Consider the following 58,975-nt stretch of genomic DNA (forward strand, 5'->3'; position numbering starts at 1 on the left):
TTTGTTTGCTCATGTGAAGCTACTCAGCAGAGTTTGCTCATGGTACAGCCCTGCTATGAAGGAAATTATTTTTAAAGGATTGGGCAGTGACAATAAATATAATGGGCCCAATCCACTGCTGCGTTACTCCAATCTAAAACTAGCATAACTCTGTCAGAGTTGCACTAACCTAAAATGAGACCCACAATGGTGAATCACCCCTAGTGTTTATTAAAGACATGTTTTGGGGTATTTCTGTCTGCACAGTACCCCCTTTGAAAGCTCTATAGATCAGAAAATCCTCATTTTCAGCTTTTAATCTGAGTTCTGTTTGGCTCAAAACAATATATTTGTCTTCTGCCTTCACTTCTCACCTTCATTCTTCACAACAGAGACCATATGTATTTCCAGACGCAGGCTTCTTTTACTCATAATCCATAGAATCACATTAAATAAGTCACACTGAATAACTCATCAGAATCACCCAGCACTAGCAGCCAAGCATGGCAGGTAGATCAAAGCAGACCAGAGCATTTATGGAAAGAAATAGAGTGCTGATGGGCCTGATTCTTGCAGCCAATGCAATGAGCCAATTTATTGATGCAATTAGAGCTTTGTCTTCTTAATATTGGGCCACATTTTTATTCCAGTGACCAGCAGTTAACTTGTTCTTGGACAGAAACTCTGCTACAGACTCAAACTCAGAGGCCTTGCCTCTGGAAAACTGAGATATTTAGTTATTCCTCCATCAGGTATGCCAATATATCACACTCTCTTGGCGCCCTGGTGTACTGGTCCGTGTAGTAACCAGTCCCTCTCCCTACACTGTTAGCAGTAATCTTGCCTTGCCATTGCATGAGGGTGGGAGGGAATAATAGGCTTTCTGTAGCTTCTTCCCCATGCTAACACATCTGCACAGCACAGGGTAAGGTTTGGTTCTTTGTACATATTTTTATGTGCTGTATATGATTAAAAAAACAACAACTATTAATGTTTCTTCCCACAGCAATTTTTACTCCCCATTAATTCTCTCATACATTTTTGTATAGTATTGCTTTTATTGTAGGCTACAAAAGAGATAAGCAGCTAGTATAGACTGCACATCCCCCAACAATAATAAAGCAGCTGCAAAGAGGCTTCTGCCTACTCACTGCTATGTCCCCTATACCGCATTTATTTCACCAGCTGCCTTTGTAGTCCCAGACTTTGTTCAAGTTTATTTTTAAAGTCTTTTCTAGACTGTATATCAGATTTCTGGCTTCCTGTATATGGTATCCACATGGCCTCTAATTGAGGAGGGATGGATTTGTTGGAGCCTATGGCTTGCAGGAGCAACATGGAAACTCTCTGGGTCTTTAGTGTTGATAGCCTGGGGCTATGGAGTGTCCTCTGTTTCTGACCCTGGGAGAAAGCCTTGTGCCTTATGATAGGAACATTCTGGGAGTAAGATATGAGTTCTAGTAATTGCTCTGCCACATACTTCCTGTGAGATCTTGGACAAATCATTTAATCTTTCTGTCTCTCAATTTCCCTATCGATAAATGGGAGATATTTACTTACATCACAAGGGGCTTTTGGGTCTTTGTTTAAGAATTTTTGTTAGGTGTTAAAGGCCTGGTCTATGCTACAGAGAGAGGCTGACATAAGGCAACTTGCGTTGACCTAACTCTGTCAGTATCTACATTAAAATGTAGCTCCCACCAATGTAACTCACCCACTACGCCAACTTAATAACTGCACCTCCATGGGAGGAAAAGCGCTTAAGTCGATGTAGTTAGGTCGATGCAGCATCAGTGTAGACACTGCATTGCTTACGTCGACTGTTGCTGCCTTTCAGAAACCATCCCACAATGCCTCACATGGATAGTTTAATTGGTGCAAGCGCTCCTGGTAAGGACGCACACTGACGACACAAGGAGTGTAGTGTGCATGTGTAAAACTGACTCAATTACTGTGGTGGGTGTACATCGACGTAATTGAGATCAACTTAAGTTTGTAGTGTAGACTTGCCTTTAGATACTATTGTGATGGGTGTATCAGTGGCTTAAAGTGTCCTATCCCATTGATCAAGGGTTGTGCTTTGCAATATTTAATACTGGAGATTACCAAATGCTGTAATTGTAGGTATTAGTAAAAACCTGTTATGGGAAGAGAGAACAGGGTATTGGATTGGTGAAAGAATTTAAAATAACTTGATCAACATTTTATAGGTGATCTATTAAAATGATCATCTACCTTATATCTATTGAGTGGATGCTGCTCAGCACATTACAGGCTCAGACCCTTAGCTTGTGTTTAATTGTAAAGTGATTAAGATACATTTGAAGTTAGGGGTTATATAAATTATCTGAATTATTATGCCTATTAATTACTGGTACTTGTTTTTCATTAAAACTACTGTTGAATTAAAGGGGAAACAGCTGAGATTTGATAAAGCACTCGATCTCATGAATCAGTGGAATTTTGAACGTACCTATGTGTCTCTCTTACACTTCTTCACTTAGGGCTTAACATTCCTCTTTGGTATGTAGGATGAGCAGTGTTGCAGGAGATGATTTTCCAGGACATAGACCCTGTCTTGAAAGGAGGATAGAGTCCTGCTGTCTGCTTGTCTAAACATTGCAAACATTTGTTTGCAGCAATATGTCACTGAGCTCATCAGTGTACGTTATGTATTCAGTTGAGTGTGTGTGGTGATATTATGCAACAGTATAATATATGGAAGGATGCAGATGTGTGTCAGGCTGCAGCATATAGCAAATACCTTAGGCACGTTAGTCGGAAGCGTGTCCAGCATTGGGCCAGAACAGCTTTATAAATCAGTTGACTGCAATTTACAAATGAATGAAAAGTTCTCTGTAGCCATAAGGAAATAAGCAGATCAGTAATGTCTGGAGGGCCTGCTTCACCAGAAGTGGGCCAGTTTGTGAGTCATTTTGCTCTGGCAAACGGCCAGGCTTTGTGTATTCCAGACACCAGATGGGAAGCAATTATGGATGTGACAAGCAGGTCATCTGGCAGACAGGCTATGGACCTGCTGCTGCTGTTGCATAATTTTTGGCGGGAAGAAGAAAATTTTCCTTTTCAAAAAACAACCACCTCTTTCTAGGTAATAGATTCTTCAGAGAAGCCTCTTATTTACTGTGCATGTAGTCCCTTGCTTTTGTTTAGTGTTTGCTTCCCTAGCACTCTCTCTGGCTCTGGCTTTTGCTTTACAAAGGAGCAGGCGTTTTTCCTGGGTCTGCAGTAAAAGCTGATTAGATCTGTGTTCGTACCCCATGTAGTTGGCAAGTATTGACCTGCAGAGTTAACATTAGGCACAAGCAATGCAAATCAAAAAGCGAAGAGTTACTTTCTAAGGTCCTGCAATAACTTGGCAAACCTGAATTGATTGTCAGTTCTTTCAGCAGCAGAACTGCAGAGAGGAAACTCCTCTCCTGTCCAGATCTCTCCCTCAGAGGAAATGGGGGAAGAACTCAGCACCTATCCAGATCTCCCCATCTGATGGCAAGACCAGATGAAGGAAACTCACTGTAAGTCTGGATCACCCTTTCGGGGCCATGTTAAATCTATGTACAGAGTACAGTTCTTTGACTGTAGTCACTGGCCTGCAAAAGAGGAGTTATGTCACCTGGGACAAGTTAGCTTGGCTGACTCCAGCTGAGTTCAACAATAGAGCCCGTCCAACGAATACACGTTGCTAATTGCATTACAAAATATGTATTACACGTTCTATTGCTTTCTTCTCGATGGGTATATCTACACAGCAAAGAAAAACCCATGGCTGGCCTGTGCCAGCTGACTCAGGCTCATGGGGCTTGGGCTGTGTGATGAGGTGACAACTCCACACAAGACTGAAAGAGGTTAAGGTAGCCAGGCTGGCCAATTAATTCCACAGGCTGCACCTGGAGGAAGAGCTAGGGAGCAGGGAACTAATTGGAAGCAGTTTCAGCCACAGGCACGGACTTTCCAAAGTGCTGGGGAGTGCTCAACCCCCTGCTCTGTCCCAGGCTCTGCCCCCACTCCACCCCTTCCCCCAAGACCCCACCTCACCCCACCTCTTCCCACCCAGTTCCGCCCCCTCCTCCAAGCGCACCGTGTCCTTGCTTCTCACCTCTCCCTCCCACCCCAGCCTCCTGCATGCTGCAAAACAGCTGTTCATGGTGGGCAGGAGGGAGGAGATGGTACTGATCTGTGGAGTCTGCCGGCGGGCAGGAGGCATGGGTGGGGGGGAGAGGATGCGGGGCTGCTGGTGGGTGCTCAGCACCCACCATTTTTTTTCCCCGTGGATGCTCCAGCCCTGGAGCACCCAGAAGTTGGTGCCTATGGTTTTGGCTGTGCAGGAACAGATAGGGGCCTATATAAAGCCAAGTACCTGGCACTAGCTGGAGACTGCTAGGACAGACTGCAGGAAGCAGTCACTTCCTAGGAAGGAGGAGGAGGGTTTTGGAGCTGGTACACCCAGAGAGAGAAGGGGAACCAGGTGTGGTAGGAAGCAGTCCAGGGAAGAAGTAGTGAGGACTGAGAGAGGAAAGCCCAGAACTGCTGAGCTGAGGGTCCATGGTCTGGAACACAAAATAGAGGGCGGGCCCACATTCCCCTACCAGCCACTGAGGGAGCGGCACCATGGGGCAGTGAGAGGGAACACTGCCTGGGACTGTTAGGAAGAAGGGACTTTGCTACCCTGGAAGGGCTGAGTCACAAAGAGGATGCTTTGGTTCCTGGCAGAAGAGAGGCGGACCTGTGAAAGAGATGGAATGATAGTATGCAAGCCGATGTTGACCTCAAGAGCTAATACCCAAAATGACCAGGAGGAGGCACCAGACCGGCAGTGGGTGGTGCTCCCAGTGACACGCTGTTTCATTGCTGTGTAGACTTCTGGGCTCTGGGACCCTCCTACCTCACAGGGTCCTAGAGCCCAGGCTCCAGCCTGGCCCGGAGGTCTATACAGCAACGAAACAGCCCCACAGCCGGAGCCCTGTGAGCCTGAGTTGGCTGGCACAGGCCAACCGTGAGTGGCTAGTTGCTGTGTAGACATACCCTATCAGACCTGGGAAAAAGGAAAACAAACACATAGTGTATTGCATGTTACATTTTCAGGGTTGTACCTCAAATTTGCAAAGCCCTCAGAGAGCACACAAAATCTTTCTGCAGTTCCAGAGTGGGGGCAGCTCCTTGTGCTAATGGCTTTTGGTATCTGAGAGGATTTTCACTATTGCATCATCATCCACCACCATGGCGGGGAATGGCAAAAACACTCATGGGTTACCCTAACTTAATTTCCCTACCCTATGTTTGCAATAATGAGTCATTAGTGTATGTAGATAGAACCTCCTAAATATTTTGCAATTTGATTTTTCCTGAGCTGAGGACTCACGGTGCTTGTATACCATGGTTATAGAGAACGATATATCATAAATATCTAGATACAGTAGTTGCAAAGTCTGAATCCAGATCTGAACACTCACAAAATTCAGGAGAGTTCAGATTAAAAGCTTTGGCTCAGCTCATTGTAGAGACTCTGACCAGCTCCAGATTTGAATTTTCCCAAAGTTCACAGGCTGGGACGAGGCTTGGATATATAGATTTCATTTGGCCTCATCTCTGTGTGTATAATAGGCTGTGTTTTAACAGATGAACCATATACTCTGCTTGACTGGGGAAGAGCCAGAGCAGATGTTTTTGCCAAACGTTTCTGACTGTAACTGTGAAAAGGTGGCTGGTAAAGCAAGGATTGAGACGAGCTTTCGTGACGGGGGCTTGGAAGCCTAAAAAAGGCAGTTTCAAAGGGGAGGGTGAGACCTGCGGCTGAGAGTTTTTAAGGGCTTCTGTAACCTCAGACATCTATACTGTAGTTCAGCTCCCCACCCCCATCCTGATCCCACTCCGAAAGGTCACGGCACAGTTCTGCCTTGACAGTTCAATTCAGCCAGGCTCCCTTTGTCACAGTGACCATGGAGCTCTGCAAAAGGGAAAGAGACAACACCTGCCCTGGCTAGCAGCAGCAGAATGGAAAATAGCGCTGACTTATGTCGTCCAGCAAGTCTCCCTCATCTCCTTCAGTCTCTGATGCTGTGGGCTCAGTGCGCTCATTGCAAAGGCAGGCTAATAGTTTTTCAAGGGATGCCCACATCCAGCCCTGCAGGAAGCTCTTCCTGCTCCAGATTAAAAATTAGAAGTCATAATTTCAAAATTTTAAAATAAATTGTTCAGTGAACGATGTGGATGGTTTAATTATGATGGGGCAGGTAATGGGTTTTAGTAAAAGCAATCTGTGCCTCCTCTGTCAAGTGAATGAGCAACAAGTGGCAAAATAAGTTGCCACTTCAGTGGAATGATCCCAAAGTGACAATCTGAATAGTTACAAAGTTGGGCTACAGAGCTGAATGTTCTCAGTGTTTATGGGGCTTTGGATCCATGGGTTTGGTTCTCCCCATTATACAGAGAGGCCATGAAGTTTGCAGCTGAATCTGAATACAGAATCCCCCAATGTTCAGGGGACTTGGCAATTTTTTACTAGGCCAGTTTATTTCAGGCTCCATATCCAAACACTAGAAAGTGTTTGGATCAGGGGTTCGGTTTTATTCAGACCCATCTCTGAGTAAGATTTTGCTAGATTGCATTAACTGTCCCAACTGGGAAAACATTTCATGTGTATTGATTGTTGTTTTTGTGGAACTGTTTAATAAATGGAATGGAAGTTATCCCATTGCATTAGCTTACTCTAGTTTAGTTCCTTAACATGAACACCACAAATCCTTTCCTGAACCTCAGCCATGCAAGACATCCTCTCTCCTGCTCTCTCTGAGTCTCCACTGACCATGAAGGCGGCTGTGTCGGCTATGAGTTGCCTGAGCAATATGACAGCTGCAAGGCAGGTGAACTGAATTTTAAAACAAATGACCTCAGACCATCTCGAAAGGAACGAACCTTTATTCCACAGAATCAAATTGAATTCTCCGGGTGATTTGCTAGACTTGTTGCTCTCCCATGACTGCCTCATTGGAAGGCAGTTCTCTCCCCTCCATCTCTCTCTGCCCTGCCAGAATTGGGAGCGGGGAGGAAAGCTGCATTTTGGTTTGATGCAAGTGAAAATCAGTGTTTTATTTCTAAGGGTTAAAGTTGGGTGGGGGGAGCTGAGGGCCCGGGCATTGATTCGTTCCAGAAATGCTGCCATAGAGATTAAGTGGCATTTCCACTGACGGCTGGAGTGGGGCTTTCTGAATGACTTCACCCAGGCTGCCTGCACTGGCTGTGAGGCTTGCCAAGTAGTCCCGGTGATATCTGAGTGAAACTAAAGTGCAATCATCCCTGCAGCCACTGCTCTCTGCCACCTCCCAAGAGGCCAGGGGTAGTTACATTTCACTTTCTTTGCTTCTCTTTATTTGACTTCAAGATAAAAATCTTGAATTTAAATTCCCAGCCTTGCTTTAGAGCTGTCTCAGTGGAGAGCTTTTGAAAGCACCAGTCACAGGAACTTCTCTTCCCCTCCTCCCTCCCCTTGGTGTTACTGTTGATTCTGGATTCTCCTTCTCTGTAATTCTGCTGCACCGATTGCCATCTCTGTATCACTGCTTGTATCTTTTGCTGCCTTAGCAACTTAGTCATGACTTCCTCTCCTCTCACCTCATCTCTTACTATGCCCTTACTTACCTACATGCCTCCAGCTTCCATCCAGGGCATACCACACGATCCATTGTCTACAGCCAAGCTCTAAGATACAAACGCATTTGCTCCAACCCCTCAGACAGAGACAAACACCTACAAGCATTCTTAAAAGTACAATACCCACCTGCTGAAGTGAAAAAACAGGTTGACAGAGCCAGAGTACCCAGAAGTCACCTACTACAGGACAGGCCCAACAAAGAAAATAACAGAACACCACTAGCTGTCACCTTCAGCCCCCAAATAAAACCTCTCCAACGCATCATCAAAGATTTACAACCTATCCTGAAAAATTATCCCTCACTCTCACAGATCGTGGGACACAGACCAGTCCTTGCTTACAGACAGCCCCCCAACCTGAAGCAAATACTCTCCAGCAACCACACACCACACAACAAAAACAGGAACCCATCCTTGCAACAAAGCCTGATGCCAACTCTGTCCACATATTTATTTGGGGTGACACCATCAGAGGACCTAATCACATTAGCCACGCCATCAGGGGCTTGTTCACCTGCACATCTACCAATGTGATATATGCCATCATCTGCCAGCAATGCCCCTCTGCCATGTACATTGGCCAAACCAGACAGTCTCTACGCAAAAGAATAAATGGACACAAATCTGACATCAGGAATCATAACATTCAAAAACCAGTAGGAGAACACTTCAACCTCTCTGGCCACTCAGTAAAAGATTTAAGGGTGGCAATTTTGCAACAGAAAAGCTTCAAAAACAGACTCCAATGAGAAACTGCTGAGCTTGAATGAATATGCAAACTAGATACCATTAACTTGGGTTTGAATAGAGACTGGGAGTGGCTGGGACATTACACATATTGAATCTATTTCCCCATGTTAAGTATCCTCACACCTTCTTGTCAACTGTCTAAATGGGCCATCTTGATTATTACTACAAAAGTTTTTTTTTCTCCTGATGATAATAGCTCATCTCAATTAATTAGCCTCTTACAGTTTGTATGGCAACTTCCACCTTCTCTGTATGTATATATATTTCTTCTTACTATATGTTCCATTCTATGCATCCAATGAAGTGGTCTGTAGCCCATGAAAGCTTATACTCTAATAAATTTGTTAGCCTCTAAGGTGCCAGAAGTACTCCTGTTGTTTATGCCCTTCTCTATTGCCTACCCCAAATTCCAACTTTCCAGCTACCAGTATATTTAGAGGGCTGCTGCTCCCCTTTTCACACTGGCAAAAGATCCTCAACCACTCTCAGGGCCTCCCATCCAGTTCAAAACTGCCCTGCTTGTTTTTAGACTCCTTCACAGATTTGCTGTGGTCTCTCCCATGGGTCCTTTCTCTCTCTATTCCCCTTTCAGCTCCCCTGGCTTATGTTTTCTGTTCCTCAGTGCAATTTACCACAGCAGATAAGATTCTTCTTTGCAGCTTGTGCCATTTGAATCACCCTTCTTGTCTTTCTTTCCCCCAGACAGGTTCAAGAGAGGCTTGTATGGTGCCAGGGTGACCAAAGGAAAGTAGGAAAGGATGCATTTCAACTGAATGCTAGTAGCACTCCAGGAGATTTTTGGATTTGGCTGCAACCTGGGGCAAATCTGACCAATCTGTTGGCATTTTCATTCTGGGTGAGGGAGAGGGTTCAATTTCTCTAGCTATTGTTGAAATGCCCTGATGCATCTATGATCACTAGATGCCATAATGATGCAATTTGGTTATGCTGGGCAGAAGGTTAGCTGAGCTAACTAAATGTACAGCAGAGCCCATAGCTTGCAAAGAACAGCAGAGAGAGACCAGAAAGAGTCAGGAGTGTTGATACAGCATTTAGGAAGGGCAGTGGGCTGAATGTTAAATGGCAGAAGTACTGTCCTAACTATGTTTCACTGCCCTCGACTGAGGGAATGTGAGGCCTGCTCTGGGATTGGTGATGATGTGGCTGTCTAGAGACTGGCCTTCTGAAGGACAGACAAGTCTCTAATAAATTCTCTTTTTGGCCAAGTGTAGGGTTATTCTAGGTTTTAAACAGAAGATCTTGAGTTCTACTTCCCTCTGATGACATTGAAGTGCATGTAACCAGTGTGTGTAGAATAAATGAATGTGAAGCCCTATAACATATGTTCATACTGAAAAGCCAAAAAGCAATTTTGCCCTTTTGTCATGCTTAATTTGACTATTTAATCCTTATATAGCCAGACTGTTGCTTTTCTAGCAGATACAATGTTGTGGGTCAGATAAAGACATACAGAGGAAGGGCTAGGACCACATGAAAGTTATTGTTCACCATTTTTCAGAGTTCAGATGAGGACAAAGGGTGCTATCCCTGACTCCTTATGCAGCTTAGGCAAAATACACATTGGAGTCCAGATTAAGACTGAGCTCTCTAAACCATGGCTGAACTTCTAGGGAGTGGAGTGGTGGACTGAAATGCTTTAAAAATCAATATTGAAAGCTACATAAGATACATCACTAACCGGAGACACTAAAAATGATGAACACACTTAAAATAAACTCTTTGGAAGTCACTGTCTAGACCTGAGTGCAAGGGTCGAGATACTCACCAACAGCTAATGCCCTGTTAGGAATGGAGCTGCCTGGATGCCTTGAAAGTAAGCACCTGTTGCTGTAGGTCCTCTCTTTGTGGGCATTAAAGTCAGGGGCAACTCTGGATGGAGGGCCTGCAGGATTGGGCCTTTAGGCTCAAAAACACAGAGAACCAGGTCCTTGGTCCCCACTTCATCCCCTTTGTGTTTCTCCTGAAGTGCAAAGGTGACGGAAAGCTGCCCTAACAAAGCACTGGTGATTCCCTTTGCACAGGAGAATGCCCTGGTGACCTACAAACAATGGAGCCAGCTTTACACCATCTGCTTCTGGCCTCTGCCCTTCCTTTCTCACCAAAGTGGGCATGTGTGGATGGGAGAAGCTCTGGATAGAGTAGATAATGTCTTTGTGAACATGACAGTTACTTTTGGTACAAGTTAGAGCCGCACTAAGAGTATTCCAACATGAACTGGGGGCGAAAGTAGCTACAGTTACCCCCATGATAGGGAGGGAGAGTGGGAAGCCAACCTTTTTCTTTTTCTTTCTTTTTTTTTTTAAAACCTGCTTTCCCCTCCTCAAGTGGATTCAGTGGTGCTCAGATGCCCATCAGGATCGGGCCCAGAATCTTGAACATGGGTCTGACCGATAAAAAAAATTCTTTCAGTTTACTTCTACATTTAGATAATCATGGGTTACTTGTATCAGTAAAATATTAATGCCAGGCTTTGCTTTGTGATTATGAATAAGGCATTTCATCACACAGGGTTATTCAGTGTAAGGCGGCACTTATAAGAGTTACTTGGATAATTTTTAAAATGTTGGAGGGAAGCCCATGAAGCATATTTTCTCTCTTGAGTCCGGTATCTGATTCTGTTGTGCTCTGTCCAGTAAAACTCCTGCCTACCGGCAGATTTTTCCCGTTAAATGAGTTTGCTTATAGGCAGATTGGATACTAATGAAGGCTTTGAAGTCCTGCCAGTTTTCTGTTTGGTTTTATTTATGAACAGAAAACAAACACAGCAAAGTTAATTTCTTTCTGCAGTTTTGCTGTCAAGCATGTTGCAGAGGGATCAATCCAAGGCTTGCCTTTCACAGAAGAAAAACCGGGGTGGCCCACAGCCTGATTAATGAGAAAAGACAGGGACAACTTTCCCTGCTTAGCATTTCATAAGTTATTATGAGCCCATAAGGGGAGGATTTTAGGATCAGTGTTCCATTTTGTAATGGGCATGAACCTGTTTCTTTCGCTTTCTGTGTACTGTACTTTTTAAATGTCAAAAATCTCTGTTTGCAGAGGTGTCAGCAATTTCTTTCTTGTAATTGCTGCAGCCCGATTACAGGCTGATGCACGCCTTGTGCTCTTTCAAGGAGATTTAACTTTATTTCTTGTTGTGTCCCTTAGTCTAAGATGAAAGAATGTAGTTGCCCTTGGTGTATGGAAAGTTATCACGACATATTAAAGTACCACCCACTGGAGTTTCCTTTCCATCCATGGGGCCCTAGGGAGAGGTCTCTAATTGCTGTCACCCTGATTGTTCAATGACTAATAGATTTCTCTGTCCAGAAGGGGCCATTATGCAGGGGGTCAGACTAGACGATCATAACATGGGCCAGAGAACCTCGCCCAATAATTTCGGCCATGTCACCCATCGCTTCTGTTAGAGCTACAGCATGTCTTTCAGAAAGACACCCAATCTTGACTTAAAAAAACTGATTAGTGGATTAGCAAGCAGGGTATTCTTTGTGGATCAAATACTGGGAGAGTGACGGAAGTCCAGCTCTGTTGAAGCTCTGCCACAAAACCCCAACTCCACTGAAAGTACTTGAATATTGCCTCAAAAATTGACAGTAGTTAAGAACTTAACAGTGTTGACATGTGCACTGTTAAGTGTTGACTGAGTCCTAATGTTCATTTGTTATGAATGAGGGCAGTTCAAACCTCTAAAAGATTTTGGGCTAGATTTACTTTTGCTTGCATGGGGAGGTCTAACTTGCCACTGGGGGCCTGATGTTTCCTGGTGGAATATGGCCCATTATTTCTGTCTATTTGCAGACTCAATATGAGACAGCTCATTATATGGTCACATTTGGAAGGTTCTTCACAAACCTAAGGGCTAAAAACTTTTTTTTTTTTTTTTTTAATTAAAATGTAATTTGTGCATGCAACAATGGGAGCCACCAGAAAGCTGCTGGTACATCTTTCACTTTGTATCGGCTCAGTCAGATCCTTGGAATTTGATTTATATTTATTAGTACCTAAATCTTTAAAAAAATTAAGTGATCATACTGAAATTCTAGTATACTAGAATCCAAAGTGCTTTGCTAAGATTAGGAAGAAAGTTCTCAGGAATTCAAACAGTAACCTAGTGTTGTCTCATTCAACTGTTAGGCAGATGTATTAGCTATTCACGGAAAGTGACATCTGTGAGCGGTTATTTGTTTGAGATATACACTGTCTTTTTTTGCAAGCCTCAAAGAGCTTTACAGATTAACAAACTGCAGCCACCTCTGGAGTGCAACGTGACAGCCAGCATAATGGTACCAGCAACATTAAACCACAATTTAGGAGCGGAAAGTGAATAAGAATACCATGTCTAGTTAAAGCAAAAGGGGAATTTAGCTAAGTACATAAGGATGTAATTACCCAAGTTGGAATTTTGACTGAGGTTATTACCCCTCCTTACAAACAGCCTCATGGGATCTTTAATGACCAACTCTGTTTTGTATCTCATCCGATAGCAGTACAGTGCCCCCAGGGTTGAGGCACTGGTTACATTGTGGCTCAGAGTGCCACCTACTGTTTAGTCACAAACAGATCTGGAAATGGCCCAACTTGATGATCACAGAATATCAGGGTTGGAAGGGACCCCTGAAGGTCATCTAGTCCAACCCCCTGCTCGAAGCAGGACCAATTCCCAGTTAAATCATCCCAACCAGGGCTTTGTCAAGCCTGACCTTAAAAATCTCTAAGGAAGGAGATTCCACCACCTCCCTAGGTAACCCATTCCAGTGTTTCACCACCCTCTTAGTGAAAAAGTTTTTCCTAATATCCAATCTAAACCTCCCCCACTGCAACTTGAGACCATTACTCCTCGTTCTGTCATCTGCTACCATTGAGAACAGTCTAGAGCCATCCTCTTTGGAACCCCCTTTCAGGTAGTTGAAAGCAGCTATCAAATCCCCCCTCATTCTTCTCTTCTGCAGGCTAAACAATCCCAGCTCCCTCAGCCTCTCCTCATAACTCATGTGTTCCAGTCCCCTAATCATTTTTGTTGCTCTCCGCTGGACTCTCTCCAATTTATCCACATCCTTCTTGTAGTGTGGGGCCCAAAACTGGACACAGTACTCCAGATGAGGCCTCACCAATGTCGAATAGAGGGGAATGATCACGTCCCTCGATCTGCTCGCTATGCCCCTACTTATACATCCCAAAATGCCATTGGCCTTCTTGGCAACAAGGGCACACTGCTGACTCATATCCAGCTTCTCGTCCACTGTCACCCCTAGGTCCTTTTTTCGCAGAACTGCTGCCTAGCCATTCGGTCCCTAGTCTGAAGCGGTGCATTGGGTTCTTCCGTCCTAAGTGCAGGACCCTGCACTTATCCTTATTGAACCTCATCAGATTTCTTTTGGCCCAATCCTCCAATTTGTCTAGGTCCTTCTGTATCCTATCTCTCCCCTCCAGCATATCTACCACTCCTCCCAGTTTAGTATCATCCGCAAATTTGCTGAGAGTGCAATCCACACCATCCTCCAGATCATTTATGAAGATATTGAACAAAACCGGCCCCAGGACCGACCCTTGGGGCACTCCACTTGATACCGGCTGCCAACTAGACAATGGAGCGATTGATCACTACCCGTTGAGCCCGACAATCTAGCCAGCTTTCTACCCACCTTATAGTGCATTCATCCAGCCCATACTTCCTTAACTTGCTGACAAGAATACTGTGGGAGACCGTGTCAAAAGCTTTGCTAAAGTCAAGAAACAATACATCCACTGCTTTCCCTTCATCCACAGAACCAGCAATCTCATCATAAAAGGCGATTAGATTAGTCAGGCATGACCTTCCCTTGGTGAATCCATGCTGGCTGTTCCTGATCACTTTCCTCTCATGCAAGTGCTTCAGGATTGATTCTTTGAGGACCTGCTCCATGATTTTTCCAGGGACTGAGGTGAGGCTGACTGGCCTGTAGTTCCCAGGATCCTCCTTCTTCCCTTTTTTAAAGATTGGCACTACATTAGCCTTTTTCCAGTCATCCGGGACTTCCCCCGTTCGCCACCAAGTTTTCAAAGATAATGGCCAATGGCTCTGCAATCACAGCCGCCAATTCCTTCAGCACTCTCGGATGCAACTCGTTCGGCCCCATGGACTTGTGCACGTCCAGATTTTCTAAATAGTCCCTAACCACCTCTATCTCCACAGAGGGCTTAGATAAGCCTCTTATCACTTTAGATAAGCTATTACCAGCAGGAGAGTGGGGTGGGAGGAGGTATTCTGCAGTTTCCACAGTATGCATCCAATGAAGTGAGCTGTAGCTCACGAAAGCTTATGCTCAAATAAATTGGTTAGTCTCTAAGGTGCCACAAGTACTCCTTTTCTTTTTGCGAATACAGACTAACACGGCTGTTACTCTGAAACCAAACAGATCTTTCAGTAGGTATTTGGACATTGTAAATATTCAATACTCCCTCAGCAAGGTTTCTAACACCTTTCAGGGTTTTCAGATCAGAATGATTCATTCCCAACCTTAGACACACAACAGTGAAATCGCAAAAAGAATGAAAAAGAAGCCTGAAGGCTCTTGAGCATTGTTCACAGCAGGTATGTCAGTGCTGCTAAGAGAGAAACAAATTAGAAAAGAGGTTTGTTTCTAATTAAAAGAGACATTGGCATTGCTCATCAAGGCAACGATGCGTGAAACCATCAGCTACAGTTAAGTATTTTTAACTCTCATATTTCTGAGGTAAAGTTAAGGGGGTCTGTAGAAGGAGCTTTGATATGTCCCAGACAGCTGCTGTGGCTGGTATGCAAATTGGACTAGAAACTGTTCTGCATGTTTGCACATGACAAGTGTGTGCATTGCATATTTTGCTGCTTCCTGTTAAGAGGAAATAGAGCTTCTTATTGAGGCTCTTGATGCTCTTACCACTCACCAGTTACCGTATTCACCGGACCTTTCTCCCGTGATGGAGATGAATGTAGATGATGGGATCTCTAGATGCTTTTAGAAAACTAGCATCAGGCACAGAAACCAACCGGATTATTGGCTTGTGCTTCTAATCTGCTAGGAGGACTGAAGTGTAAACTGAACAGCTACTGGGAGTCATATGCCAAGCAGGGTATAGCTGTTTTGCTATGCACATAGAGCACATAATGCACACCTCCTCTGGGTACAGTAGATGTTTGTCCTATTTCTTTTGGTTACAAAAAAGTCAGAAAAGGACATGTCATCTGAGGTATAATACACTTGCTATACTGCTCAGACTACCAGTTTTGTGACCATGCTGTGCAGTTTTGGGGCCCTCATTTTTAAACAGTTATCAGAAAGACACACAGTTTTCAGATAAATTTAATTTAAAAATGCCACAGGATCTTGCAGAGGTGATCATTGTCTCAGCAGTCACAAAATTAGACTCTGCAAATCCCCATGTGCTGTTAGAACAGTCCATACAGCGAAAGCCTGGCTTAGGGGAGAAGTCGTACACTGTGTACTGGAGCTGCCTGTATTTGACTTATAAGAAAAGGGGACCGCGACCTACCCTCTTTAAGGGTGAATCTCCCTTTCAACACAAGAAGCTGGACCTGCACTGGGAGGTGTGAAGTATTCTTTCCAGCCTCAGACTCAGTGAGTCTTGCCCCATGTTTCCCCAGGCTAAATACTAGAACAATATCAAGAAGAAACAGAAAAATATTCTATGGGGAAGACATTAAAGTATTAAGGTAATACAATTCTGGTTTGATTCTATTTAGGGCCTGATCCTGTGTCCCTTGTGTATCTAAAGCTCCCACTGAGTTGAACGAAGGTAGGACCTAGCTTGTAGCTAATATGTGTGATGTGAGATTTTCCATAGCAAAAACATCCCAAGCTTTTGATGTACCTCCTCTTCACAGGTTGAGCACCAAGTCCATTTCGGGGATTGTTTCCCAAGGATATTAAAGCAAATGACAGACAATTATTTTGCTTTCCTTGGTTGTAGGTGGAGGCGTAACATACAAGGTCAGGAATGATTTCCTTAGGTTGGGGGAAGAGATATGCCATACACTATGTATTATATCTGTACCAGATGCTCAACAATCACAGAGAATCCTTCCCAGATTTTGCAGTGGGCCCTGTGCATGGGAGGATAGAACTTTGGAAGCCTGATCTCTGCCTACACTCAGTTTTAACCAAGGTTGTAACCAGTTAGTGGCATAATTGGTACTAACTTTGGCTTCTGATTCCTCACACAGATAGTAGTAACTCTGGCAGCTGACTATGTTGTCCTTGCCCAGAGATCTGTTGGTTTACGTTGTTGACAGGCCGCATAGCAGTGCTTATGTAACCAGGTTGGCCAGTCCTCCTTCCTCCCAGTGTTCTGTGCAGTAGGATGTCCCACAGTGCATTGCTACATATGCTCCTGATTTTGCCATGTGCACATGACCCATAGAACTCTATCCCTTGCTGAGGTACAAGGGGTACCTGTTCAGGTTTTCCCAGAATCCAGTGAGGCACCTGACAGGTATTGATGTATAAAAACACTTGTCACCTGGTTATGTTGCTTTTGTTGACAAAACAGTGGAGGTATACATGCTGCAATGCTTCTCCAGCTGATTTAACTTGCCTGCTACACCAACAAACTAAAACCATCTCGATGAGAGGCATAGAGCTTTTTGCAACAAAGTCGATTCACGCAGAGTCAGTGCACACATTGTGCTTGCTTATGTTACCCTAATGGGCCTCCAGGAGGTGTTCCATAATGCCCATCATGACCACTCTGGTCAGCAGTTTAAACTCCGCTGCCCTGAAGGTACACAGGCATGTGCCCCTCCACTGTTTTGTAGACGAAAGCGACATAATTTTTGAAATTCCTTTTCCTGTTTGCTTGGTGTGCACAGTTCACACTGCATCTTCCTGGTTTTCCACAGTAGACGTGCTCCTGCATAGAGTACACCGTAGCTACTGGATCTGCTGGGTGTGTGGAGAGAGGAGGCTGTGCAGTCACAGCTTCATTCCAGCCGTAGGAACTTTGATACCTGTGGGCTGATTGCTCATGGCATGCAGCAGAAAGGGCACAAAACGGACACGCAGCAGTGCTGTGCTAAGACCAAGGAGCTGAGGCAGGCGTACCAGAAGGCAAGGGAGGCCAACCATCACTCTGGTGCAGTACTGAAGACATGCTGCTTCTACAAGGAGCTGCACGCCATCCTCTGTGGTGACCCCACCTCAACCATCTAGAACCCTGTGGATACTTCGGGGAGACGGGAGGCAGTGGCCAGTGGAGTCAACCCTGAAGATGAAGTGATAGATGAGGAAGTGGAGTTGGTGGAGGATGTGGAACACACAACAGGGTCGTCTGGTGGCACAGCGAGTCAGGATCTCTTTTTGAGTCCAGAGTGATCTAGCCAGTCCCTGCTCTCCAGCTTTGGCATGCCTGAAGCAGGGGACATAACCTCTGGTAAGCACACATTTAATACTTCAGGATGAGAGGAGATTGAGTTCTCATATACTTTGTTATATGGTAGAGGAGGGATAAGGGACAGAAATTAACAAATAGGCTATGCAGTTACACAGTGGGTGGGTGCCCGGCCGAAAAGTTTAACGTACACCAGGAGGTTCTGAGAATCCTCCATAGAAATCTCTAGGAAACTTTCCTGTAGATGTTCTGCAATCCTCTGTTGAAGGTTCCTTGGCAGAGCTGCCTTGTTTCTCCCCGCACTGTAGGAAACTTTGCCACGCCACCCTTGCATCCTGGGTTACCCTCAGGAGTGAGATTGGGTTTGATTACCACAGCCTGTGGAAAAGGGTACCAATATTCAGAATAGTCTCCCTAGTCACTTGTAGTGAGTGATCCTCTTTGCAAGCCACCCAGAACCTTTGTCCCTTCTTACCCATTCCCTACTCACCATTTTTCAGACTCTTGCCAAGCTGTGTGCTAGCCAAGGCACAGTGAGAAAGAGGTGTCTAACTTTTGTGATTTATGGCTGTGAGCAAACTCACAATACTGTCTTTGTTCATTGTTTCTTTGGCTTCTGCAGATGTGTCCTTGAGGACACTGGCGGAGTGCCTCCATCAGATAAGGCAGTGAACCAGGAGGAGTAAGGAGGATATGGTTCGCTCAGTGCTGCAGTCAACAGATGTAGCATATAGTGAAACAGGAGCATGGAGGGAGACAATTTAATGAAAGACTCAGGCTGGATAGCTTGGAAAGGGCAGGGGCAGAAATGGATGATAAAGCTACTAGAGGGCCAGACAGAGATGCTCAAGTCTCTCATTACATCCGTGCTCGACTCCCCCTGCAGCCAATACAGAACTCGTTCCATGCCCTTCCCAAACTCCCCCACCACATTCCTCTCATGTTCCCAGTTCCCGCACAGTACCCTGTGCACTCCTCCCTTAGTGACTGGTTTCACAATGAAAGCTGGAGTTATACGCAGCTCTGAGAGCCATAACCAAGAGACTGTTCTTCATTACCACGTTCTCTGTTTGTCAAAATTTTTGTATTTTGTCCTATAGTTAAGTCTTTGAAATAAAATAAATAAGTCTTTATGTCATACATCCATCCATCAGTGCTAACATTCAAATACAGTGGCTCAAGGCAGGAATATTTGCTCAGTACTATTAATGCTCAGGAAGTGAGTGTTACTGGGATAATTCAAGGCTACAAGCAAACATTGCCTGGCTGAAAGTATCACATAAACACACATTACTGGGAATCATTGTCAAAATGCTCCTTCAAAGCCTCCCTTATTCAAATAGCCACCTGCTGTATCTCTCTAATGGCCCTGGTATCTGACTGCTCAAAATCAGTAGCCAGCTGATCTACCTCAGTGCTCTACCCCTGGGGAAGCTTTCCCCACTTTGGTTCGCAAATGTTATGTAGAGCACAGCAGGCTGCAATGACCATCAGAATGTTTTTTTTCTCACTGAGGTCTAATCTGCCAAAAAGGCAGCACCAGTGACCTTTTAATCGTCCAAAGGCACATTCAACGGTCATTTGGCACCTGCTGAGCCTGTTGTTGAAGCACTCATTGCTGCTATCTAGGTTTCCGTGTAAGGGCTTCATAGGCCACGAGAGCAAGGGGTAGGCTGGGTTCCCAGGATCACAACTGACATTTCCACATCCTCCATTTGAATCTTCTGATCCAGAAAGAAAGTCCCTGCTTGCAGCTTTCTATACAGGCCAGTGTTCCTAAAGATGTGTGTGTCATACATCTTCCCTGACCAACCGACATTGATGTCAGTGAACCGGCCCAGGTGATCCACCAGTGTGTGCAAGACCATAGAGAAGTAGCCCTTCCAGTTGATATACTCCATCGCAAGATGGCCTGGGGCCAAAATTGGGATATGAGTTCTGCCTATCGCCCTCCCCCCCACCCCCTCCAGTTAGGGAATCCCATTGCTTAAAAGCCATCAAGTGTTTCCTGCACATTACTGAAAGTCACAGTCCTTCATAGCAGGAGGCGATTAATGGCCCTGCACACTTGCATCACCACAGACCTTCACCTCCTCCCCCCTGTGGACTTTTCAACTCCAAACTGATTCATGACTGACCACTAGGAGTCTGGAGTGGTCAGCTACCTCACAGCGATGGCCACTCTCTTTTCCACAGCGAAGGCAGCTCCCACTCTGGTGTCCTTGCCGTGCTGGGGCGAGTTCCACACACAGTTCCAGAAAGGTGGATTTGCACATCCAAAAGTTCTGGAGCCGCCGCTTGCCACCCCATACATGCACCACGATGCAATCCCATCACTCAATGCTTGCTTCCCGTGCCCAGGGCCATCCTTACCCATATGCAGAGTACGCAGCTGTGTAGAGCACCAGGAAATGTGGGGTACCAAATTTTCTGGTGCCCTGTGCAGCTGTGTGCTGCTCCAGCCCTTGCTCTGGCTTGTCCCCAGGGCCCCTGCCCCTGCTCCTCCCCCACTCCCCTGAGCTCTGCAGCAGGGCTGGGCCTGCACTCCCTGGCAGTGGGAAGTGCAGTGACCCAGACCCAGCCATGTCACCGGTGAGTGCTGGGGGGTGGTTTCCCCCGCCTCCCAAGCCAGTCCTGCCTCCCCACAGAGGCCTGGAGACCACCCCCACCTGCTGTGGAGGACTGGGGTCAGGCCCCTCCTCCCCCCGCAGAGGTCTGGAGCCCCCCCTGGCTGCATAGGGCCCCAGAATAGCTAGGGGACGGCCCTGCAGGTGCCATCGGTCCACCGTGTGCAGCTGCTCTGTGAGTGCCAACCGCAATCTTGAATTGTTTCTTTCCATGGCATACAGCAGGGCAGGTGCCACTGATTCACTTTCTGATTCGCAATTTATGAAATACTGCACAACCAGCTGGGTTGTGTTTATAATGCTCATCACCAGATTGGTCAGAAGTTCAGGATCCATGCTTTCAGGAAGAGATGGCAGGTACACAGTTAACAAGGGCTGTTGAAAAATGGCATGAAATGAAGTCATGAATGGATGGAAAGAACTGAATCATGGGATTGTGAGCATGCCTCCATGATGCACGGTGATCCGTTCCCAGAGATCCCAGACGTAGAAGGTGGTAAGTTGTATAGTAGGGTAGCTACCCATGATGCAACACTTTCTCTGTCGTTGCAAGGGCACTGACTGTGGACATGCTCCACCAATACAAGGAGCGTTGGGTGGATATGCACAGCCGATGTAATTAAAGCGGCTTACGATCATTGACGTAACTTAAGTCCACTTAACTGTAGTGTATACATGGCCTTAGTTGAGATGGGTGTGAGCTGTTGTTGCTGTTGCTAAAGTTCAAACTATTGCTGTCAAGCAATTTAAAAAAATAATCTCGATTAATCGCGCTGTTGAACAATAATAGAATACCATTTATATACATATTTTTGGATGTTTTCCACATTTTCAGATGTATTGATTTCAATTACAACATGAAATACAAAGTGTACAGTGCTCACTGTGTATTTATTTTTTATTATAAATATTTGCAATGTAAAAATAAAATAGTATTTTTCAATTCATTTAATACAAGTACTGTAGTGCAATCTCTTTATCATGAAAGTTGAACTTACAAATGTAGAGTTATGTACAAAAATAACTGCATTCAAAAACAAAACAATGTAAAACTTTAGAGCCTACAAGTCCACTAAGTCCTACTTCTTGTTCAGCCAATCGCTCAGACAGACAAGTTTGTTTATATTTGCAGGAGATAATGCTGCCCGCTTCTTGTTTACAATGTCACCTGAAAGTGAGAACAGGTGTTCTCATGGCACCACTGTAGCTGGCGTTGCAAGATATTTATGTGCCAGATGTGCTAAAGATTCGTATGTCCCCTCATGCTTCAAGCACCATTCCAGAGGACATGTGCCCATGCTGATGATGGGTTCTTCTCGATAACAAACCAAAGCAGTGCAGACCAATGCATGTTCATTTTCATCACCTGAGTCAGATGTCACCAGCAGAAGGTTGATTTTCTTTTTTGGTGATTCGAGTTCTGTAGTTTCCACATTGGAGAGGTGCTCTTTTAAGACTTTCACACCCTGTCCCTCTCAGATTTTAGAAGGCACTTCAGATTCTTAAATCTTGGGTCGAGTGCTGTAGCTATCTTTAGAACTCTCATATTAGTACTTTCTTTGCATTTTGTCAAATCTGCAGTGAAAGTGTTCTTAAAATGAGCAACATCTTGGGTCATCATCCAAGACAGCTATAACATGAAATATATGGCAGAATGCGGGTAAAACACAGAGCAGGAGGCATACAGTTCTCCCCCACGGAGTTCAGTCACAAATATAATTAACACATTATTTTTTAACAAGCATCATCAGCATGGAAGCGTGTCCTCTGAAATGGTGGCCAAAACATGAAGGGTCATATGAATGTTTAACATATCTGATACGTAAATACCTTGCAATGCTAGCTGCAAAGTGTCATGCAAATGTCTGTTCTCACATTTAGGTGACACTGTAAACAAGAAGCAGGCAGCATTATCTCCACTTAATGTAAACAAACTTGTTTCTCTTAGTGATTGGCTGCACAAGAAGTAAGACTGAGTGGACTTGTAGGCTCTAAAGTTTTACATTGTTTTATTTTTGGGTGCAGTTATGTAACAAAAAAAAATCTACATTTGTAAATTGCGCTTTTACCATAAAGAGATTGCACTATGGTACTTGTATGAGGTGAACTGAAAAATACTATTTCTTTTATCATTTTTACAGTGTAAATATTTGTAATAAAAATAATATAAAGTGAGCACTGTACACTTCGTATTCTATGTTGTAGTTGAAATAAATATATTTTAAAATGTTGAAAAACATCCAAAATATTTACTAAATTTCAGTTGGTATTCTATTGTTTAACAGTGAGATTAAAACTGTGATTAATTGCGATTATTTTTTTTTTAGTTAATCGTGTGAGTTAACTGCGATTAATCAACAGCCCTAGAACCCCTTTCCTAGAAGACAAAACAAGATAAACACACAAGCTAGGGGAAGCAATGCACCTTCTGTCTCTGATATTGACTCTCATGTGCAACCAAACTCATGAATAAAAACAAGCATGGCACACAATCTTAGTAGCACTCCATGACCTGGCAAAGTTGTACCCAGCATTGGGCTGTTCAGGTCATTGCTTTTAGCTGCCATTTTGGTCACAGGCTCCCAGCATTGTTGCAAAATCTGTAGTCTTGGCCGGTTAAGACAGGCTATTATTAGGCAAGCAAAAGGAAAGGGACAACAAAAAGAAGTAATAAGGTATGGAAGGAAAAGGACAGACCAGGATGTATGCATGTGTGACAGTCTCCCACCTGACCCCAGATGGTGTTTGGGATATATCCTGAACTGGTAGAGGTAGTGATGTCATCTGGCTCCCTCTCTCTGCTGTAGGTTGGTCAGACCACCTCTCAGCAGGATCAGGATGACCAAAGCCCAACAGTGTTTCAGTGGATCCCAGGTCCCAAGAGATGGTGGGGTAGCAGCCATGATGGTGAATCTTGCGCCTTTCTGTTCTCCTGTCTTTCAGTCAGTCACTGTCTGTGTCCCTATTCATTAATTTCCCCCCAAAGTCTCTTTCTGAGAACTCCAACAGGGAGTGGTGGCTGGAATAACCCACCCCCTCATTATTTTGTCCACCAAGTAGGCTTGATTTCCAACTCTTCAATTCTGGTTCACTGATTTCCCCTCGCTATACCTCAAACTCTGCTCACCTATTCCCACCAACTCTACCAGCCCTAATCACCCTCCCTTCTCAGTGAACATTTGCATGTGCAATTAATTTTTTTTCAAAAATACTTTGAGAGCCTTCTGAATATTCTGCTAAACTCACATTACACTGCCCCCAGCTAAAATTCCCCCTTTGACAGAGGCAGATGGGGTAAGATGCCACTTTTTTTAATGTCAAATTTCTGCCTTTGGTTAGATTTGAACTCTCAGTGTCTGGGTTCAGCACCCCTGCCCCCACTTAGCAGGTCTCTCTGCACATGCACAGTGTAACGCACTGGGTGTGGGCACCTTAGATGTACTTGGCAGCACACCTTTCTGGAGAGCCAAACTTTTTGGCTAAAAAACATCGTACTTGGAGTTCTTCCAAAGGGGCAGACACTCTTTTGGGGGTACTGTGCAAGCATTTGAGATGCTGGGATGGTGAGCTTAGCCTGGGTTTTGTCTCTATCTGTGCACAAAAAAAAAAAAAAAAGCTGTTTTGGGCGGTGGGGTGGGGGGATCTTGGGAACCCATTGTTCAAATGGCTCAAAATTTGAATCAATGACCAACCCCCCCAACTCCATAAGGTACACAAAACTTCAAGGCACTCTGACCATGCAGATTTTAGAGCACAGAGTCAAACTTTAAACAGAAAGTTGGTCTTCACCTTAACTATAGCAGAGCTGGCATGCTGCTACATAATAAGAAAAGGAGTACTTGTGGCACCTTAGAGACTAACCAATTTATTTGAGTCTCTAAGGTGCCACAAGTACTCCTTTTCTTTTTTGCGAATACAGACTAACACAGCTGTTACTCTGAATGCTACATAATAGTTTAACAATAAAATAAAAATGCACCAAAATTAGTCCTAAACTGCCAAGCTCAACAAGACAGTGTTTTACGAAGCATTTATTGTATGTTTAGTGACTCTTGTTACTAGGACAACTGGTTTGACAATGATGTCATTGGTTCCTGAGGTCTACCTTGCTTTCACTGGCACAAGAGGCCAGCAGGAAATGCCTTGAGGGCTGTTTTGTTTGTGAAATGTCAACTCTCCGCTTAGTTACACTCAACTAAGCAAGTGACGTTTCCTTTGAGGCTCACTACATTTAAAAAGTGCACAGCTCCTTATGTGAGATGGGGTATTTGTGCGCTTGCTATTGTCTTGTGCACCTTTTTTCTATTACACAGTTCAGTGCACAACCTAAAAAAGGGAGGCATCGGGCGAGTGTTGCCCTTTGCCATTTCACTGTGATACAAAATGTGACTAGGAAGCAGGAAAATGTTAGTCTAAAAATAAAGTGGGGACAAAGTACTTAGGCAGAACTTGCAGGTGAATGTACAATTGAGGTAGGTTCAAGACCATTCAGTATCTGACAGGGCCTGACAGTCTCCACTGAGTTCAGAGGGCTTCAAATCAAGCCTTCAGTTCTTGATCGGTGTGCTGAGCCTACCAACAAAGGTACTAACAGTGATGTTGTGTTTTGTGACTAAGACAACCTATCCCCTGGGAACAGACAAGGAACAGTCAACTGCTTTCACATGGGCTGCCATCTGATAGTGTATAGTGCTGAACTGCTCTGTTTATAAGATCAGCTGTGGCTCCCTTGGTTTTGTGAGTTTGTGTCACTCTGTTAACTTTACAGGGTGGTTGGTGGTCTTCCCCACCCTCCAATTTTAGATCCTCATTTTAATGAGATGCCCATTCATTTAAATAGGAGTCAGCGTTCAAGCAAGGTTCAAGCAGTGTTCAAGCCTAATAGCTGAACCTTATCCTATAATTTGTAATGAATAATTTATTATATTAATTTAGCTTCTTTCTTTTATTTTTGGACTGGCCACAAAAAGTTTGATTTTCTCAAATGTCATTGGACTTTATTATATTTTTTGCATATAATACTTAGTCTGTAGGGTGTTCACAAGTAGCTCTTTGTGCAAGTGTTTATGGGGTATGGGATATGGGAAATCTGAGCTCTGTTCATATTGTCTGGACACATAGTGTCTCATAGGTCAGGTGGTGGTATAGCTGGTTTTTTACTGGCTGAGTGTGACTGTTGGAAATGAGAGTTTTGGTACAAATGTTTGAGTTAAAAATTAACTTTCTGCACCTATTTGTCACTATTTCCCAAAACAGTGCTGTTTCTGTGAACACGCCGGTTATGACTACTCACTCACTAGAGTAGTCATAAAATGAACATAAAAGGGAAAGATAGGCAGGCAAGCAAATTTTAAGATTTTATTCAAGCTAATGCTTGTGGACAAAAATGTTGAGATAAACTATATCGCTAGCAAAGCTGGGATGTTATTTCAGCAGTGAAATGCAAATAAGTTATGCAAATTTTCATGAGCAATTGCCCATTTTCAAAGTTAAATATTTTGAAGTAGTGATGAAAAACTAGGCCCCAGTTCCCTGAAAATGAAAAAAATATATTGACTTTCAATTGCTGGGCAAAATAGCACCATACATTTTTCTTCCTGCTTTATAATCTCCTGTATTAGTGCACCGAAGCCGATGTACTTGGGCGTTTTAACCTTTTTTCTGTATATTGTCCATCTGTAACATATATTGGAAATTCATGTTGTGCTGCACACATGCTGATATTGTTAGCAAACTGAAAATTTATGTAGTCGACTGAATTCCTAGCAAAAGCCAAATGTCCTGGAAAAATTGAAACCTCTGGCCTGAATGATTCATTCAGAGAAAATTCCAGCTAAGTCATTCTAAATGTAGACACCGCACATATTGTCCTAAGGCTCTGCTAATCTTTGAAGCACTGCTAATGAAAATAAGTTTTAACTGAAGCTGTCTGGGATAAAGGGAGCTAGTCTGAAAGATGGGGCAGGTCATGCTGAATTTACTCAGAAAGTCCAAGTTGCGAGATGATGTCAAAAAACAGAGGTTTTCATTCTCTTTGTTACATCCTAAAGCACCAGTCCTGCAGTCAAAGCTATAAGCATGGGACCCCCGTCTCCATAAGATATCCATGCTGGTGGATCTGACTGTAGGATTGCGGCCACAGATTGTTTTGTGGTTCAGCACAGCTTGTTATGCTTTATTAAGGTTAAGGCACAGAACCAGGCATTCTACACTCTGCCACAGTCTTTGTGGGACACTGGGAAATCTTTGCCTTGGTTTTCCTCATCTATTGAATGGAGAGGATAATACTTATCTCACAAGGGCATTATGAGGCTAAATTAATTAATTTTTGTAAAGCACTTAGCACCCTTCATCCAGCAATCGCTAAGAACAGAATTATTATTTTTATTACTAAACAATGCCATTGTTCAAGTACATGGGGCTACACCATCAAAGCCAGCCTTTCCCCTATAAAGGAAATACAAAATCTGGGTCCTGTACTGTTAGCTGCTAATGCATCTAAAGCAGCCGTTCTCAAACTTCATTGCACTGTGACCTTCTTCTGACAACAAAATTAACTACATGACCCCAGGAGGGGGGACCGAAGACCACTATCCTAGGCGGGGGTGGGGGGTGGGGGAAGGGGTGCAAAGCTGAAGCCCAAGAGCTTCTGCTGTGGGCGGGGGGCATGTACCCTTACCCCTGGGCAGTGGGGCTTGGACTTGGGCTTCAGACTTGCTGGGACCTAGAGCCAACACCAACCTTGGTGACACCATTAAAATGGGGTCACAACCTACTTCGGGGTTCCGACCCACAGTTTGAGAACCCCTGATCTAAGGTACCACAAGAATTGCCTATATTTTCCATGAAAGGTGTCCAATTTTTTTTAAAATAATCAAGAGCCACATGCTGCCATTTGCTACCTATTTGCTTTATTTTGTATGAAGAGGACATACTTTATTTCAATCAATAAAATAGATACTTGCTACGATACAAGAAATCACCACAGTACCTTTTGGAGTACAAATTAAATAACTTACACTGTTTGTCAGTCTCCCACTGTCACACAGATTGCAGTTACAAATTAAGAGAGAACATAAATACAACACATTTCAGATACAGTGACTGTTAGGTAGAGCATGTATTATCTCTTCTCCCCCATCCCCCTCTTCGCATACTGTTTAAAGCTATCATTTAACAGAAACAAATGCTAAAAAATAGACCTTTCAATAGACACATGTTTGATGCCTTGGCCTAGGGGCTAACTTAATGGAGCTGTATGGATCAGGTTACCAGATATGCAAGCATCACAAGCATTAGCCCTCTCTGTTTCCCCATGTCCTGTTAGTCTATCCTTACTAGTCAGGTGGTTTTTGTTGTTATCTTTGGATCAATCTAAAGAGACTAGATCAAAAAAAGGGAGCTCATAGACATAGATCCTGCAAATACGTATGCACATGCTTAACTTTATGCAGCCGAGTGGTCTTGTTGAGCTCTGTGAATACAATTAAGCATGTGTATGTTTGCTGAAGTGCGGCCTATGATAGTGCTTCCATGTGCACAGCTTAGGTCATTGTATGAAGTGGCGTGATGGGGAAATCATTGCAGAGCTGCTGGTGCCTTGTGGAAAAACTTGGGAAACAGTTCTAGTTTCCAGAATAAGTTATCGTTGTTTCTCTTTCATCGTCTTTTATTTCTCAGGGTATTTGCATTTTAATGGCTTGATCCTGCAAAGTGCTGAGCCCCCTCAACTCCCACTGAGGTCAACAGGATTGGAGGGTGATCATCTGATCAGTCCCTAGAAGAGTATAATTGTGTTAAAATATTAATTTGCTCCTCTTTTCTCTTCCTTAGCAGAAACCATCCTTATCTTTCTTTTAGACTGAGACCAAGTGTTGTCACAGAGGATTTTGACTTCAGTTGGGTTATAACGCCCATGAGTATTGCAGTTTAGGTGTGCAGCACTCCCCATGTACTAGATGCTTTATAAAGTGGATGTGCCTTTGCAGAATAAAACTTGTTTTCATACAAATCTCCTTAAGCCTAAGTGCTAATGGCATCCCCTGCTGTATGAAAGATGTGGAGGAGAGACTGCACTCAGCTTTCCTGAGCTATTGGCAATAGCTCTGCTCCTCCACAGCCATGGCCCATGATATAACTCCCGCACTGCCCCAAGTACAGGCATTAAGGGTATGGCTCAGAGGCTAGGGCCACTGCTACAATACTCCAGTGAGGATGCTCCTCTCTGGTTTACAGAACTTCTATAGCATAAACTGCTGTAGGTCTTTCTGTGAATAAGTTGCTTAGCAGCAATGTTCAGCCACAGACATCAGCACTGGAGACGTCTCCTCTCATTCAGCATCGGATGCCTTCTCCCAGTGCACTGACTGGCAACCCATCCTTTTAACACCTGGCTACTATCCTATTTCAGCAGAAAACATGGGCAGAGTCTGGACCTTTTGAGGCAGGGCTACAGGCTCTCTTCACATCTTACATGGAGCATGCAGAGAAATCTGCTTCTTTCCCATGTGGGGGATCCACTCTTCTGGACTGAGTCCATGTGTGGATCCTGGACCAGAGAGCATTTTGCTTTTAGTAAGAAAGAAAAAGCAAAGAGAAATGCAGGAAATATAATGACATATTAGGCTGAATTGTTTCTAAACAACGATTTTCAAAGTTTTCTAGAGCATTTCTGCACCTCTTTCTAAAGGACGCAGCCATGACGAAGGCCAGGTGCACTGGATAGCAGAGGTACTAGTTTCTCACTGTTAAAGCTTGATATAAGATCCTGGAGAGGGATCTGTCTATCTGCTGAAAAGGAAACACCTCGAGAGACCGTTTTTAACAAGCACTTTCAAGCTGCTTCATGTCTCTCACACAATCTTCTTAAAGACAATAGTTGTGATGGATTTGACCCGTTTGCTGATGGCTTAGTAACTTGACCTGTATATCGGTACTCTCTAGGTTGGATGGCCCTAAAAAGAATGGGGCGCTCTTACCACATTAGCTGAGGAGTGGGGTAGGGTGCGGTAGGGTGGGGAAGAGATGCTAGCTCAAGGCAGAGAAGGGGAGTTGCACAGTCCCCTGCACCACCTTATTTTAGCCTCTGGCTGTAGGAGTCATTCAAAGATTTAAAGAACTGAGGACATTTTTCCTCTAACAAATGCAAATGGGGATGTGTGTCTTACTTTTCAGCTGTCACATTTCCTTTATTAGGAATAGTCTGATCACATATTGCTGGCATTTGACATCATCTTTTTATCACTTTCTGATTCTGAGACTCTAGGCTGCCTTGATCTTGCCTCACGAGAGATGCTTGTAGAAATGTTTTTTAAAGTGTAGAGTTATGAATACATTCGTACAACTTTTTATTTAAAAGTAAGTTTTAGAGCATTAAGATTGAGATGCAAAAGCTCATCCTTGTAGGTGTTCATTTTGTTCAAAGGGTGGTGCGTGTCAGACAAATTCATGTTGGAGTCCTGCACTGGGACAAATTTAAATACCTTCATTCTGGCAAATGAAGGGCTTGATCCTGCAATAACCAACAGGAATATTAATGTGATTTAGGGCTGCAAGATTGGGCTCAGAATTTGTCATTCTTTCTTTCAATTTTTTCATATTTTCCTCTGGAAAAGAGAAAAGGAAACAAGGTCGGTAGCTCCTAAACTGAGAGAAATGCAGAGGCAGCAATTTTCCTCCATTTGCGCAATCCCATTAAAGTCATTAGCTAATAGCAGTGTTTCCAACAACTGGTACGTGGATTGGCACTGGTTCCTGTGATCTCCTTGATGCAGTTTAGAAAGGCAGGAAGCCGGTCCCTGGTATCAAAAAGGGTGAGAAACACTGGCTTATAGGATCAGGCCTCTTGAGAGCAAACCTACTTTAGTGAGTAGTCCAGTTGTGCAATCTATACATCCTTTCTTGCCTCCTAGCATCTCATGCACGTGGTGAAATTTTCTGTAGCACAAGTTACATATTACAGTTATACCTAGCACTTGAGCAGGTTCTTCAGAACAAAGTGTCTGCATCTGATGTTCCATTGTTGGTACAGTTTGATCTGGACAGGAAATTTTAATAGACTGATTATTTGTCATGGATCAGAGTTTCAGTAAATGTGCACCTGGAAGTCACTCAGGCCCAGAGCCTCAAAGGTATTTGTAGGTGCCTAACTCCCATTGAAATCAGTGAGAGTTAAGTGCTTAAATAACCTCAGTTCTGTCTCGCCCTCCCTTTGTTTACTCCTGTCTCATAAACATCAAAAGTGAATAAAAATGTATTGGGGCATGTCCATCAGCAAAGTGTACGCGATTTAAGGTTTGGTTTTTAACTCCTGTACCTCAGAGAAAATGACATTGGGGTGGGCCTGAATTCAGTGGTGGCAGTGGTACAAAATGAACAGCCGGACTTGGCTTTAATGGCACATTGTAGTTGATTTGAGGTCTCATAGGAATATACAAAGCTTGTTGTAGGCTTTTGTCTTTGTGAATCTAAGTTAATTAGGATAGAACAAGTACAATGGTGAATGAGTCAACAGTAGCTTTAGCATTAGCAAATCAAAGGTGGAATCTGTTACAACTGTATTGGTATCAGAAATATTCCAATAAAATATGGCTGTTGAATTAGCTCACATTCACCTTTTTTCTCCATTATCCTTCCATCTTTCCAGGATAGGCAAATGCCCTGAATAGCACAAGTAATGGTATGCCTTCAGATATTCATCAACAGAGTTACAGTCATCCCTAGGGAAATCCTAAAGCATTCTGCCCTTGCTAAAGGAATATTCATCCTGCAATAGCAAAGCTGCGGCTTGTCAGTCAGCCTCAAAGGCACTGTTTGTTGCCCCCAGATATTCTGATTTCTTCTTGTGCTTCATCCACATTTTTCTCAGGATGCCAGGTGTTCCGCACAAGTTGTTGCCAGTCAAAGGTAAAGAGGCATCTGCTTCTGGGGCGAGGGTTAAGTCATGCTCAGTGTTCTTCCTCGAGTGCCTTTTATGGCTAGAGAACAAAGCAGGGGACACAAAATGTTTCTCTGTTGTGGCCCTTTGCCAGGTTCATTCACATTTTCAATGACTAACTAAACAAGCTGAAATAACCTTGCTTTAACATAAGGGAAAGAGCTGCTTAAACTGGGATGTAATTAAATTTGTTGTAAGTAGATCCCTCTTCCAGCCTCCCATTCTTTTGACTCTCTCTAACACTGACTCTCTGTGCCAAGTGAGCAAAATATGGATTAAATATAAATACAATTCAAATAGTGAAACTAACACTGCAAAACAGAGTGACAGCTGGACTGTATTTTGTGCAAACCTCACCTCTTCCTTTGACTCCTCTTTGACCTCATTGTTGTCATGTCTAGAGGCTTGATTCCACAAACCTCCCTGCTCATGACAGCAGTCCCAATGGGCTAGACTGAGCCTAGACACAGCCCCGGCTAAGGGCCAGCACGTGACTGGTCTGCCCCACAATTCCTTTTCTCCCCTCTTGCTCCAGGAGAAGTGACTGCAGCTCTGGAAAGAGTGCAGTTTATTTTCCTCTCGTGCCTGGCCTTCTGTTCAAATCAGTGAGAAGAGAGGCCCAGCCAAGGCTCTGCCCATTCCCTTCCCCTCTCTGCCTCCTCCTCATCCATTTATTTGCAAGGTGAAAGTATCCAGGGAGCAGGGGCTGTGCTCTGCACCTGACCCATAAGCAAGATCTTGATAGGCTAATGCCTGGTGGGGCCTTTACCCCCCCAATCTAGTCCAATTACTTCAATTCTATCGCTTCCTTGTTTGAATATTCTTGTGAGAGTTGGGGTTGCAGGATCACATCCTACATTATGGCTCAATCCTAAAAACACTAATGGATATAGTGTTTACTACTCCCCATTAAAGCCAATGGACGATGGGTAAGGTTATGTTTATGTCACGGAGGTCATGAAAATCACGGAATCCATGACTTCCAGAGACCTCTGTGACATTCTCTGTTTCAGCCCCAGGGGCTGCAGGACTCTGGAGCTGGCAGCCAGTGGGGCCCTGGCAGGGTTCAGGCGACAGGGGCCCCCTACAAGGTTCCAGTGACAGGTGACAGACTCCTGAGGGGGCCCTCGGGATTCCAGCCATGGGTGACAGCCTTGTGCAGGGGAAGGGGAATGCCTTAGGCGAGCAGCTGGGATGTCCCGTTTTCAATTTGGGAAATATGGTCACCCTGCAGCTCCCAGCCGTTGTGGGTGGAGGGGGGAACCCACAGCTTCCACACACCACAGTGGCATGGGAAGCCATGCAGCAGCAAAAGTCACAGACAGGTCACCGCTTCCCTGAATTTTTGTTTATTGTCTGTGACCTGTCCGTGACTTTTACTAAAAAATAACCATGACAAAATCTTAGCCTTAACTATGGGTATGCCTACGTTGGAGCTGGAGGTGTAATTTCCCGCTCGAGTAGACATACACACACTAGTTCTGATCAAGCTAGCTTGCTAAAAATAAAGAGTAGTCTTAGCAATGTGTGTGATGGGAGGGGTTAACTGCCCTGAGTAAAATCCTGTCCAAGACTGTAGGTACATACTCAGGACAGCTAACCCCTCCCACCTATAGTGCCACCGTGGCTTCATTTCTATTTTAGCACACTAGCTTGATCAGAGCTAGCACAGGTATGCCTATTCAAGCTCGAATTCACATCTCCAGCTCCAGTGTAGACAACTCCTAAGTCTGGTGGTAAGCAGGTAAGCACTAGGCCCAGTTGTGTTTGTGACATCCTTAGATTGTAAGATCTTTGCAGCAGGCACCGTAGGCCAGATCCTCTGCTGATGTAAACTGGTGTAGCTCCATCTATTTCAGTGGAGATACACCAGAGGAGCAGGCCCCAGGTATATAATTTGAGTGTAAAGTGCTATGACATGTCTAAATAATGATGAGAATAAATATGGGCTGGTTGTTACTGCCTCCAGATACCAATGCATTTATCTGCATTAATCTCTGGTGTAACTCGATTGACAGATTAATTTACATGAGGTGTCCAATTGGCCCATAGGAGCCATTTTCTATTTAATATAATTATCTGTTTAGAAATATAAGGAAACTGCACTTTATAGTGCCTCAGTGCTTTGGGTTAAATTCTGCAGATGACTTCAGTCTGAAGTCGTGTAATCAAGGGGTCTGAAGTATGTAATCAAGAGCAGAACTTGGGCCAGTATCTACATGTAATGACCCTGTCTATTCCTTTTACTTTCTAAGGGAGACCTTGGCTTGAGTAAATTGGACTCACGATGACACACTAGTTAGATGTTTATAAATAATTACTCAGACATCACTAACTTTTTTCTAATTAAGCAACAGAAATTAAATTGACATATGTCCAACACTTTAAATAGCATTAAGATCTAAAATGCCTAGGTTAATAGTGCATAATCAAGAAAATAACACCTTAGGCAAATATTTTGGAAATTAATTACTCATCTACTATAGACCATTAAGGTTTATTACTCCAATCATGGGTAATTTGAAACTGACTTTTTGTTCGTGTGTGTGAATTGATGACCTACAGTCTGGGCCACCTGCTGTTTTTCCTTACAGACAGAGCCTTGAAGTCCCACTACACCAGGAGTGGGTGGATGTATTGAAAGGGGACTTACACTTCTGCAGAAGCACTGTCCTGTGTAGCTGGCTCTGTGACTGCAGCCCGTTTCACTGTGATATGGGTGACTGGGAATGCTGAAGGTTGCTAGGGAAGAAAAAGGTCATTAAGAAACTTTTACACATTTCTTTAATGAATGGGGACTGCAGGTTACTTGGGGACTTAAGGGGAAAGATTTTTAAAAATACCATAAATTGCTGAAAGGGAGAGCAAATTAAGGGCCTGATCACTGAACCCTTAACCACAAAATAATCCTTACTAATGTGAATAGTCACTTCAATGGAGGTGCTCTTGTGAGCAAGGATCACTCGTGTGAACAAGGGTTGTGAGACTGACACCTAAAAAACCCGGTAGGTTTCACTGCTTTTTTGGTAAATCATTTCTTCGGTACTGAGGGGCAACTACTCACCTGCTATTAGTGGGTGCAACTCCATATTGGGCCCTGACTGTGTCTGTAAAGTGGGGATAATGATCCTGACCTCCTTTGTGGAGCACCTGGAGACCTACTGATGAAAAGGGCTAGATAAGAGCGAGATATTATTACTACCGCTACTTCAGGCTACAACTAGAATGGCTAGTTTTCCTGAGGATGTTGGACTTAATTCACTGTGGTCACTATTACTTAGTGGCTCCACTTTTCTTGAACCAATTTATATGTGTCACATAGGATTAAACTGAGAAGACTAGATCTTCCTTTTTGTGTTTTCTAGGGTTGTTCCAAGAAGCAATCATTAAAAATGTCAGAAATTGCTTTTGCGAATCTAGTCCAATTTGACCAGTTTAAATGCAGGTAGGTGACGTGAATTTTGTATTGGGCGAAAGAGTAAATTCTCTATTCACTTTTTTCACACCATTCATGATTTTATAGATCTCTACCATATCTCTTTTCTAAGATGAACAGCTCAAATCTTTTTTAGTCTCTCCTCATATGGAAGTTGTTCCATAGCCTTGATCCTCTTTGTTTCCCTCCTCTGAACCTTTTCCAGTTCCACTATCTCCTTTTTGAGATAGGGCGACCAGAACTGGACATAGTATAAATCCATGATATGCCCACACCGTGAATACAGTGCAATTATCATATTTTCTATCTTATTTTTTATCCCTTTCCTAATAGTTACTAACATAGTCTTAGCCTTTTTGACTGCTGCTGCGCTTTGAGCAGAAGTTTTTCAGCGAGCTATCCACAGTGACTCCAAGATCACTTTCTCTGGTTGTAACAGGCATTTTAGAACTCATTATATATCTAGTTAGGATTATTTTTTCCAGTGTGCATTAGTTTGCACTTATCAGCATTGAATTTCATCTACTAGTTAAAGCACATCACATACAGGTAGCTGGTCTTACTGAATTTTACTTACAGAAGATTTTCCATCCGGCTGATTATCACAGGATTTTGATGACTCTTGTTCAGAAATTCCCACTGCAACGCATAATTAAGATGCTATTATTGGTAATTATTCTCCTGGACTTTATGTAATTAAAAAATTATGTGGAAAGATCCAGTAATTAGAGTTATAGTCCTATTGGATTTGACTATGGCCAATTACAAAGATCTATATCACAAAAGGGCTAACTACCTTTTGTTATATAGGAATGGGAGAACTTGGAATTTTTTAAGTAGACTTGCAATGCGGTAGGGCAAAATCACTCAATCTCCCATTCTTTGGCTTTTGAAATGGTAACTTCAGCTATTAACATTGGACCAAGCCTTCAGGTCCTTACTCCATGCTTCATTGTGCATGGCCTTGTGTGGGGGCAAAAAAGGAAGCTGCAAAGAGCATCTCCCCCTACCTCCCTCAATTCAGGCATTTCCATACTTTTGAGAGCTTCACTTTGCTACCTTAATAATGTTCTTTAAACATTGTTTTTGTGTGTGTATTTTTCTAGATTTATTTTTAAAAGCAAATAGTAAAAACAGAGATTCCATCATATTGCATCATATTGACCCGTATGTGGTTCATCAGCAGGGTTGGATCTCCTCCATTTGAGCTATGGCGCAACTGATAGCAGTAGTAGCTTGTCATCCTCTGTGTGGACCAGATCTAGGGGGGGTATGAGAGTGCAGATATTTGTTGATAGCAGAGGAATGGTGAGACTCAGGAATCTTGAGTTCCATTCCAGGCTCTGGAGGGGAGTGTGTTATGGTGGACACAGACACTTCTGCCTATTTCCCACAAGCTTGTCCCGGTCTGCTCCATACCCTCCAACCTGCCCCTCTCCTAGTCCTGACTCTTTTCCCATCCCTGACTCCAGTCTCATTCCCCTCACCTACCCAGTCCCAGTTTCCATTCCTCAGGCTTCTCATACCAGTCCCACTCTCCCTGCCTGCCAATCCTAGTACCCCTCTCCTGGCTCCTTGTTTGATTTCTCCCTCACCCTCGCCCCCACTGTCCCCCAGTCCTAGTCTCACTCCTCAGACTCCTCATCTAATCTGTGTCTCTGGCTCCTAGTCCCAGTCTCTTTGCCCAGCCACTCCCAATTCTTTCCCCACACTCCAGCTCCTTGTCAGATCTGGCTCATTCCCCCCTTCCACCCTTCATTGGTTCCTAGTCCGAGTCTCCTTGCCCAGTCAGTCACAGTTGATCTCCTCTTGAGCTACTCATCCTGTCTGTGTTTCCAAACTCCCAACCAACTAGCTCTCAGTTCCCCATCATTTGCCTCAGTGGCTCCCAGTTCCAGTGTCCTTGCCCAACCAGTCCCAGCCTCCCCTTTCCCCATAATTGGCTCCTAGTTCCTGCCTCCCCGCCCCACCCCCTCTCCAGCTCCTACTCTCCTTGCCCAGCCAATACCAGTCAATTTCTCTCCACCTTTAGTCCCAGTCTCCCCAGACTCCTTGTTCCAATCTATTCCTTTCCCTCCTTACTGGCCCAGCTTTTGTGTCTTCTTCATTCAAATCGGATGCCGGCTCCTTCAAACTGAGGCTCACTGAGACTACAGGAGAGAAAGGCTCCCTGCTATCAGTTTGAGTGTTTGGCCTCATCTAGGCCTGAAGCACCTGTTACAAGGTAAGTCCTTCTGAGCCCCAGTAGCTCTGGGCTGGAGCATGCTCAGTCACTGTGGGGATGGTCACAGTGCATGTGCACCCCTGTCAGGCTTGAGCAGGCTCAGTGAAATCTAAGAAGTCTCTACTGATCATGTGTGAACTGTGTTTTTTCAAAGGCTTAGAACTTGGCCAAATTTGGGTGGATTGTCATGGGCGGGCTAAAGGCACTTTCATGACACAAAGGCCACCTCCCTGCCAAGTTTCATGACTGCTATAAAGCATAAGCTGTACAAAAAAAGAGTTGCAAGAATTTTTTTAACATTGGCAAAAAAATGTATTCTCAGAAACAGCTGACCTGTTTTGTACTTCTGGAGGAATTCTGCACCACTGCACATGCACAGAATTCATGTGCTGTGCAGATTTTTTTTCTGCAGAAAATACATTCTGCGAGAAAGGTACTGTGGTTATGCCTTTCACCCAGCAGGGGCCATTGTGGCACCAGAACAGAGAGCAACTGCTCATGAGCCAGCACCAGCTGTGGATAGGGAAGAGAAGAGGCTGCCTTCCTCACAGTACTCTGGCCATGGGGCCAGGTCAGGAGGCACAGGATATGGGGGGATGGACAGTGTGGGTCACATGGGGCTGCTAGGTGGTCACAATATGGGGTTCAGAAGGGCTAGTTGGCGGGACAGATGGGTGGAGGCTGAGTGGGGGAGCAGGGCCACATGGGGTTGGTGGGAGAGGTACCAGAGTGGGGGTGCAGGGCCACATGGAGATGGGGGAAGGAGGTGCAGGGACATGTGAGGATGGGTGGAGGAGGGGTGGGTGAGTGGGGGTGCAAGGACACATGCTCCTCCATCATCCCTGACTCCCTGAAGCCTTTGCAGTGCTCTTGATTGGTGCGGGAAATACATTTCTGTACTGTAGCTTAAATTAATTATTACTCAGAGTTCTCTATTAATATGCCTAGTAAGGAATCTATTTGTCAAAAAACATTTTCTGAATCTTTTTTGTTGTCTGTATTGTTATAGACATAGCTGTTTGTATTATTTTGGTAATTTATTTCAAAATACGTATCAACTGGCATGTTTACATTGTGTTATTGTGACAGATAAATATGCAGAATTTTGTAGAATTTTTCATTTTTTGGCATTGAATTTTTTTGAGATACCCATTTTAATGAAAACTTCATGAAACTAGAAGGCTGCAACATCAAATGATGTTCTGAGCAATCAGCACAGAGATGGCAGCATAATGAAGTCAAAGCCGAGGACTTACTGTGCTTGGTGGGACAGAATCTTTCCTGTTCATTCTGCAAGTGGCCAAAGTTCTGCACCGCATCTTTGTACAGGACTTGGGTGAGATCGCCTTGGCTTGGAAGCAAATCCTCTGTCCTGTAGGGCTGATAATCAGACACTGCTACCACCTACAGGAAAGAGACAAAACTATCCAATTACAAACGTCCTTCATTGGAGCTATGTATGACTGTAAGGCATTCAAGTCATTACATTGGAATCTCTATCATTGGTTCTGTTGCATTTAGTCCTTCAACCTGTTTCCCCATAAATGAAAGGGGAATATTTTGATTTTGAAGTGTGAGCATGAGGAATGATAAACATGTTGGAAAATGACCTGCATTCTCTTTGCAGTTGCAATATGTATGTGCATCTTCCCGTATTTATCTCAAGGGCTAAAGTGAACATTTAAAAAGTGACAACCGATTTTGAAAACAGTGGTTTTTGGATGCCCGACTTGAAACACTGTGGATATAATTCTCCGTAGTCTTGTACCTGGGGCAGTCTTCTTCCCAGTTCGTCTTCGTGCTCGGAGCATCCTCTTCACAGACTGCAGGGGTGTGCATGTGGCTGCTTGCTTTAGTGGCCCCTTGAAGAGCACAATGAGCTTGCTTTTGCTTGCAAGAGGTCAAAGGGGAGCTCAAAAGCTGGGCTGCCACAAGAGGGGTGAAGGCACACACCACAAGCCTGCACTCTCCCTAGCCATAGTCAGACACATTAGCCATTGCACCACTGGCCCCTGCACCTTAGGTTCTCTCTGGGATGGCCGTGCTGCCTATGTGAGGCAGAATGGTCGCATGAGGGGAGACCTTCGCACTCTCAGCTCTGCCTTCCTCTCTCAGAAGACCAGGAGAGAATGCAAGAAGAAAGGCATCAGCGGGCAAAGGAATAGGGAGGGTTTAAATTCTCATAGATTATTTCCCGGATTTCCCCCCCTACCCCGCATTTGGGGCTTCATGCTTCAACTGCGCTGCTGGTGCTCAGAGCCTCAGCTCGGTGGCGCACTCCTGGGTTCCGGGCTTCAGCCCCATGGGATGTGCTGGAGGTTGGGGTCCCGGGGTTCCCCCATGAGGCCCTGCAGAGCCCCTGAAACTGGTACTCTGCTTCCCCCAGGCATTTGAAAATATTTACCTCCCTCCTGGATTGCATAGACAATCCAGGAAGTTGCATAGACAATCCAGGACGTTTTTGGAAAGCGTAGGGGACAATTTCCTGGCGCAAGTGCTAGAGGAGCCAACTAGGGGGGGCGCTTTTCTTGACCTGCTGCTCACAAACCGGGTAGAATTAGTGGGGGAAGCAAAAGTGGATGGGAATCTGGGAGGCAGTGACCATGAGTTGGTTGAGTTCAGGATCCTGACGCAGGGAAGAAAGGTAAGCAGCAGGATACGGACCCTGGACTTCAGGAAAGCAGACTTCGACTCCCTCAGGGAACGGATGGCCAGGATCCCCTGGGGGACTAACTTGAAGGGGAAAGGAGTCCAGGAGAGCTGGCTGTATTTCAAGGAATCCCTGTTGAGGTTACAGGGACAAATCATCCCGATGAGTCGAAAGAATAGTAAATATGGCAGGCGACCAGCTTGGCTTAATAGTGAAATCCTAGCGGATTTTAAACATAAAAAAGAAGCTTACAAGAAGTGTAAGGTTGGACATATGACCAGGGAAGAGTATAAAAATATTGCTCGGGCATGTAGGAATGATATCAGGAGGGCCAAATCGCACCTGGAGCTGCAGCTAGCAAGAGATGTCAAGAGTAACAAGAAGGGTTTCTTCAGGTATGTTGGCAACAAGAAGAAAGCCAAAGAAAGTGTGGGCCCCTTACTGAATGAGGGAGGCAACCTAGTGACAGAGGATGTGGAAAAAGCTAATGTACTCAATGCTTTTTTTGCCTCTGTCTTCACTAACAAGGTCAGCTCCCAGACTGTTGCGCTGGGCATCACAAAATGGGGAAGAGATGGCCAGCCCTCTGTGGAGATAGAGGTGGTTAGGGACTATTTAGAAAAGCTGGACGTGCACAAGTCCATGGGGCCGGACGAGTTGCATCCGAGAGTGCTGAAGGAATTGGCGGCTGTGATTGCAGAGCCATTGGCCATTATCTTTGAAAACTCGTGGCGAACCGGGGAAGTCCCGGATGACTGGAAAAAGGCTAATGTAGTGCCAATCTTTAAAAAAGGGAAGAAGGAGGATCCTGGGAACTACAGGCCAGTCAGCCTCACCTCAGTCCCTGGAAAAATCATGGAGCAGGTCCTCAAAGAATCAATCCTGAAGCACTTGCATGAGAGGAAAGTGATCAGGAACAGCCAGCATGGATTCACCAAGGGAAGGTCATGCCTGACTAATCTAATCGCCTTTTATGATGAGATTGCTGGTTCTGTGGATGAAGGGAAAGCAGTGGATGTATTGTTTCTTGACTTTAGCAAAGCTTTTGGCACGGTCTCCCACAGTATTCTTGTCAGCAAGTTAAGGAAGTATGGGCTGGATGAATGCACTATAAGGTGGGTAGAAAGCTGGCTAGATTGTCGGGCTCAACGGGTAGTGATCAATGGCTCCATGTCTAGTTGGCAGCCGGTATCAAGTGGAGTGCCCCAAGGGTCGGTCCTGGGGCCGGTTTTGTTCAATATCTTCATAAATGATCTGGAGGATGGTGAGGATTGCACTCTCAGCAAATTTGCGGATGATACTAAACTGGGAGGAGTGGTAGATACGCTGGAGGGGAGGGATAGGATACAGAAGGACCTAGACAAATTGGAGGATTGGGCCAAAAGAAATCTGATGAGGTTCAATAAGGATAAGTGCAGGGTCCTGCACTTAGGATGGAAGAACCCAATGCACCGCTACAGACTAGGGACCGAATGGCTAGGCAGCAGTTCTGCGGAAAAGGACCTAGGGGTGACAGTGGACGAGAAGCTGGATATGAGTCAGCAGTGTGCCCTTGTTGCCAAGAAGGCCAATGGCATTTTGGGATGTATAAGTAGGGGCATAGCGAGCAGATCGAGGGACGTGATCGTTCCCCTCTATTTGACATTGGTGAGGCCTCATCTGGAGTACTGTGTCCAGTTTTGGGCCCCACACTACAAGAAGGATGTGGATAAATTGGAGAGAGTCCAGCAAAGGGCAACAAAAATGATTAGGGGTCTAGAACACATGACTTATGAGGAGAGGCTGAGGGAGCTGGGATTGTTTAGCCTGCAGAAGAGAAGAATGAGGGGGGATTTGATAGCTGCTTTCAACTACCTGAAAGGGGGTTCCAAAGAGGATGGCTCTAGACTGTTCTCAATGGTAGCAGATGACAGAACGAGGAGTAATGGTCTCAAGTTGCAGTGGGGGAGGTTTAGATTGGATATTAGGAAAACTTTTTCACTAAGAGGGTGGTGAAACACTGGAATGCGTTACCTAGGGAGGTGGTAGAATCTCCTTCCTTAGAGGTTCTTAAGGTCAGTCTTGACAAAGCCCTGGCTGGGATGATTTAACTGGGAATTGGTCCTGCTTCGAGCAGGGGGTTGGACTAGATGACCTTCAGGGGTCCCTTCCAACCCTGATATTCTATGATTCTTCCGGACAGCTCCAGCTGCATTTAAGCCCTGATTCCAAGGATGCCAATAGCCGTAGGCCTCTTGCTGCTGCTCAGTCACTACTGGCCCTCCTGTAGCTACTTCAATCTCCCAGTCCCCCTGTAGCAGCTACTCACACTCTGCAAACTCCCAAATGTGGTGCCCACATATTAAGTGGAGTTTGATGATAGGAGCACATTATCCACACTCTTGAGGATCTGCATCAGCTATTACTAAGGTGCATGCAATCCAAGCTGTAACAAAACCCTGGATGGTTTGGAACCTGGTTATTGGAGGCCCATCACACACTGCCATAATTTGGTCAGCAGAGACACTCAGACTGCACCATTATCAATTGGATGAAGCTGCTGCTGGCAGGACATTCTCCATTCAGATCCTCAACTATGGGATTTTGCTTTCCTCCTTGCTCTGCCAGAGGCCAGATGTATTAATTTTAGGGCACTCTGCAAAGCCCATCTTTTCTTCCTGGCCCTTGGGACAGGGTAGGGAGTGGATTGCTCTCCCCCTTGATGTATGACAGAGGATGTCACACCCTTTTGTCAGACTGGAGGAACTTCAGTTCCTTTGCTTTGAAGTTGGCCTTGAGAGGGTGTCTTTGGTAAGTATGATGCTAGTTGTGAGGGCAAGAAAGAGTATGTGATAGGTTCTGATTTATGCAATTTATGACATGCAGGTGGATTGCTGCATCTGCACAGAGCCTCACTGACTTCAGGAAAGCTTTGTGTAGGCCCAGCAGTACACCTGTGCCTTGTAAATTTCAGGCTTCCATGTGTACATGGGTAAGTGGTTTGTTTTCAACTCTGTGCTAATCGTAGGATGTATTTATTTAGCCCTGTTACCTATGTTTTTTAAGATTTCTAGTTATATTAGGGACAAGAAGCCTTCAGGCATGAGGAACCATAGCAATAAATAATAACATTTCTGTCACACTAACTCAAATGTAACAGCATAACCCTCTACTGAACATTCCCACATACGCATACATTTGTTTGCTACATCTAACTAATAGCAGTACATTTTCACAGTTCCTTATCTCCTAATGCGTAATTTCATCATGACTGGGACTACCCAACGTGTTACTATAAGAAGTCAAGATGTAGGTAGGCCAGGAAACCAAACCTGTTGCAGCCCAGTTTAGATCTAAACAAGATTTGACACTGGTTTAGGTCATCAGGAACATGTTGGGTAAATCACATAGATTATTTTAAAATCACTTTTCTTTGCTAGATGTAACAGTAAATCAAAAGCTATGTGGGTTTTGAAGTTATTCAGGTGAATTGCCAATTATTGGCAGAACCATCCACATCAAGTAGCATTACTAAGCTTCTCTCTAAATATTTGATTACTGTTTTTACTATGCTTTACTGGGTTACCCTGTTCCCATGCTCCTGAATTCAGAGGCCAATTTTCACCGACTTCTGTTACTGAGTTCAACAACTGGTAGTTATGGTTTAACAGCAGTGAGGCAGTACACAGTGGTGCTGTCTCGTAGCGCCGGTGTTAAAATGAGCTTGGAACCAGTATGAAAAAATGGGCAAGGTAGGATTGAGGCGTGTCGCACAATAATGTGCGGGCTATAGCAACAACACACAAAAACACTCTTGGAATGAACAAACAGCATTCCCATTCCAAAGATCCAAGCAAACAAACAAAGGTGAAGCAATTAATTACATGACTTTGATTGTGATTTTGTAGCTTAGCCTCTAAAGAATTATGCAGTCAATGGAAAAATGTCATATTTTATGAGCTACGTTCTTGTCACTGTGCAGACTAGGCACTAATTTTAGCAGTGGAAGTGCTAGAGTGTACAGCAATATTTGCCACTTTTTTTGCCATGTAATCAAATGTCAGTTTCAATCAAGACTATTTTTCGGTATTCAATCAAGATAATTCCAGTCAACATTTTGGGGGAGGAAGAAGGGAGAATGGGAGGAACAGATGAGGGGTGTCCTATAGTGAAAATGTAGGAAGGTCAAAAATGAGCATATTGAGGGAACATTTGAATTTTTAAATCATGAGTCTTTTTGTTAATTTCCATGATTGCCCTCTTGGAAAGGATTAATTTTAAAGTGACTGAGGTTACCTCACAAGGTCAGTCACATGAATGTATAAATCACTTAATACAACACTGGCATGCTCCAGTGCTGCTGCTATGAAAGAACCTGGCAGGTTTCCAGATTGCTTGCTATTTTTGCTCTTGTCTGAGATTAAATTTGTGCATCCACTCAGATTACCAGGGTAGAGGACCTCATGCCACCCAGGCAGAGCTACAACGCTAACAGTAGGCAGATGTACAAATGAAAAAAATATAACTACTCCTTTTCTTTGTATGGAAGAAAAGTTGACCATCACAAATATCCTCAAAGGCTTGTATTTTCCAGCACGTGCAATGCTATTGGATGATTACACATTAGTCAGCTGCACTAAACTGAAGCATGGAAATCAACAATTACAAGGTTTGTGTGGTTAGTTAGTTATTTTTGAAAGCCCAGTTTATGTCCTTATTTTCAGTGCATAGACTATCCTTGTGCTGTGGTGCTCTGATTGTAAACACCGGGATCATCAGCACTGACAAAAGAGGACAATCAAGAGGATTATTCTCTAGGAGTGGAAGAAAAAGAAACTATAAATATGTACAAGATTTCTTTTAAAAAGTGACAAGACAGGCACACACAGCTCAAATTAAATGTTGCAGAAGTCACTGCCTAATAGTAGCGATAAAGGTATAATGAGATTATAATGATTATGCTAAAGGATAAAAATAGCTGAACAGGATTATGACTAGAGCTGGTAAAAAGTTTTCTGTCAGAAAATGCTGATTTGGTAAAATCAAAATGTTTTGCAGGAATGTCTTGATTTTGTCAAAAATTTCAACAGGCGATTACCTAAACATTTCATTTTAATCAGGTTTAAACTAATTTAGATGTATTTTGTTTTGACTTTAGCATTTCAACTTTAATATTGTATATTAGTCAAAACAATGAAGTTCAAATGAAATGGTAAAGTCCAAATGCAGTATGTCACAATGTTTTGTTTCCTGAAAAATTCTGAGATTTCAATGTTTTTGTCCTGATTTAGGACAAAACCAAATTTTGAAATCTCTGAATTTCCCATGGAGTTGAGATTCCATTTTTCTGGCCATTTTAAATTATGATTTAGGATTGTAGGAATGAATGTTTGAGAATGTTTTTACTCATTCAAACACCTTGAGTGTAAACTTTCTGCTGGGACTGATCTTTTTGAGGTTCGTGTTCCATTTAAGACCTTCCCATTAAGATCTATGAATGCAATGGGCTGACTGAGCAACCAAAAATAGGCACTGGGATTGGAAGGAATGTAGTGTGATGGTGTTTTCAGTCCATTGATAGGTATGTGACACAGCAGAGGTAGGGAGGATTCCTGAAGTAGAGAGTGGAGCCTGCTGACTCTGGAGCATAGAGTGAGAGAATAATCCAGAAGGGAGGGAGCAGCCGGGGAACTGGAGAAGAATGTCTGTGACAATGGAAGATGGTGGTGAGAGATTTCTATGTAGGGAGCTCTGCAGAAGAAACAGGTCTGTGGCAAGCACAAATACCTTCCAGACAAAGTCTCAAAGCTGATAAAGAGGGGTCTAGATAGAATGAGAGAAAGATGAGGCAGAACTGTCAAAGAAAGAGCAAGAAAGAAAGACAATAAAGGGTCTTGGAGGGCATTATGACCTGGCTAGATGGATTTTGGCAGGGCAAGGGAGGGAAAAGGGGGCCCTAAGACAAGAAAGCCAGGCCCAAATAGCTGAGCCAGAGTATCCGAGCCTGCCAAATGGCCTTTCACAGGGGCTAAGTCTAACACTTATGTTATTTCCACTGCAGCAGTGCGGAGAATATGCACTCAGGATTGGGGCCCACAGGAGCTGTACGGACACATAAGTAGACACAGTCCCTGCCGTGAAGAACTTACAGGCTAATTAAGGGAAAGCTGCAACAAATGAGTGTAATAAACAGTAGGAGGGAAAGGAGAAGTGAGGATGAGGACAGGATCACACATCTGCACAAGCTCACTATTTAAGCTTTTGAAAAGTTAAAAAGTTTAATAACTAACTGCTCGGACTCCTTTGGGTTCACTTGTTAGCTCTCCTTCACGCCCACACAAGGGAGTCAAAAGGTATAAGGAACCCCACTACTTCCTTGCATGGGCTATCCGGATTGGTGGAGCTTTTGTGTGTGTGTGTGTGGCGGGGGAGGGGGGAGGATCAACTGCTGTCAGACTGTTGCTCTCTTTAGCAGTTGGGTGAGGAGTGAGGTAATCAGGAGTGGGGGAGTGGGCACAGCCTTGGCTCCAACCCCCAATGCACAAGTCAATGCTCTCAGTGTACAAACTAATGGTCCAGAACTGGCACAGAGGGAAAAACAAGCTGTGCTAGCAAAAAGGGCTGGCACAGATTGCATCACCCTGGATCAAGGGGGAAGTACCAGACTGTAAGTCTCAGAGGGAGTCACAGGCTGGTTCCTGAGGTGAACTACCCTCCCAGCTCCTTCAGACAATCATTTTCTGACAAGATATTAAGTCATTAATTTTGTTATAATTAAATTAATTTAATAAATTTAATTTTTAATAAATTTAAATTAATTTTGAATAATTTTGCTTGAAAAACAAATCTTTTTGAAGAGTTCAAAAAACCTTTTTCTAAATACCTGCAATTTTCCAGAAATGTTCTAAAAGTTTTCCCCAGCTCCAGACGCCATTTCAGTTCTATGCTCCCCATGCCCTGACCTGGAAAGGTCTGCTTTCCCATTTATGAGATTTTCAAGGAGAAGTTAAGTCAACTTGAATACAAAAAAATGGATATTTTTCTTACTCTCTTTGTTCGGATGTGTTGCGTGCTTTTGGCTTTTCTTCTAGCTGGACTACATGCTGCAAAGAGAAGGAAAGAAACACAATCAAAGTGCAATAGTGGTTGACACGAGAGATGACAGCTTCAGACATGGATGTATATTATAAATTATTTAGGATTTTGTTGATTAGCAATAGAAACTGGAAAATCTCAGGTTGGTGTAATTTGTTATGAGATCATCAAAAAGGCAAGCACAATTTATTTGAAATGTCATTACCAGCTCTGATGCTGTGTCTTTGTAACACCAACAGACCGCGGATGTTGGCGGGCAGGATCAAACCTGGGGCCTCTGGAGCTTAGTGCATGAGCTACAAGCCATATGACTCTTAGTGAAAGCTGGAGAGCAGACTCATTATTCTCTCTCTCTAAGTGGTCTCAGAGCCACTAGATGGGACAGAACACCACACCCAGGAGGAGTGTGGGTTACACCTTCACTCTGCCTACAATAGTGTGCAGTGCTAGGATAAGTTTCTTGTTCCACTGAAAGAACAATGGGGTATCAGGCATAGCTGGCAACATAGGAATTGTGTTTTGATGGCTGTTTGATGACAATATTTGTGATTGTCTTGAAACGCCATGTAATTACATGAGATTCTTGGCTTTCCTTTAAAAAAAATGTAAATTTCTAGCTCTTGTAATTCAGGAGAGAAGCTGGAAAAAATGTGGCCACAATGCACCCAAAAGACTCAAAAACTAGAAGATAAATAAAAAGAACCCAAAAGGTGGCATTAGTAATATCTCATGTAACTATTTTTAAGCCAATGTCATGATTTTTTTAAATTGGGATTGGCAAGGCTGTAGCAGTGATGTTAGGTGAAATATGCACTTGAAAATAGTTTGTGCACATTCCTTTTACTCATGAAACTTAGGAAGCAGATGCAAAGGCTCTATAGTAGTAGATGGAGCTTCTATCTTAAAACAAAAAAACTTCAAATCCAGACTCCAGCGAGAAACTGCTGAATTGGAATTCATTTGCAAATTGGATACTATTAATTTAGGCTTAAATAGAGACTTGGAGTGGCTAAGTCATTATGCAAGGTAGCCTGTTTCCTCTTGTTTTTTCCTACCCCCCCCCCCAAGATGTTCTGGTTTAACTTGGATTTTAACTTGAAGAGTGGTCAGTTTGGATGAGCTATTACCAGCAGGAGAGTGAGTTTGTGTGTGTATGGGGGTGGGGGGGATGTGAGAACCTGGATTTATGCAGGAAATAGCCCAGCTTGATTGTCATGCACATTGTGTAAAGAGTTGTCACTTTGGATGGGCTATCACCAGCAGGAGAGTGAATTTGTGTGGGGGGGTGGAGGGTGAGAAAACCTGGATTTGTGCTGGAAATCACTTTAGATAAGCTATTACCAGCAGGACAGTGGGGTGGGAATAGGTATTGTTTCATATTCTCTGTGTATATATAAAGCCTGCTGCAGTTTCCACGATATGCATCTGAGGAAGTGAGCTGTAGCTCACGAAAGCTTATGCTCTAATAAATTGGTTAGTCTCTAAGGTGCCACAAGTCCTCCTTTTCTTTCTCCAAATGAAGCTGATTTTCTTCAAGGAGGAAACGGGGTAATGTGGCTCTCAAAATCTACAATGCTTTTACTTGCATCAAATGCCACCCAGGGGAAGACCTTCAATTCAAGTGACCTCTGCAGAGGAAACACAACCTCTTGCTTTCTTCTAATTGGGAAATAAAAGCAAGAGGGGACATTGCCTGAAAAAAAACATCCCTCTCAGATTTTAGGGTCACTGTGTAGCTGCCATATTGTGAAGTTCTCATTCATTAGAGCTGTGTGAATAGTTCCTTTCAAACTTTACCTGGTTTCATTACCCAACTGACACAGCCCAAGCTTAAAGACATTTTTGGAGAGGGCCCAGGCCCAGACTCAAGTAAACATGGGCCAGTTTATAGTTTTATATGGAGACGAGAGGTAGGTTTGAACGGTGGACTTCAGAGCCAGGTAATCTAGCTGTGCTGATGGGACATATTTGTGACACACTCTACCTCCAGAATGACGCCTTGTAACCCCCATATTCATCATTCATATATTGTTGTGATATTTTGTACAAAGCATGCCATGTAAGGTATCATATGAAAAGTCATGATCTGCTGAAACCCATTGTTCTGTCCAAATATGTCTATCATTAATGTGTATAAAGTTATGAGATTGTGCTGTATGGTTGTTACTGAAACATGTTGTAAGTTTGATAGTGGCATGCAAAGGCTCCCTGCCCAGATGGGTGTTGACCACCCATTAATCAACTCAACTATCCAAGCACCACACAATGGGAATGGCTTGATTACTGTGACTTGGGGGTTGCTTGATCACTGTGACTCAAAGTCCACCAGGACATGCCTGGGCTAGTGTCTGCCAGGCACATGGGCCAAGGGTATAAAACAAGGGACAGTAGCATCATGTCTTAGCCTTTCTCTTCCCGCACCTATGCTGGACACAACTGGGATGCCAAGAAGACAAAGATCATCAGAGAAGACTGGTCCAGGCTTCAGGGGGAAGTCTGTGCATTAAGGACGGTAACATCCAGGGGGTGAGAACATTGCTTGATCTAAATACTGCCTAGTGTAATAAGGTTTAAGATTTAGATTGTGCACTTATTTTTATTTTCTTTGGTAACATCTCTGTGCTTTTATGCCTACCATTTATAATCACTTAAAATCTATCTTTCTGTAGTTAATAAACCTATTTTATATTTACCTAAAACAGTGTATTTTGCTTGAAGTGCTAGGGAATTCTCAGCTCAGTTACAAAGGCTTGTGTGTGTCCTCTCCACATTGAAGGAGGGATGGGCTGGGTTATAAACTTACACTGGTCAGGCTTCTGACCAGGGCAGAATGGTACAGCTCAGGGGTGAAAAGTCAGGGAGCTGGGGGGAATTGGCTGATGCCTTTCTGCTTGTGATTCATGAGAGGCTTTGGGTGTTTTCATGCAATCTAGCTGGGTGTGGGGCTCCGCCTGCTGTTGTGCTGAGTGATGACAGCTCCTGGTGGGGTTTGCTGCTTGTCACTAGCAAAGCATTGTGAGAGCCCAGGCGGTACCTCTGTTCCAGGTTGTACCCCAGGGATCCCATCACAATATTAATGACTTTTTATTAAGCTATGAAGATATATACATTATTGCCCCTTTGGCTTGAGCAGTTAACTACTATTCTGGGTCTAGCTGTATTGTTTCTGTTCAGAGAGAAAACTGATGGTACGAGAGCGATTTCTTTGCTGCAATCCCTTTTATTTGCAAAAAACATAGACAAGTCCTGTTTCCCTGAACACAGTGGAAACAAGGAACAGCAGGCAGTGTCCTTGCTTACAATTCTAAGCCTGCCTGTTCAGCCAGCACTCTGTCCAAAAGAAACTCTCTTTCTTGGCTTCATCTCGGAGCCATGCTACTCCATGCTTCTCTCACTGCTGCTTGCTTCTGCCACTGATGCACAAACCTGCAATCCAGTCAATGCCCTTGTGTTTTTGCCATCCATTCCCAGAGAAACCCCTCTTATTCTCCCTGAGTTATTTTGTACTCAGGAGTTCCATGTGGCCAGTGCTGTGGGTAGTGGCTTCTATACTTTCAGCTATATTAGTGCGTAAAGGAGCTCAATTGCTTCTTCCATTTAGGCAGAATGGAAGGCAGCTAGCATACCCATCTGCTTCAATTAGGGCTTTGCTTGCCCATAGATCAACGACGTGCTTGCTGGTAGCCACCAACATCCTCCAGCACAACAGTATATTTAAGCTGAATAACTGTGTGGTCTTGTGTTTCCTCTCCCCATCCCCTTCTTGTGACTTGTTGCCTTTCTTTGTATCTTTAAAGCTAGATTGTAAATTCCCTGGGCCAGGTTTGGTCCCGGTCTTACTCCCTGTGCTGTAAAGTGCCTAGCACACATTTGAGTGTTGTGCAGTAATTAGGAATAATTAATCATTTCTACATCATTCAGAGGTGCAGGATTTGGTGTTCTGGTTCAGGTCCATTACAGAGACAGGTGGCAGGTTGCAGCTGCGAAGTTCAGATCCAGATCTTAATCCAGATCCAAACTTTGAGACTGGGGGAGTCATAGGGTTATACGAGCCTGCAAGATTCGGCGAGTCTAACTCCCTGTCAAGATGCAGAATTTGTTGTGTCTAAGCTGTCCAAGACAGATGGCGATCCAGCCTCCTTTTGAAAACCTCAAATGAAGGAGCTTCCACAACCTCCCTAGGCAGTCTGTTCCATTGTCCAACTGTTTTTACAGTTAGGAAGTTTTTCCTAAACTTTAATCTAAATCTGTTTTGCTGTAGTTTGAGGAGGTTTTGGGGCAAGCGTTTCTGTTCCGGCTTAAACTCTGGTCAAAACCAAATGAAGCCTGCAGTTTTGGATGGTTTGTTGCAAAATCAGGTGTAACTCTTAATCTCCAGTTGAGTTTTACTTTGAGTTCTTGGGATCATTCAAATTCAGGGGTTACCAACACAAATTAACATTTGTAAGGCGCTTTGAAGATGTGTTAACTCTAGGTATTATAATTTGACTAATGAATCATTTAATGCAATGATTCTGGCTCTCTCTATACTACTATGAGGTATCGTTAATATTGGACGCTCATCTCCCATTAATAATACTTTGCTCTTACACAGAGTTTTTCATCCAATAGTCTGAAAGGGCTTTGCAGAGATGAATGTGTCTGACCATGCAAAGTTTACAGAGAGGGAAACTGAGGCATAGTGAAGTTAAGATCAAAGCTTTCAAACTTGAGTGCCTAATGTTGGGCACCTAGACTCATATTTAGGCCCTTAAATAAGTGGCCTAATTTTAGAGGTGCAGAGGACCTGCAGCTGCCACAGAAAATCAGGCCACTATTTAGATGTCTTAATATGGATTTAGGCGTCTAACTTTAGCAACCCAAGTTCAAAAATTTTGGCTTGTATTATGTTTCCATGGTTATACAGCAAGACAGTAGCAAAGGCAGGACCCTGACTTCCAGGTCCATGCTCTAAACTCTAGACAATACTGCCTCACTATAACACATGGTGCTTGCTCACTTGGCTCACTACACTGAGCATGTACCCCCAATGTAAGAAATAGTTACAGGTAAGTATAAAATGTGACACAGTGCTCAGCTGCGGGAGGGGGCTGTATAAGCATCAGTTAAAATAATACACATGCCATTAAGCGGTTATGGCTCCAGTTTTGCCAAGTTCATGAAGTGGGAAGGAATTCATAGGCATCCCTACAACCTTTTGCCTGGTGAGGTTTATATTTGAAAACAGTGCAAGAGGGGGACAAAACCAACTGAAAAGAGTGGAGGGGATTTTCCATTAATGATATAAATAAGCTATGACTCGTTTTTGAGCCCAGAGGTGTCCAATGAAATGAACAAACAAAAAACCCCACACGCAAGCCTAGATTTCACTGGGTAAGTGATGACTAAATTCACTGATGCCTTACAAACAAAACACTTAATTAAAGATGGGGGCAGAAAAGTTTAACTGATAGAAAAATTACCCATGTCTCTCAGGGCAGTTAACCTATTTAATGTTTTACTGAACAGTGCAGGGTAGTGTTGAGTTTCCATATTTTCTCTAATTTGGGGAAATGTTTTGTTATTTGAATTATGTTGCTGATGCCCAGATACTCCTTGGTGAGTGCCTGATAAACATGTGTAATGATAATAACCTCGCACATTTCATCTTATTTGTGAGCCACTGGCCAAATCATTGCGTGTGTTCTGCCAATGTAAGCAGCAATCAGCCTACATGAGCTGAGGAAAGGAACTGCATGAAAGGGAAGTCACAGCACTGGCAAACATAGAGCTACTTGAATAGCCATTGAAGTATGAGTGAATCATGAAGCTAGACATTAGTGACCCACTTGCACAGGAATACGACAGCAGTGAAAACGGTGGAGAGACCATTGTGAACATATTTTTCTTGATGGGATATAAATTCTAGCAGAAACATGCTTCTGTAATTTGCCTGCTAAAAGGATGTTTATGTGAATGAGTCACAGAATTTAACAGATGAAAACAGTTACAATGCTGGCCACATCAGTGCGTCTATTCATGTTGTGGAAATAAGCAGCAGAGTGCCTACGTTTACAGCTTGCAAGTGCAGATTAGATCTGTCCCCCTTCCCCACCCCAAAAATAGTTTTTCATGCTTTTATCTGGCTTCTTTTGGTATAAGCAGTTACTGAGTTTAAACTATGTTGTTCAATCAAATGGATACTGTGTTTTGTCTGGTATTTATTCTTCAAATCACCAGATGTAATTCATGTTAATACACATTCATTCCTAGGACATGATTTTGGAAATGTTCCCCTTATTGATCCAGCAGACACTTGCTCAATATATAGCCAGTTCCGGTGAGCAAATAATTCTTCATGGAATTACATTGTTATTTTCTATGTCATAAATCAGCCCTACTGTTTTGAGCTATGCCTTATTGATCACCTATTCAGAATATAAACAAAATCACATGGCATCAAGAACATTCATCTCACATTTTTTCCTGTGGAAATATTTCACGTCGACATTGTCCAGGCATCTGCATCCATTAGCTTCAGAACAACTAGAGAACACAGAAGTGCAAGTACAATACAGTAGAACAAAGAGATGAGTTTATCACTTGAAAGGATTTCTCTACTGGTAAAACATTTTAGATAAACGACAGCACTGTCTGTTACTCTGCTTTAACATGTACTCACATTTGGATGAAATCACAGTGGTGAAAACTTCTAAATTTTCATCGCTGCAGCTGTAAATCTGGTGCATTTTTCACCTCTCTCTTCTGACTGCCTATCGGCTTCAGGCAACTGCTCTGAACTTCTGGTAAATAGGTTTCACTAATCCAATCTGGCTCTGTGATCATTGTCCAGGTCTACAAAAGACAGACTGATGCTGTGATCTCATCTCATTCCATATTCTTAATTGCAACATTTTCTACTACCATCTGTCTTTCTATGAATTCTATTTATGCAAAGATTTAATTTAGCTGTTACTTAAGCCTTTGCCACATTTTATTTTGTGTGTCCTTCCTCCTATACGGTTTGCCAAAGCCTCAGGAATAAAAGTGGTTAGTAATGTAAGCAAGTTGGGGCTGTTTTGTACAGCTGGTGAATTATCAAATTGGATATCTGCTCTTTGCAAAGCTACTGCTAGGCATTCTTTTTATGATTTTTCTTAGGTTTAATGTTATATATTCTTTTACATTTTTAAGTTTCTCCATATAATGGGAATCCAGTAGTTGACACATGTAGTAAGAAAAGTATGTGGTACTTCAAAGTTTCTATAATTGCATATGTACAGACGATAGTGCCTAGATCCTTGGTATCTTGACCAAAATTTTCAAACATGGGTGCCAAAAGTTGGGAACCTAAATCTATATTTAGGCACCTTAACAAATGTCTAATTTCCAAAGGTGCTGAGCCCGCATTGAAATCGAAAGAAGTTGTGGCTCTTCGACAGCTCTGAAAAATTTTTGGGTGTGTAAATTCAGATTTAGGCACCCATAGTTGAAAATTTTGGCCCTAGATACTACATGTGATGGGTGTATTAGAAATGCCTTGGATAGATTTACTAGAGCACTCACATAACTCGTGTAATAGTTACCCCTAATTATTGTGCTTCTATTATATCAGTCCATTGGGAGGCACATTCACTACCAGCATGCAAATGTAATTGACACAGAAGTTAAACTAGCCCTCCGCTAGAATTGTTAACAATCCATTTTTGTATGCGGAGCTCTTCCTAAGCTTGAAAACTTCTCTCTCTCACCAACAGAATTGGTCCAATAAAATATATTACCTCGCCCACCTAGTCTAACATCCATTATTGACATCCCCAGATGACAGGTGCAAGAGAAATACTGGCTGTCACTGTCATTTTAATGCAATCTTTTTTCTTTAACCCCCCCTCCCCCCGCAATATTTAACCATTTATAATCCTGGACCAAGAACTGTTTCAGCTTTAGGGGTTTCATAAGAGGACGAAGAACAAGCTGGCATCACTTGTTACCTTCCAGGGCAGTTTCCTGCTGTTTCAGGGAAGCAAAGCTATTAGGCAATCCATTGTTACAGAAAATGCTGGAGTGTTTAAAATGATCAGCGGGATGGCAAAATAATCAACCAAAAGTTCAATTAGTTTTTGATTTATTGTGCCACATGTTCTGCTTGTATGACTGATGTCATTAACATCAGGCTCGGCTGGCGTGTTCATCTGTCTCTGCCTGGCTCTCTCCGAACAGGGACACACTCAACAGATGGGGAATTTCACGGCCACAAATGGAATTGTTTATCTTTCTATTGTTCTTGTGTCAAGCAATCAAACCAAATCCGTTACCCACCAATCAAAAGATCAGCACACCATCCTTTCAGCCGCAGAGGAGGTTATGCAGTGGGGATTTAAAGCTTTTTAAAAGGATAGAAAAATAAGCAAACCGAACACTGAACTGTAGACAAAAATGGAAAGCAAGAACAAATTTAGCCTTTTTTTAACCTGCAGATTTTAGGAGGCTTAGGAGAGGAGATGCTTCCAGGTTTTAGCCATTAAATGTTTTTCTAATTTGGAAATATACTTGAGATTTAGTTTTTTTGGTTTGATTGTTTTTTAAAATCACAGATGTAATTTGGCTTTTGTTGTATTTTAAAATAAAACCAATGATTGGCATTTCACTGTTTCCCCCTGGGCTTGGAGGTGGAAACAAAATGTCAAATTTAAGAACAAAAAGCTGGTTACATGTTGGCATAAGGCTTTATAGCCTGGGTCTTGAGCAGGCAGCTCTGAACATCCAGTCCTATAAGAGATTTTGTACACAGTGGATAACAGTTACCCCTGTGCGAAAAACCAGCACAAGGTCTATGCACCACCTAAGATCACACAATACAGTACAAGTGAGCCTTAACAAGTGCATAGGCCTTGTGCTGGATCTCTGCATTGGGATCGATTTCACCCAGTTCAGAAAATGAGCCTTCTGCTTCATTTTCCTCCACTCCCATAAAAAGAGGACCAAGCATTGGGTATACCCAGCATCTAATGTGACCTCCAGAGCTGAGGAATGGTAGTCTACTCCTAAGTCTTGCTGATCTTGGGCAAATCACCTCTCTGTGCCTCAGTTTTTCTAGCTATAAACTAGGTAGGATATGACCTATGCCACAAGGATATTGCAAAGCTTGACTGATGTTTGTCAGCTGCTTGAGGTCCTTAAATGAAAAAAGCCACAGTAAATTACATGTCAGGAAAAAATTGCTCACACTTACTACATGAACATTAGACGTCTGTTGGTAGAATAATGTCATAGGACTCTGTATGACTACCCAATAGAATAGGTCACTCCGGGTGGTTTTTAGGTCTAGATGCAGAATACTGATTCTTCTCAAAATGTTACAATAAATGCTATTCTTCCTATTGGTAACCAGCCACTGGGACCTTAGGAAGGATATTTGTAACTATGATTTTTAAAAAACAAGATCGGTAAGCTCCATGGGGCAGGGTTCGTCATTTTGTTCTCTGTGTGTGTACAGCACCTAGTACAATGAGGGTCCGGTCCATAACTAGGGCTCCTCAGGGCTCCAGTAAAACACACAATATATAATTATGTATTAAGGGCCTGATTCTTCTGTCCTTACTCACACCAAGTTTGCCTTATTCTGCACATAGTTCCATTGAACTCTCAGGCTTTCTGCAAAATTGGGTGGCAATCTCACAAGAATTAATTGACCAGAACTAGAAAACAGGCCTCTTCTAGTTCTGGATTTGGCCTGGAACCCATCTTGTAGGGACAAGTTCAGATGCAGGGATATGAATTTGTATCTCCCAAATTCAAAAGTCTAGAAAACAAGGTTCTGTTTTTTGCCCATTGCTAACTGTGCTGCTGGCTGGCAGACTATGTGCCAGCTCACGCCAAGGTCCCCATGGCTCAGGTGAACACTGACAAATACATAGCTGAAATCTGTCTGACTCACCTCTGTGTTAGTATTGTCAAAACAGGTATTAGAATGATGATAATGTGATTGAAGTTTAGACTTTATTGCATGCTTCTGAGTTGCTGCGTGTGTTAATGTCACTTATAACATTTGTATCCCATACTGTGAGGTAATATTTGAGTGCTGTGAACCTCTGAGACTATAAATCACTAGACAGGAGAAAGACATTAGTTAGTGTGAAAGGTTGATCTTCAACAGAAAGTGTTACACCATTCCCAAAAGGAAAGGTCCATCTGTCCCAGATCAACTATTGTGGGACCTTGCAGCTGGAATTTCCCTATGTATCATCAACAAGAGGACAAAATATTTTTGTTGCTCTGCTTTCCTCTCCATGAGTCATGCAAGTGGACTCCTCCTATCTGCTCACAGCACATGGCAGGAGGGGGATAAAAATCCCAGACAAAAGGAACTTGCTATCTCTAAGTTACTTGGACTTGGGGGAGCAAAGTGGCATAAACAAGAGATCCCCACCTGCTTAGCTTGGGTTAGGCCTACAGGACATGTAGAGCTTGCTGATTATAGAAGCTTCCATTACCTTTTGAAACTTATGTTTGTAACTCATTTGTGTATATGTAGTTACCTGCTTTAACCTTGTAAATAACTCATTTCCTTTTCCTAATTAATACATCTTTATATATTTTAGTATAGGATTGGCTATAAGCATTGTCCTTGGTGTGAGGTTTAAGGTGCAATTGCCCTGGGATAAGTGACTGGTACTTTGAGAATGGGAGTAAGCTGTAGCTCACAAAAGCTTATGCTCAAATAAATTTGTTAGTCTCTAAGGTGCCACAAGTACTCCTTTTCTTTTTTCTGAATATTACTGTGATTCCTGGTGTAAGAGACCATATACCACAAAGGTAAGCTCACTGGGATGGTGAGATAGATTGGAGTACCTAAAGGGACTGTGTATGACTCCATGTGAAAGCTATAGTTATAGTCAAATTATAGTACTTGAGGAGTTTACACTTGATAACTAGTTGGCAAAATCCAAGTATAGATCTCAAAAACAATTGGGGATTTGTGCCCTGCTTCCTAACAGTCTGCCCTGAGGCTGGTACTCACACTCCGGAGTCACTACAGGCAGTGTCACAATAACTATAATATATTATTAACATAATAAATTGATTATGGGTGGGTCTGCTACCATTGGCTTATAATGCGTCTTCCTTGACTGAAGACTCAAAGTTCAATTGGGAGGCCAGTGTGCAGGGCTTAAGTGTCAATAATTGTGCTGGATCTCTGCCCACCCAACATCTTAATACCCAGCAACATCAAAAGATAGCCACTGTGACATTCAGTGGTGGCACAAGCCTTATCATGTGATTTGATTACCAGAGGTGCTGGCAATGGGGGAATGAGGGAAGGTATGGAGCTCACAACCCTCTCTGGATCAGACAGGCCTCAGAGTTCTTTGGACTACAGCCTTGTACACAGGTTAAGGATGGGCAAAGTGCTTTACTTTGGGTGGAGGGGGATATAAACATGCATAAAACTCTACAGTTGAAAGGCTGATTTTGATTTTTTTTACAAAATCTTTAAAAACAGCTGATTTATACAAGTTTATATTCGTCCTGAACAGTTTGCCTCCCCTCCCGCTCTGGTTTCTGGCCCCTTCAGCACAGCGGGGCGGAGAGTGTGATTCTACACAAGGCACTGAGTAGCTCCATGTCTAGTGTGTCTTACTAGTTCCATGTCACATGGGCACAGTTTACAGATAAGGAGAGGCTTTTTTTTCACTCCCTTGCAAGCTCATTCTGGCCTCTAAAACTCCAGGGAGGGTCTTCCTTTGTGAGTAAAAATGGTTCTGCAGGCCATAGTAAGCCCTGAATACCTGAGCAACCTCATTGTCTTACAGGTCTGCCCGCTGTGACACCAGTGCAGCTCCATTGTCTTCAGTGGGTTTTCACAGGGGTAATTGATTTGACCTTAGCAAACCATTCTGTTGGAGACGCACAAGCAGGGACAGAACCCAGCTCATGCTCTCTTAGCTGTGTTGATGCTGCAGGGTGACCATTACTGAAAAGCATGACAAATGTGTTTTTGGGGGGAAGGGTCATTAAAGTGAGTAACTAGGATGCTGAATTCACACCAGGGGCAGATCTGCCAAGTAAGACGATATCATTTTTACAGTCACGCTGGCCACACTTTAAGATCTCCAATTCCACCTCTCTCAAAGGAGGCACATTCATACTATTGATCATGTTTATGTTGGCCATACCTAAGGACCAACCAAACACAGAGTAGCAGACTGTCCCTGCCCCAAAGAGTTGACAAGCTAAGTAGACAAGACAGACACAGGGGGTAAGGGACTTA

General features: G+C 43.5%; 1 protein-coding gene across 1 annotated transcript; it reads right to left on the reverse strand.

Moving 5' to 3' along the window:
* Positions 1-27,308: 27,308 nt before the first annotated feature.
* On the reverse strand, positions 27,309-53,642 carry VXN (vexin). Its single transcript, XM_073330996.2, has 6 exons — positions 53,387-53,642; positions 46,678-46,733; positions 38,258-38,405; positions 35,355-35,416; positions 33,995-34,083; positions 27,309-31,381 (listed from the first exon to the last, which is right to left on the reverse strand). Exons 1-6 carry the CDS (start codon positions 53,451-53,453, stop codon positions 31,195-31,197), a joined length of 609 nt encoding a protein of 202 aa, XP_073187097.1. The 5' UTR covers positions 53,454-53,642; the 3' UTR covers positions 27,309-31,194.
* Between the last annotated feature and the right edge of the window lie 5,333 nt (positions 53,643-58,975).

The sequence above is a fragment of the Lepidochelys kempii genome, chromosome 2 (assembly GCF_965140285.1).
Source record: "Lepidochelys kempii isolate rLepKem1 chromosome 2, rLepKem1.hap1, whole genome shotgun sequence".
Taxonomy (NCBI): domain Eukaryota; kingdom Metazoa; phylum Chordata; order Testudines; family Cheloniidae; genus Lepidochelys; species Lepidochelys kempii.

What these genes read in the sequence shown, in the direction of transcription:
- VXN (XM_073330996.2), bottom strand. Translation starts at nt 53,453, where the DNA reads ATGCACCAGATTTACAGCTGCAGCGATGAAAATTTAGAAGTTTTCACC. An exon ending in ATTCTGTCCCACCAAGCACA is followed by an intron (nt 35,417 to 38,257) that starts GTAAGTCCTCGG and finishes TATGCGTTGCAG; the next exon opens with TGGGAATTTCTGAACAAGAG. An exon ending in GACAGTGCTTCTGCAGAAGT is followed by an intron (nt 31,382 to 33,994) that starts GTAAGTCCCCTT and finishes TTTGTTCTCTAG; the next exon opens with CCATAAAAGGCACTCGAGGA.